The sequence below is a fragment of the Serinus canaria genome, chromosome 1 (assembly GCF_022539315.1).
Source record: "Serinus canaria isolate serCan28SL12 chromosome 1, serCan2020, whole genome shotgun sequence".
NCBI classification, from domain to species: Eukaryota; Metazoa; Chordata; class Aves; order Passeriformes; family Fringillidae; genus Serinus; species Serinus canaria.
In genome coordinates this window covers 66,796,794-66,868,504 of record NC_066313.1, presented here as the reverse complement: position 1 = coordinate 66,868,504, position 71,711 = coordinate 66,796,794, and the positions used below count along the sequence as shown (strand labels likewise).

Sequence of the window (71,711 nt, the reverse complement as noted above, 5' to 3'; positions counted from 1 at the left end):
TATTTTTTAAAGAAATTTTTTAAGCTATTTTTCATGTCTCAGGTGAGCTTATTAATAAACTAGAAACACCTTATAAAATATTTTACATACCATCTGAATTTACATACCACCTTAGTACTATAGAGGATGTACAGATGGTCATCATAAAAAGGGAATTTAATTTCCTGTTCTAACTGCACTGGTGTCTTCAACACTGAAGTAAGTGTACCTTGGTCAGCTGAGAAACATTCACCCAGGCTCTCTCCACAGCCCTCCTCTCCAAAATGGGTGAGAAAATAGCATGAGAACCTCATGGATTGAGATAAAGACAGGGAAATCACCATAATTACAGACATTACAGACTCAATTAGGGAAAATTAAAATAAAAATTGAGTTGGAAGATGAAAAAATAATCCATCCTGCTCCTTCCTCTTCTTCCCAGGCTTAAGTTTTCACCTTCATTCCCAACTGCTCTGCTCCACCCACTCCAAGTAGTACAGGGCAATGGGAAAGGGGGAAGTTCAGCCCATAACAGCTTCTCCTTTCTGCCCCTTCCTCTCTCTGTTCCTCTGCTCCAGCTTGGGTCCTTCCTTTAGGCCACAGTACTTTAAGGACTGCTCCAGTCTGAGTCCTTTCCATGAAGTGCAGTACTTCAAGAACACACTGCTCCACTGTGTGTCCCCCAAATGGGGCACAGGTCCTGCCAGAAAACCTGCTCCTGCCTGGGCTCAATGAGGGAGCAGAAAGACATGCTCCTTGCCCCTCCATGAGGGGCAGTTCCTGCCAAGAGATTGCTCTGGCCCAGGTCATCATATGCTGCAGTTTGGGATCTGGTCCACCATGGCTGTCTCTATGGGTTGCAGCGGATATCTGCCCCTCCACGGAGCACCTCCTTCCCCTCATCCTTCAGTCACCTTGGTGTCTGCAGAGTTGTTTCATGTTTTCTCCCTCCTCTCTCACTGTTGCTGTTCTGCAGCATTTTTTTACCCTTTCTTAAATACGTTATCACAGAGGCACCATCAAGCTCAGCTTTGGCCAGCAACAGGTCTCCCTTGGAGCCAGCTGGAACTGGCTCTGAGTGACACTGAAGGCAACTTCTGGTGCATTCTCCGAAAAAACACCACTGCCAGCACCTTGCTGTGGACACCCAACACAACAACCTGGCTTAGAGTACTACAGATCACTCTCTGGAGAGGCAGAAGCAATGTACACTTGCAGCCCAGAAAGGCAACCGTATCCTGGGATGCTTCAGAAGCAGTGTAGCCAGTGGAGGTGATTCCAGGGAGGTGATTCCATCCTTCTTCTCCACCCTTGTGAGATCTCACCAGGAGAGCTGTGTTCAGCCTCGGGGTTTCCAGCACAAGAAAGACATGGATGTATTTGAGCAGGTCTAGAAGAGGGCCAGGGCCACAAAAATGACCAAAGGGCTGGAACACCCCTCCTATAAAGACACGCTGAGACAGTTGGGGTTGTTCATCCTGGAGAAAAGACAGCTCTGGAAAAATCTTAATTAAGGTCTTCCATAACTTAAAGGGGCTTATAAAAGATAGAGTAAGACTTTTTACTAAGGTCTGTTGTAACAGTACAAGCAACAACAGTTTTAAATTGAAAGATGGCAGAAGAAATTTTTTAGGATTATATTGGTGAGACTGGAACAAATTGGCCAGAAAAGTTGTATATGGCCCATCACTGGAAATGTTTAAGACCAGGTTGGATGGGGGTTTGAGCAAACTGATCCAGTGAAAGACATCCCTGCCAGGGGACAAACCTGAGAGTGATCAGGAGTTTGGACTAGATGGTCCTTAAATCCCAAGCCATTGGGATTGTGCTTTTCAACTCAAGCCAGTCTACGACTCTAAAAATAACTATTATATAATTCAACAGCCAGGTCCTCTGTCATTATGGAAAAGAATAGCACTTTTTCAGGTCAAAAGTTATTGAGAGATCATTGGACACAATGATGAGACTGGAAAAACTCAGATATGTTCAACTTGTTGGCAATGTAATTTTATGAATTCTTGACTAGACCAGCAATGAAGGAATTGCTGCTGTGTGACCCCAGAAAAGCTGCAGCCTGTCTTCCCACCAATTTCTAGCCTGTCTGCTTGAAAATGAAGTTTTCTGGGAAGAGATTTTCTTTTGTCTCTATTATTCACCATCTGGTATGATATGGTGTCTTCCAGTTGGAACCACTAGACACCATTCTGATACAAAGAGCAAATAAGAGTATTCTGAAGAATTTCTATTCTTCATGGTTATTCATAAAATTTTATGTTATTCCCAAACAACTTATAACATTATAATTATTCTCCTGAAATGCAATGTTTGCATTACCACTGACAGCCTACATTTTCATTGTCTCTATCTATATGACATTTTTCTATCTATTTATCTACCAAGAACGTATTCAAATATCCAAAAAATATATTTTCACTGTCTTATTTTCCAGTCATGCAAAGCAGAGGCTCTCTTCCAAACAAAGAAACAAAAGCTGTAATAACAGATGGAATGTATTATCCATATGTATTTTCACCATTATTTCACAGGACAGTTTGAAGAATTCATCTTCATGACATTGTTCCATCTTGCTTGAAAGATTATGGCAGTCAGTGTTCAAAGGACAAAAGCAATCTGTGGAAGTTCAGCCACCTCCAGTGGCATCCTGTGTTTTCTATCTATTAAACACTAAGCTGTTCCCCAGAGGCCCTTATTAGGCCTTTTTATTATTTTATATTGTCTTAAAAGTTGTCCTCAAACACAACCATTTCAGATTTAGGATCACAGAACTTTCTTATGCATGGGACAACAAACTGCAGTAACCAATTTGCAACTCCCTTCCTTAATTTCAAATACATGCAGTGGTTAACTGCTTGCTATATTATTTCTTCTGCTTTTCAACATAAGAATATAAGTAGATGTGTTTTTTGACCTCCCCCCTTTCCCCACACCACCACCTGCCAATGAAGATGCTTTACAGTGTAAATAATTAATGCTGTCATCTTAATTCCTAGGCTGCTACTAAGAAGCGTGGCTTCTTCACAGTTTCCTTTCTGTTTCCTCAGTTATTGCTGCATCCATAATGAAATGCAACATGAATGCAACATTAAAGCTTCAAATTTAAACACAGAGATATTTAAATACACCCTCACAGTAATGATAGGTGAGCAAATCTGAACATGCCCACTATTTCTGACACTTACCAAACATAAGATCTTGCAAAACAATCTGCTAGTTAGCAATAGAAAGAACTTGACTCTATACAACATGAAGATTCCCTCATTATCCATTATTAAGATCCTATGTCTCTGTTTGTGATTTCCAGAATATTTCTGGCAGATGCACTGTGAAAGTTGCTTTCCAGCTTGCCTCCAAGATCGCCAAGCCTCAGAAGCAGGAAACAAGAATTTACTTTCTTCTGCAATTACAAAATAGACTGATACAGAAGAGATTTTTTCAGAACAAGTTAATGGTCAGCACTTCTTATAAAGCATCATTAACTCAGATCCAGCATCATTAAAATTATGTTAAAGACCATGTAAGAAACTTTAACAAGGTTGTTCTCAGATACATTTTGGGTTCTAAACAAATACTTACCCAAACATTCTTCACAGCCTTACAAAGGTGTTGTAGTGTTGCTATACCATACTTTTGTGTTGGTTAGGTTGCCGGTTTTCAGGTAAGAGATATTGGCCCTAAGATTGTATGCTGACCCTGGAGTCATTGCTGCTGGCACAAGATCAGGATGATAGAAAATATGGTATGGCACTTACACATTTAGAATTACATATAGGGACCCTAAATATATAATCTGGTTTATGCCAGGAAAAGAGTAACTTGAAGAACCAGTGAGCAACAGTACTGGTGCTTTCAGAGTTTCAGAAAGTACCTCTATTTGCTAAGGACTTCAGGGAATGGCCAGTCATCAGTTTACATTATTGAAATTGAGATTAGCCCTTTGGTTTGATTCAGTTATTCTCCACAGGTACCTGAAGACATTTGGGATGACCCAGGGTGCTCTACCTGCACTTCTGCTGCTACTACAGAGGGTCCCCAGTCTCCCATGACTCCCATGTGGTATCTGCCAGCCCCATGTACAGGTCTGAGATATTTAGGGCACTTGCAATGGTCAAAGGCACCTGTATATGCATGACCAACTTGAGCCCATAGCAACAAACTGGAATCTCACCTAAAACATTGTTTAGTCTAAGATGCTTTTCCAGGCTTTGGTCTATTATCAGTGGAGAAATACGAGCATCTTCAGAGGATATTCATTCCTTACTAAAGTAGATGTTGAAGGCTACTGAGATGAACTGTCCTTAGAAAATTATATTTCCTTTGTCCAGGAATGCAAGATTTCTAATAAGTGACAATTCACTTGTTATACACAAAATGCCTCGCTATTGAAAGTGAATATTTATCTATAAATGTAATTTTAAATATTTTCATACAGACAAATGTATTAGAATTAACATGTGTTTCATCCTAAATATTATTTAAAATACTATAGATGGAATGTTAAAATTATTAAGCTCTTCAAACTCAGTATTTTGTCTTCTATTTCATTTAGTACCTGAGAAGTTTTAAACTTTCAATAGAACAAAGCACTTTTTTCCTTTAATGTTCAAAATGTTGTTTTCACAATGAGGAAACAAGTGAAATTTACACTTTGGAGGAGTATCATGAGGCCTACCCTTGAATTATATCTCCCAATACCAATCTAGTGGTGCACACAGATGGGCCTGTCTTTAGTTTAAGATTAATATCTAGAGAATGTGGTTTTCTACAGCAGCAGTTTCCAGACTTTTTACCATACTGAAAATCCCTCATATATATTCCAGCGGAGGCTCCAATCTATACCAAAAAAAAGTTTAGGCAAATTACCTATAGCAGCATTTTCATGTTAAATTTAGTAGGTCTTCATATTTGTTGATGAAATTATAGACTATTGGTGGAAGAAAATAGGCTACTAGTACCCACTTTCAAAACATAAAAGGGTAACAACAGCTTTCAGATCTACATTTTAAATATAATTAATGAAGTAACCAGCTCAAAGAAACAGAAATATGACCAACCCTTTTACTGGGAACTAAAACTTCAATAAAATTGAAGACACATTCTATCAGAAGCAACACCCATTAAAAGGGTTCAGGTTGGTTTTTTGTCTTTTTTTTTTTTTCTAAATTAAGTCTTCTTAAAACTCTGAATAAGATTTTTATGTTGTTTTTTTCCCCTTGAAATCAGATGAGATGAATCCTACCACCCTTTCTGTCTGGAAAAAAAAAGCATGTAAAAGTAGCTGGAAATTTAATCACAAAATCCTAAAAAATGTAAGAAATTCTGCTAATAAGTTTAACCACGTAATGCACTTCAGATTATCCCAATAACTTGCCTTCAAATACAAGAAAGAGCAACTCCAATCAAATATCATTATTCTAAATTAGTAAGGCTGTGAATCTTATCAAACAGAAGTGACCAAAGTTTTCTTAGAATGACCTTCACAAAGCTTGAGGAGTAAAGAAGCAGAACTCAGAGGAAAGTGCATGTGACAATGGAGGGAGTCCCTTCAGATTGTGATGATGATGATGACATTTCAACATCTGCTGTTAAAGCTTCTGTGTACCTCCAGCTTCTCACATGCTAATAAGTTAGGTAACTCTAACTAATGCTAATAATGCTAATCATTAGATAACTCTAATTTCATAAGAGATTAAAAGTCTGGAGATATAGTGTTGATTTGGGGTTATTCAGCTGTATAAGAATAAAAATATCACAGTAAAAAACATGCATGTATTTTCCCCACCAAAACCTGTGTATTATGATGAGTCTTTCCTATCACATCTCAGGGCCTGGTTGCCAATAAAGACAAGGGGATTCAAGGGAGAAGGTAGTTGCCACAAATACTGAACATGCACTGGACACCACGAGCAGAAAGGCATGTGTATCCATCACTGCCTAGGGAACTTCCCCCAGGCATTCACCAAGTCTTGTCTTTGAGGCAAATACATGAAGGAAAAATCCTGTTCCTGTTCCTGTTTATTTCACTCACTAAGAGAGTTAGTGTTTTGCTACTTAAATCTGGATGAAAATACAAATCAGGACTTTGGTATTATGTAGAGCAATTTCTCATTTCATATTGGTTAAGTCTTGACACTTCGACAAAAGAAAGAGTTACACACCAATTAATTTTGCAATATGTTTAAATCATGGGATCTTCTGAAATATGCAGGATTTCCTTCATTCTGCAACACAGTTTAATATTATCCTTAAAGTAATTATTTCCATTTTATCTTTTTAGAGCAACCCTTGACAATATCAAAGTCCCTGTATTCCATCCAACAAGTGTGCACAAGCAGTGGAGATTTAGCCTTAGACCCTAGCTCCAATAGAGAAAAGCAGGATTTGTTCAATTCTTAATTTCACTGGGATTTTTCATCATAGACAAGATAGGGAAAAGCAAGATAATTTGGATGGTCTTTTTAAATGTCACACTCTGGTCACACATGACAAATGCAGAAAAATTCCCTGTTGGGAAGGTGTTAGGCAAACTGTGTACACTGGGTTGAAAAATGCAGTCTATCATTAACATTGCTGAAAGCAAGAACAGCAGTTGAAAACAGCTCAGAAACCTCAAGTATATTGGGGAAAGCTACCCAACACAAAGATAATGAGGAAAAAGAAGAAGGCTGCAATTTTCAGGAGCAATATACCTTGAACACTGAGTTACCATAATCCAGAAAAGTGGGAGTCAATACGTGCTACCTGGAAGGAGGAACGCAGGGTAGGAAGAAGAAGGAAATGTGGAAGGTAGCTCAGGTTTGGGAGTCTTCTGACTTTCAAAAGGACTAAAGAGAAAATGCATCACTGCACTGAATTCTCTATCCTGCAAAAGAACATCCATTTACCCTCAGAATTTCCTTTTCACCTCATCCTGCTGCACACAGGCTTGCATCAAATGTTGTGAAATACAAGTCTTTGTAAAGGCTCAGGAGTAGCAAGTGTCTGGTTCCCAGAGACCCAGAGAACTCACTCGGTATTTGGAGGCTCTTCCCTCTTTGCAAAGGTTGGCTTTGCTAATGCTGTTTTAAACTACAGAGGAGAGAAAGAGAAATGCTCTCATGGTATCATCAGGGGCTTTTTAAGACTCTACAAGGCAAGCAACCAATACAGTGCAGCACAGTCCTTGTGCTGCTTTCTTTAGTAACCTCTTCTGTTATTATAATAATTGAAAATTATAATTAAAAATCCACCCCTGGTATAGATTAATCCAACTTTAATTTATAACAATTGCCACCAGACTGCAAACTGTTTCCACATACAAAGTCTTTAATATAAAATCACTATCTAAGAATAAGAAAAGAAATTGTACAATGATTAAGAAAAAATACAAGAACTGGTCATAATCCTCGAACACATTAGCAAAGTCTAAGGTAAATTAGAGAGCTGATAAATATATTATCACCAACAGTGCATAAAGAAATATTTTAAGTAACACAGGGAAAAGGAATAAAGTTATTAAAATATAAATGACTTTTTCTACAATGGTATTTGCAAGGGGTCTCCACTGTATTAAAGAATATAAAAATAATGGAGAAGAATGAGCTGTGAGTACTGAGGTTTTCTACATTTGATTATTTTTAATGTAGAATTCAGGCAGGTATATAAGGCAATATACTACAGCTTCATATATAAATGAAGCATTAAGTTTCAGTAACTTGAAAATAATTTAGATTAAAATTGAAGTTAGCTCCAAATGGAATTGAGTTGTGAAATAGTCCTGTCAAAAATGAACAAAGATCTAAATCTAAAGTGACTATTGGTTAACAGAATATTGGTTAAAGTCTGTGATTTGAAGCCCATACTTACTTACTTAAAAAAGAGACAAAACCAAGTCTTTAAGGAAAAGCATCTGGCTTGTGTAAGACGTAATTTCAACTTGTTACCAAATTATCAATATTTATTTTTCTTATTAGTTTTATAAATACAAAATCATCTTTAAAATGTAACCATAAATTTTTTTTAATCTGATTTTTACAGTAATGTCTCAGAAAAAGGTCTAAAACCCAAATATTTCTTTAACTACCAGTAATATTTTAAACTCTTTTTATTTAGAAACAAGCAAGTCAAGAACCCCTCAGTTGCCTTATGACAGTAGACACCAAATCATTTGCCTATTTTATTAAAATACACATCAATAAGAAATGTTAAAATCAGAAGTGACATTATTTTGGAGGGTGAATTTCTAATGAAGCAACACAGATTTCATCCTGTGTGAAACAGCTGGACCATGACGAGATCACATTAGCACTAATTAAAATGATATTTTTTGGTGCAGTTTTTGTTAATCCAGCTTCATTGGACTCAAAAGGATTTCTGAAATCTGTAATAAAAGCTATTATGTAATCTTACTCCAGTTCTCTTGCATCAGGTTACTGTGTGAAATTTCCCTATAATAAACAATATTTTCTCAAAATTCTCACTCAATAAAATCAATATTAACTTTTTACTATTATAGCTGTTTTTTCCCAATATATGATCCTCATTTAATTAAAAAAAATTAAAGCTCTAATTTATTTTTTGCTTGATGAACAAGAAAAATATCATATTAAAAGCAACATTTTGCCATGTTTCTCTTTCTCCCTCACTTTCCCAGGTCCCTGTTGTTCCCAATGTATAATTTGCAAAACATATTGCTTCAATACTTACAATGAGAGAGGCGGCCCAGCTGTGGGAGGGAAAGGACAGCAGTCTCCAATATTACCATAATAATCTGCCTAAGGTCCCATGAGCCCTCTGGAGTATACAATTCTCTATACTGCAGGCCCCAGCTGGAGAATGTTCTCTTGACATGTATGCCAACCTTTGCCTGCAGGCAAAATAAAAAAAAGGCAGAGAAGTAATCATGAAAATAAAAAATCTTGTCAACTGTGGTAGGATGCAGTTTCCATGTATTTTTGCTCACGTAGGCAGTCGTGCTAACAAAATGATAGGAGGCTTTAAAAGACTGCAACTGGTACGTGTTTTGCTGGAGAGGGGAGAACATCATAAGCCACACTAATTCTGCAATTTTAACTTTGGGGGAAAAAAAGAGCAGTGATATTGTATTACTGTCAATATGCATGACAGCTTTATTTACCTCCTCTTCTGATGGCTGCTCATTATGGGATTTAAGCAGGAAAGTGAAACCCTGACAGTGTTGAGCTAATTGCAAAGGGCCAGATTGTGATCTCATTGTTTTGTGTTGGGTGGCTGGGGTTTTTTCATGGTGATGAGGGCTCTGGGCAAATAGACCTGCTGGCTCAGTGGGACTAATTGGGAAGTAAATGCCCATCCCTGTGAAAGGCATGCAATTGGCTCAGCAAACTTTCCAAGAAAAAAAAAAAAAAAAGCACGACTTTAAAACAAATAAAGGGAAAAGGTGGTTGGAAGACACATGTAAAAGACCAAAGACCTAATATATGCTTTTGCCCTTCAGTTTCAAACTCAATTTGTATGCAAGAACCCAAGGCCTTTCTTATTTCATTCAAACAGAAGAGGAACACCAGCACCACAGAGCTCAAAACAAGTCCCATGTTGTGATAGGTTTCTAAACCATTAAAAATAGCCTTCTCTAAAGAAAGAAATAATCTATGTGCACCAGTCAGAGGTTGCATTTTCAAAACAGAGTTGTCAAAGTAGGACAAAGAGCAATTTACAGTCTTAATTTTAATTAACAACAAAACCAGATTTTCTTTTACTTTCTTTTGCTACTAGAGGACATATTCCCACTCAAATACATAGTATTTCATCTCACAATAAGAGCATGGATTTTACAGGTTGTGCTCAAGATGGAAGATCTTTGGTATTAAACCAGTACTCAAATTGAAAATGTCATACCCCCTGCCTGAAAGAATTCAGAAAATACCATCCACCAAAGAGATGTGGTATATTTCTTAATCTAATGTATTTTGGACAGAGCAGATTTGTGCAACCATAAACCATTATGTAAGCAGAGTGAAAATGACTGTGGTAAGGTAACAGACAAGAGATGCTCTAGGCTCAGAGGACACAGGCGTGGGAGACATTCAGAGACAGGAGCTGCTCCAAGCAGGGGAATTTTTAATACAGTCACTATTTCACTCCTTCCTTCCTGCTCCCCACTAACCCACACAGTTTTTGTTTATGCAATGAACAATAACAAGACTGTTCATTCAAAAGTACTTTTCACCTCCCTACCTATATGCAAATATAGGGAGGATTGTTTAATTCTACAAAATCTGTTTAAATCTCCTTTGCCTCCTATCTTAAAGGCATTTAGAAGTAACAAGAACATGTTTAGATCAATAACTGCTCTTGAAAGGTATGCACAGTAGCAAGTTAAAGAGTTCAATTTGTTGTCTGAAAGTGGAAGTCATTACTTAGACTGGGTGGGCTTGTGAGAGACCCTGTCTGTCTGGCACATGAAGGAGGTCATTCATTAAGTCTGCCAGCCACGTGGAACTTTAATGAAGATGTTGGAAAATTTCAAATGAGGAGAAAATTAAAACAAAATCAAATAGACATTGAAACTACTGGGCCAAAATTAAACATTCCACATGAATGCAAGAGAAAGAAGGAATCACAGCCAAAGTGCATTTAGACAGACTTGAAAAATGTCCCCTCAAAAAACCACTGAAACCGAAGAACATAAAACTCCAAAAACAAGGGGCTTTTGGAGTCCAACACACTCACCAGTAGGAGAAGTTTTCACTGCAGCTTGGCACCAAGATTTCTAAAATGTCTTTTTGTCATCTGTAATAGGACATGGCAGTAAAAATGAACAAATAAACCCCACTTATTAGCATTGAATGAGCTGGAAGTCTGGTTACAGTCACTGTGGCTAACTATATAACATTGCCACCAGATTTATCTATGTATTAATCCATGTTTCTACAAAATGAATGAAATTTTTAGGGATGATTTCCTTCTCTGTTTTCTGGCTTGTGTTAACTAGGTATTGCTGCAAAGCCACAGGTTCATCAGTAAATCAGACACTCCCTGGGGCACTCACTTGCACTGTGGCCAACCTACATCACACAGCCCAGGTGACCATGTTTAACCCAAACCCCACTATTCACTGTAACAAGGTGACCTTCTTATCCAAGCTGCCTGTTGGGAATCAGAGATGCCCTTCATAAACTCCCATATCATCTCCAGGAGCAGTTTGAGAAAGCATAATTCACCATGGGCCAGAACCATGGGCAGAAAGATTTCCAGTGACATTTACCAGTATAGATGTAGTACTAACACAATTTGCTCATATTTGAAATAAATGTAACAATTTTTTTCAGGTTAGTGAGACCTCCATAAACACATTAAAAATAGTTATCATCCTACAAAGCCACTGTAAGTAGTTCAAAAAAGAAGTCTATAACTGGGTCACAGATCTCTGCAAAGCATTCATGCTTTATTTGCTGGTTCAATCACCTAAAAATAAATAAAGTTTGATATGATATGTCATTGTGAAATGAAATAAAAAAATGAGTTTTCACAAAATGTAACTTGAATATATGCTAGCTTTAAAAAATAGTGTTTGGTTTACGTCTGTACAGTTTTATGAATCCAACCCAAAAAACCCATAAAATTTGGACTTACATATGTTTGCATTTTCCTTCAACTAGAAGTACTCATTGATATTAGGCATGGCAGTCAGTATTTTGGTTGATAAGTATTAGGAGTAGGACAGGAGTCCAGGGTCAATAATCACAAAAAACCACTGTCTTGCAGAAAACATATTTCAACAAGTTTAGCCCTCCCATAATCTTCAAATGACCCAATTCTATGGTTTTGTCTTGATAGTAGTAATACAAGTAATACATAATTTTTGCAAATTAACTTTGTCTTACTTTCATTACCCAGTGGGATATGAGAGACTGGTCTAATCCAGTTGTTTTAGCCAGCTATTTTTGCTTGGAATAAAATCTGGAAGTTCTTGTCTCTCATTAAGATACAATTATTGAGAGATGCCTCTGCCTGAATTAAGCTGCAAACAAGACCATAGGCCAAAGTCAATAGCACAGATTTAATTTAACCACGAAGGGAGGTAGAAAGAAATAGAAAAGAGAGGAGATGGAGAGGGAGAAACAGACAGATTAAGCAGAAGATAGTCTCCACACGTGGATCCAGCAGCATCCCTTGGGTTCTTCTTCACTCTGGGTTTCTAGGTGGTGGGGGGGTTCCCAAGGTTGTTCAAAACTTCTCACTATTTATACATTTTAGCAAACAAGTTAATGCTCGTTGCCTGCACAGTTCTCCCACACTATTGGTTAGATTATTTCCTTGACTCTAATGCTAATCACCTTGCATGTTCAGCCTTCTTTTTTTTGAGTTGGTGGGTTTCTTGGGTAGAGGGATTGAGAGTTGGTGATCATGGTCACCCCCTGCTGGAATTACCCTTTACCCAATCTGATCTGATTTCAGCACAGTTGCTGAATTGACTTTCCTTGCGGCTCATAAATTCTGCATTCTTTGTGTACATTATCAGTGATGCATTCTTCTCCCAGAGTTTTGTTATCCTCACCCTAGGTCTGAGATAGCACTCAGACAATTGTATCACCTTTATGTTACCTGTGGTATCTTATCTAACAGTTGAAGTTCCAGGTATTTACAGAGGCATATTTGAAGGGGTGGGGAGATGGGGACAGAGTTCAATGCCTGGTGGTAGCAAGCATCTAAAGATGCCATCTGTCCCATAACTTGGGCTGATCTTTGTTTGACCAGTGATGTGTGTGTGATCAGTTGCTTCTTTACAAATTTTGCCACAGTGGGAATGTTTGTCTGGCTGCAGTAGCCAGGTTGTGCTAGCCAGATCTCACCTCTGCTGGGCCTGGAATCAGCACCATCCAGTCACTCCCTTCTGTGCTTCTTTCATGGCAGCCTCCTTCTGTGGTCTTAACAGTGTTTGAGACAAGAAATTGTGTTTTTTAAGTTCTCACATGTCTCTGCACAGAAAATCTAGTCAGCCAGCTGGTTAGACAGCCAAAGTTAGTTAAAACAAATGGCCTGTTTCTGTTACTTCGAGTTGATTTGGAAAATCTCGCTAGGCATGAGGTGTGCCAAGTGCCTTTAAAAATCCAGCTCCAAATCTCTGCAAAATCCCAACCACCTGTGTTATGAGCTCAGTCTGCAAGTACTTTTTTGCAAGTACTTTTCCATGCTTAAAAAAGTTCCTTGGCTCATGTCAGCAGAAAATATTTGCCACCAACCCAAAATGGTTCAAAACTGCAGATGCTGCTGAAAAGCTGATTCACCCCTGCAGGAGGAGTTCAGATGGCACAGTGGTGCAGGACACTGACAAAAAAACAAAAGCAAAACAAAAATATGTACAGCCAAAACTACTCAACAGACCTGAGATGAAGGGAACATACCTCTCAAGCCTTCCCAGCACATTTTGGGATTGGGTACTCCACGGTGGCTACAGACCTGATGCTGAAAAATTTTCTGTTGAGTGTCATAGAATCATAGAATGTTCTGAGTTGCAAGAGACCTGAACATCCACACAAACAGAAAAACAAAATACCCCAAGCATTTCTGAAAGGGGGAATAAATATTTCCACCCTGGACTGAGAAAGAATCTGGGATCTGTTATTTTTCCCAATGGGCCTTGAGCATCTAAGCTCAGCCATGCAACATAATTGTCCAACAAATCCAGTTGCTTCTTTCAGGATAGCCAGCTTACCACTTTTACTCAGAAAGAAAGTAGTAGACAACAATACATTCATCCTAGAATAATGAAATCCCTACATTATTCTGGGTATAGCTCAAGACCAATCACTGAGTCTTAGTAAGTTAAAAAGGAAAAAAAAAAAAACCAAATCCAAAATACAATTAATGTCTTCAGTATTCGCACTGTCAAATACTCAAAAACTTTTGGATGATTCTGAAAGTGCTCTACATCTGTTATGATCTTATCCCCACATCAAGGGATTATATTTGCTGAACACAACACACCATTCACGCACATAACTAGGAAGACAGGATTTGTGAGTTGCTACTCACAACTTAGAAAGTTAGTGATAGGATTTTAAAAGGACCCCTTACATAAATAGGAAAATAAGCATTAATTGCCAGGAAAAACAGACATAACAGATACACTCCAAAGATGCAGAGATTTTTGTTCAGAAAAAAGATAACTCAGACAATTGAAGAAAGCAGGATTATGATGTTAATTCCTTGGTGAAAAGAAAACTGTGTCAGTTCTCACCATCTTTTCTGTTTCTGAATTGTCTAGTATCAGTAAATTTTACTCTCTCCTCTAGGTTTCCTAATGCTGCCAGCATGCTGTGCTCAGTACACCTCCAGTTCAGGAATGAGATTGTGATGCTGTGATTGAACTGGTTACAAAAGGAAATCTGACTGTGATAATTCAGATTAATGTACAGGCATTGGTTTCCTTGGCAAGCTGTTAACACAGATGCAGGTCTTTACAGATGCTCAGCTCTTTTTGCTTCCAGAGTTTTCCCTTCTCTGATTCCCTGTCTCACAGTGAAAATGAAAGGGACAGTGCCATCACAGGTGATTTTGCTTCTTAGTTGTTTTCCTTGACATCCACTTACAAGCCTAAAAGCATATTTATTCACTATTTGTTTTGCTGTCACAACTAAAGCCTTCCATCAGATACAAGAACCTCACTTTGAAACATACCAGAAGATTACCTCTGTCTCAGAAAGCTCTAGGGGGCAAGTCTAATTTACTTTTGTAGACTCAAAGGCAGGGGAGAAGCTAGTGATGGAAATGTCATTCACTGGAGGGCCAAAACTAATAACAGTCCACAGGAATGGAAATATAATTCCTTCCAAACAGGTAACATAGGAATGCAAGTCATACAACCATAACTCAAAAATAAAAAATGTCAGATTTGGGAGTGGAAAAACATGGAGCCAATTTACTATTTTGTCTGAGAGATACAACAAAAACAGTGGCAGGTCCTAAGTAAGTTATTAACAAAATAATTTATAGTGGCACAGAAGGCTGATCCAAACAGCTGAATTTACGGCATCCCAAACACAACTTTTCAGAATCCAGGAATTCAAATCAGGGCTGTTCTTTTGGTGAATGGAACAGTGCTCCTATGGTGGAACAAAAGTTGGGAAACCATGGCTCCAGAGTTACATCCAGAAAGAGACTTGAGGAACCCTGTGACAAACAATACTGAATTAAAATCCTTCATAAAAAGATCACTAATCCTGAATCCCAAATTCAAAGGCTGAAGCATCAAGTTGAAAATATGTGTGAAGTTTTACTATTGTGAAGAATGCCAGAACTGCGAGTCACTGGAATTCATGTTGTACACAAGAAAGTGGAAGGGTTTTCAATTTCAATTTCCATGCTTTAGAACCCCTTACAAGCAGAGTGCAAAGACAGCAAGTAGCATAAGGGAGTTGGAGCCACAGAAAAAAAGCATGCTCAGGTTGTTTGCCCTTATACTGCTTAAGCCAGAAGTTACAGCAAGAAATCACTACCCATAATAGCACTGTCCATTATTAAAGTCTAGGGACATGTTCTGGCTGTATCTCAACTACACACTGGGAGCACTAGGCCACTGCATGCAGCAGCCTCACATGTTTTTATGCTGCTATTATTACTTTCAGTTCAATATAAGGAATCCCAGACTGCTGCCCAGGCAGGATGTAGATGGATCCAAACTATAATCACAGAATCATTGGATCATTTAGGTTCACAGAGACCATGAAAATCTTCAAGTCCAACCATTAACCCAGCACTGCTGAGAACACTACTAAACCATGTCCCTAAGTGCCTACACATCTACACATATTTTAAATACCTTCAGGTGACTCAACCACTTCCCTGGGCAGCCTGTTCCAATCCTTGACAACCCTTTCATTGAAGAACTATGCAATCCTCAAGACATAACTTGAGGCTGTTTCCTGATGAGCTGTCCTTTGTTACCTGGGAGCAGAGACCAACGCCCACCTCACTGCAACCTCCTTTCAGGAGTTGTAGAGAGTCATGTCACCCCTGAGCCTCCTTTCCTCCATGCAAAACAGCTCCAGCTCCCTCAGCTGCTCCTCAATAGACCTGTGCTCCAGACTCTTTATCAGTGTCACTGCCCTTCTTCGGACACTCTACAGTGCCTCAAAATCTTATTTGCAGTGAGGGGCCCAGACCTGAACACATTTGAGGTGTGGTCTCACCAGTGCCAAATACTGGGGGACAATCACTGCCCTGGTCCTGCTGGCCACACCATTGTTGATACAGGCCTGGATGCCACTGGCCTTCTCGGCCACCTGAGCACATGCTGGCTCATGTTCAGACAGCTGTCAACCAGGGCCCCCAGGTCTTTTTCTGTCAGAGAGATGTCCAGTCACATTCCCCTAAGCCTGTAGTGCTGCATGGGGTTGTTCTGACCCAAGTGCAGACCCCTGAAACTTCATAGTTAGACATCTTTCTGGAACACTTGAATAGTTCAAAAGATCTCACAGTCAGTGTTACCTAACATTGCATCTCAACAGTTTTTCTCTCTCCACTGCACCCTAGTACCTACAATGCCTTTTTTTCAGAAAACCTTGATCAAGAGTACCTTGAGGTACCCAGAAAAAAATTAACTTGATTATTCTTCACATTTCATTTCATATTCATGAACAAAAGGTATTTGTATCCTATAAATGGCAGTATTAACTTGCACAACCATGTGATAGGCAATAGTCAATCATGTCATATTTGTCTTTAAAAAAAATTCACCAAAAGTGGACTTGTACCACAATTGCAAAGGTCCATAAGTTAAATGAGAAAAATTCATCTTGTGCATAAAAATGTTAGGGGTTTTAGCACCGTTTCCCAACCTACTCATGCTAGAAATGGGAGGTCTAAGAGAAGGAGAACCTTGAGTTTTCAAGGAAATACTTCAAACGATTTTCTCTGTAGTGTGATGAGGTGACATAGTTCAAGATCATGCACTGATACTCATTCACAGAAAAGCTACCAAAGATGACCTCACAAGGGGAGATGTTTCTGTAAATAATGTAAATATTGTAAATAATGTTGCTTAAAACACTATAAAATAGTGAATTCCCTTAAAATAAATTGACTTAAACTCTTTTCCAACGTGTGACTGCTTGACATCATCCAAATCTTTCACTTTTATTCATCTGCAGATGATCTGCAGAGCTTATTTATGAGCTTTTGCTACCTGCTGACTCTGTACCTACACTAAACACAGGTTGATAAAATTCCTCACTAGACTGTCCCGCAGTCTGAATACATAAAGTTTGACAGAACTTCCTTCCGGACAGATGTAGATGTTGGCTTCCTCTACTGGTGCACATTTGGTCACAATCAACAGCCTTTTACTCTCCAATGACACCACATTATTTCAGTTGTTCACTCCAGTCAAGGAAAGTGGGACATCAGCAATGAAGGGATGCTTTAATCCTTGAGCACTGATCTTTAAAATAGATATCCTGAGGCACAAAACTGTTCCAAACATGATGGCTGGCATCAGTCCCTACTTATATACTGACTGGTTTATTTTTCCAGAGAAGGTTATTGGTTTTTTTTTCAATGAATATCACCTTCCTAATGAACACTTGAATGCAGCATGCTACTGCCCCTAAGAAAGAAAACCCAGTCTTGGTGATATTCCATGGATGCCAGGGCTTTATCCACAGTTTCTAAAGTCTCAACAGAAACATCCAAATAATACACACCAGACACCTGGACCCTAACTGAGAAAAACATTATTTTTCTTGCTTAAGGTAACCCTAAAAACAAATTAATGGGTCTTTCTTGACTGAAGTGCTTTAGAAATAGTATAACTATTTCTTCATTCTTCAGACTAGGTACCCTATTACGCAATGTAAACTTAGCCTATTTATAGGGGAAAATTTTGGCATTTGATTTTTTTGCTAATTATTTCCCTGCTAAAATGATAATGAAAAATATCCTCTTATTAAAAAGGTAGGAACATATGTTGGAAAAAAATTACTATGTGAAATATGAGCAGTGACAAACTTGAAAAGTGGTCTCACAACATGGCTATTGACATATGATACCCTTGGCAGCATAAGTGGTCATTTAATGAGGCCCATTGTAGGCTGTGCATGTAACTTATGCTTTAAATTTTGTAAACACCACCTAGTTGCTATGGCTTGAGGTTCTGTATAAATCATTAAACAAATATATTCAACCATTTATACAAAATCAAGAAGCAGGAAATCTCCATTTCCATATTTAAATCTCCCTGTATGTACAACGTTATTTTATTAACTTCCCTCCATCTCATACTGTATTGACAACAGTTGGCTTTTATTTAGCCTATACTTATAGAATTTTGTATGGAAGTGTGGAAGCATAAGTTACACTGGGGTTTGTAACCTTTCTTTAAGTAATCAAGTCAAGAGGGATCCACGACCAGATTAATAAAATGGCTACTTATAAGGAAATGAGCTATGGCCAGAAGTCACCATCAAATCAAGAATTACAGAGCAACCATATACAATCTTTTTCCAAGCTCACATCAGGCCTTTTCCAGAAATTGGAAAAGACAGTCCTACAAAGGCTGGAGCACAGTCTTTAAATTTAATGTGAGTAATCACATTAGCATCAGTTGAACTTCTCTTGTGCTTAAACACATGTAAGTCTTTGTGGTATTGGTATCTAAATTCATACAGATAGACTTTATGGAATACAGAAACTGCAGAGTGCATAAGTCTAAAAAAATACTTCTATCGTTGATTTTACACCCAAACAGTTCAGAGTTCTAATAAAAGGCACACAGAATAATGGTATAAAATTATTCTTATCCCTTATTCTCAGAAGCATCAGTCAATGAGAAGAAAAGACTATAGCCTATCCATATTTAATTATAAAGAAGGTTTCTCTCTGATTAATTGAATCATTAAACATGCACAGATACATTTCATGGTATTAAATATTAGTTACCTTCCAGTATATTAAGAAGTAAAATTCAGAGTGGATTAAATGGGAAGAATTATTCTTAGAGTACATCTTGCAGTGCATACCACCCCTCACTTGTTTCCCAGGAAACCAAATGAAAGCATAGACATTTCACACAGAACAAGAAAATGTGCATAGGCTGCAGAACAACTGGCAAAAAATCTTGACTTCTTTTTAATTTATTTATGGTTTAGCAATTGTACTGTTTATTCTAGCCTTTACAAATGAACTATTTCAGCACTACTCATAATCTGGTGCTGGCAGTTGGTGTCTCCATTAAAAATACAATAAAAACACTAGTTTAGGCATTAGGAGACATGGAAAAGCATACTGAACCAAAACATTCACAGCATATGTTCATAATAAAAGAGGATTTATCAAAACATTTTTATCTGAGAACCCATGTTTTAAGTGATAAGCAACAAATGCCATGGCTCAGTTCACAGGTTAGCAAATGCCATAGCTCAGTTCACAGGTTTGTTTATACATATATATATATATATATATGTATATGTATATATTTATATACAATTTACACACAGAGAATTTCTTTCTGTCCTATAACTTAAATAAAAGAGAGTATAAAGGAGAAAATTAAAAAAAAAAAAAAAGGAAATTAGGTGTCACTCAAAGAAATGACGAGGCTGAGAGAATAGTTTGGAGCAGAGGCTTTAAGCTGCCATGCTGTGCCTTTCACAGCTGCCTACACTTCATGTCATTAATAACCAGTAAATAAGATCTGCAGGTGGGCATATAGGGCACCCTGAGCCAAGAAGCTGTAGCTAGGGCTTCTGTCTCTAAGATGGGTGGCCGGGCTCATTTGCACAAGGCTGCTTATGTTTCCATACAGAAATGTAACCCTACTTAGCATAGCTTCAGGGAAGCTGCTACAATAGAGAGAATGCTAATTACTGTAACCAACTGGCAATGATGCATCCAAAATTAAATGGCCTGTGACTGAGCAGATGAACAATTTTTATAGCCCTAAGTTCAGGGAACATGGATATTCTGTCAAATTAACCGACAGTCTATTTGGTCTTAATAGGTAAATTGAAGTATTTTAAAACACATTTAGATGTGCTATTAAGTTATCAGTTATTAAGTGCAGTTCTCCTTTCAGCTGAATCTAAAATGCCTGTCATTATTGTATTAAAAAAATGAAAACACACAACCAATCAAATAAAAATAAACCTACAACATTTTATAGCCCCTAAAAGCTTAATCTTCAGATGAAACTGAAACATTGCCTCTGCTCCTGCTCTTAGTTCCTGCACCTCTCCTTGTACTTAGGCAAAATTCCTACTGAAGTCAGTAGCAGCTTTGAGCATAGAGGTCTTCAGGTACAGACACTGGAGTCTGCCTCCTCAGTCTTCAGTTCCAGTGAAGATTTTTTCTTTTCAGAACACTGTAAGATCAAAGTTTTCTTCAGTGAACATTTATAAGAAAATCCAAACCAAGGCCAGATATAAATAGTCCTTGATTTTTCCTCATTGCACTTAGCAAATTAATTAGCCATATATTTCAGCACAGATGATACCGCAGTCCAGGTTTCCTATAAGCACTTCAAATAAATCCACGTATTCCTCAACTAACTTTATTATACCCTTTAAAGTTACCAAAGACCTTTCTCTGAATACTAGAAAATACTTGACAAAATAAAAAAAAAAAAAGGTGAATAAACAACATACAAAAAATTTCCAAAAAGGCAGAGTTTATTGCCAGAGTACAATCCTTTTCAAAAGATGTTTTGTAGCAAGTAAGACTCACAAAGAAAATTATTGGTGCAGAATATCTGGCAAAATGGTTCATTTAGAGATTTCTCAGTAAACAAGACTGGTTCATTTCAGGAAAATATAATTGTAAGAATGTCTGCCTTAGTGTCCCCTCAGAAAATAAACAGCTGGCTCTAAAACCTACTGCACTTAGGATATTATTACAGAAATGTCAGTGAAATCAAGATCTTTAGTTACTGGTCAGACTTCACCTTTTTTGTCAAATTGAAACAGACATTTCTTTACCCAGCTTTCTAATACCAAACTGTGGGATTCACCTTGTCAGCCCTAAGAGAAATCTACAATGTCTGGCCAACTCACTCTAGCAACCTTTAATAGGCCCTGGGTTAAAACTAGACACTTGTAGAATACAATTCAGCAAATTTATTTGGTATGTTTATCTGAAGATATGATGTCTCATAAAATTTCTTACTCATTTTTCAGACAGCCAAGATGGAAGTTGTGCACCCTGCACTGCCTTCAAAGGGCTCTTTATGAGTTCCTTGAAAAGAGCACACCCACTGATGGAGCCCCCTCTCAAAGCCACCAGGACACCACCTCCTCCACTCCCAAGAGCATGGAGGGGTGGGGGGAGCTGCAGGGATGAGCTGCAAGGAGCAAGAACAGCTGCAGCCACCACTCAAACCAGAATTGATGGATATTGATAACATCACCACAGCATTGCTGCAGTTTTCTCATTGGCCCCTCTCTCCTCCTGTTCATTGTTCATTCCAATTCTCTCTTTACTCTTCTGTTTCTCCATTTGCTTCCTAATACAACCCCCCCAGACAGATTTGAAAAACAATAGCACCAAGCTTATAAAACTGCAGCAGTTCCTGGATATATGTTACACCCTTCCCTCCCTTATTCTCTTGTCAATTTAAGATCTGTACAGCTGCCTATTTCTTGACTATGTTTTTTTGTGAAACTTGCCTCAGAGGCTAAGACCACATTTACCTGAACTCTGGTGTCCCAGGAGCACTCTGAAGTGTGACTGTAAGCATCTGACAAGCTTATTATAAAATACTAAAAAGAGAGTGGGAGATTTCTGTTTTAATCCAGTGACATTACAATGACAGACAAGAAGAAAAATTACTTGAATATTTAACATCTTTGCTAAACATTCTTGCAATGAAGAGATGGAGAAACTGGGATTACAGATTTCAGAGGTAAGTCAAGAAGGAAAGGTCTGGGACTGATTTGGATCTATAGCATCTTTTACATCTTTCTGGCAAATGCCTGGTCCTGCAAGGAGCCATGTACAATGCCCTGGTTGTCACTTCACTCCAGAGGTCTCTGATTTTGAGCCAAAGATAACCATATACACATTTACAAAATGTAAAATTCCACTTTTTTATATTTTTAACAAGAAAGCCTTTCAAATATCAGCTGATTTTAATTAATTCAATCCAATTAATGCAAAATTGAAAAAACAGGTGTATCTACTGCATATACTCACAGGAAATGCATTGTTTTTCTCTTACATTATTCAGAAGTTTAAAGAATTTCATTGAAATACACAGCTTTGCATATTCTAGACTAAACGAACTCTGCACATTTAGGGAAAGACTGATTTTTTTTTAAAAAAGGCATTTTCATAAGCTAGTACCTTATATTCAACCACCATATTCATTCTCAGAAGTGCTGAAGTTGTTGAGCAGTGAATTAGTGACACAATACTTCACTGGGAAAACACCAACTGGGCCATTTTGCAGGTGTCTGCAGCAAAAAGCCAGGAAGAGTTGTGGCACTGTTACAATTATCTCTCTGTATTGCTTTGCAGCTTTTCTTTTTCTTCTTTTCTGCCAGAAAAGATTGTCTGGGATTACCAAACTCAACATAAAGCACTGCTGAAATTCACAGTAGCATCTGTCAAACCACTGGATAAACTGGATAACCTGGTTCCAGCCATCACACTATTGCAAAGAACTCATCAGAGGGTGATATATTTACTGGATCTCCTTGGCATCCCTCCTGTTTGAAGATGTTAGCTGCAACTGGCCTCAGAATCCACTTCTGATTACACAATACAGAGAACAGACAAGCATTTTTTAAGGTTACAGCTGGAGCAATTAAACACGTCCCCAGTTGCATACCCTTGCTAGGTCTCTCTGCTGGAAATGACTGTGCTGCAGCAGACAATGCCCTTCTAGATTTGCCATAATGCAAAACAAAGAAATTATGTCCAGCATGCTCATAGTCCATGGATAATGAAAGTAAAAAATGGTCTAACTTTGCAGCAAACAGATAAGTAGCAAACAGCTCAGAGATGAAAATATCTTAAATCTTCACAGCTATTCATAAAATAAATGGGTTATCTGAATGCCCTCTGCACATGTTTCTGACATGATCCTTACAGCCTGACTTTTCTGAAAGTGCAAAGAAGCAGTGTGTGTGACAGATTTAAAGGAAGGGGACTGATAACTTGCTGCAGTGTGATTTAATTTTTTATGGTAAATGAGTGGTATATTTGATTGGGGAATAGGACTCTGGCAATTACATCAACTTTCTGCAACTTTATATAAATGGATAGTCACAATAGTGATCAGCCAAAAAAAGGAATGCTAACAGGGGTCTGCATGACTCCATACTGGAGTCATGCAGACTCTGGAGAGCACACCAGAACACTCTGCTGCTCATGATTTGAAGCTGTATTTCAGAGCCTCTCAGAAGTGCAGTGCCAGAATAAATAAGAGTTTTGGAGAGACAACAACGGGCAACCAGTTTTGATGTCAGACATTAAAGATGAATCATAGAATTTTTCAGAGCTGTAAAAGATAATAGTTGTTACATTATCCCATTACTCTAAAGTCCTCAGTCAAGAGAGATTTTAGGGAACATTGACTTTGACACTCTTTTTCTACCAGAGCACAGGACAAAGAACCAAATGTACTGCAGAAGCTAACCAAGAAATTTGTCAATTTCAGTGTGAAGTACAGCATTCAAAGTAAAATACAAAGTAGAGCGTAGAAAAGGATGCATCCTTCATGGGGAATGCTTCAGGTCACTCTTCAAATGTGTGCTCTTACTCCTGATATGTCCATACATCTGTTTCTTAAACTACAAGATCAGGCATAACTACAAACACACACACACAAAAAAAAATTAATTGTCAAGATGGAGATTATTAGGTGAAACTGGACCAGAAATTTTAATAAAGATTGCTTGTATTGCTTCAGTACTGCTTCAGGTGTGATGAACGTGCTATGAGGAGGACTGTGTTCCTTCCAAATGCTTGGATTTTTTCCTTGGCAGAAGAGAGGCAGTAGCAGGCCCTGCAAGAGCACTCCCAGGTACCCTCACCATCCTAGAATGAGTCACAAGGTCATGTGTGGGACAAGGGACTGCAGCAGGGCTGGGGACATTCAACCTATGTACCCACAAACACATCCCTCACACGGCTTTTGGGATGTCTGGCAGAGGCCAAGGGGCAGCCAAGTGCTGCATGATAACCACGAACACAACACCATCTGAGAGGGACTACCTGGAATCAGGACATGGCCACTGAGGGTGGGAAGAGAAATATCAGAGCCCTCTTTGCTCCTCTCAGAAAAATCCACACTTAGTCACAAATTACTCCTTCCTGGGATGAGTGGTATGTAGCTTCGACATAAAGATGTTACAAACGCCAGTCAGCAAGTCCTACAGGGTGACCTGTGGGCACTCAGGACCTTCCAGGAGGAGGTGACAAACCTGCCAAAAGGTGGCACAATGTGCAGTGCCTGCACTGTTGGCTGGCTGCTCAAATTAAATTTTAATAGAATTTTTAAAAATAATTTCAGTGTAAACCACAATGTATGTGAGTGAGCCTAAATTAATAAAAAACTATCTTTCAAGAATGAAGAATAAATGTAATCTGAGATCAATATTTATGAAGCTGTGATTAATTGACTGATGACCAAATGATTACAAACTTCTGTCTGAGGCAGCTACTCAAATGTATTAGCTTTGACAAAAAAAAATTTTAAAAAATACAAACTGGGTCAATGAAAAAATGCATTCCTAATCAATTTTTAATAGCACTTAAGATTTTATGATTTTTTAAACTTTCCTTTTAATAATTAATCAGAAAAATGAATCTAATTTAAACAAGGTGGTATAAGGTGTTCTGTATCTGTTTGATGGCGTTCTTAATGAAGAAATTCAATTAGGGCTGACTTTTCACTATAAATCTCTGGTTTTAAGGAATGCTCTCATTGGCTGGTAAACATGTGAGACTGGGAGAATAATGGAGGTGAACTGCACTGCTCAGCACAATCTACTCATTAGGATTTTACACTATAATTCCAGCCTCCCCTTGCTTAACAAAGGGAAGGGAAGGGAAGGGAAGGGAAGGGAAGGGAAGGGAAGGGAAGGGAAGGGAAGGGAAGGGAAGGGAAGGGAAGGGAAGGGAAGGGAAGGGAAGGGAAGGGAAGGGAAGGGAAGGGAAGGGAAGGGAAGGGAAGGGAAGGGAAGGGAAGGGAAGGGAAGGGAAGGGAAGGGAAGGAAGGGAAGGGAAGGGAAGGGAAGGGAAGGGAAGGGAAGGGAAGGGAAGGGAAGGGAAGGGAAGGGAAGGGAAGGGAAGGGAAGGGAAGGGAAGGGAAGGGAAGGGAAGGGAAGGGAAGGGAAGGGAAGGGAAGGGAGACCATGATTTCTGTAATCTCTGTGACTTTATCAAACTTTTCTGATGTTTTGCCTCATTCTTCACTACATCCTGGGGGACAGATCCTCTGCTAGCAGCAGGCACCACAAGGTTTTCTGAAAGGCTTTTGTAATTACAATTTAAATCAAGGCCTGTTGCATCAAACCACCAAACACTGGGAGCAATGCCAGAGATAAGGTAGCCACCAAAACTTGGAGAATAATGGCCTAAATTTGAAGATATTCCCTGCAGAAGCATTCTCCTAAGTCAGTTAAATCTATGCAGATGGGTTAGCAAAAAACTTTCTATGCATAAAAGATGGCTAAAATTCAGTCCTTTTCACTGTTATATGGCCTATTTCACAAAGGCTCTCTCTGTACTAGCAAATAAAATAAGCAAATAAGATTAGAAAGTCTGTTTATACACACCTCTTGATAGCAGCTCACCTGGTACATCTGTGACTCATTGCAACCAGCCTTCATCCAGACAGTCTTCCATCTGGTGAAAAGTCCATGGAGACATCCTTAAGGCTGAGATATACGAGCAGGGTAAAAGAGTGCCTGCAAAACACTTGTGGAGCTTCTCCCTGCCCTCAGATTTCATTCTAGTATAATACAGATTTTTTAGATAAAATATCTGAACAAGGATCTAAAGGGAAATCAGCCTCTTGCATGACCCTTAAAAAGAAAGAAGGGCACAGTTTAATGCCCTGAGTATGAAAGCTGCACTGACTTCAGGTACAACCCAGCATTATCTATTTACTTGTTTGGCTCTTTGCTGACACATCAAGAAAAATGGAAAACATCAGAACTGCAAGATCAAAAAATCTAAAAGAGATCATGAAGAATGGGGTTTTTCTTACTGAACTTCAGATGCCTAGAAGCAAGATGTCTACATCTGAGCTAGTCCTTGAATTCCTATGTGGGTTTGGAACCTGAGAGCAGAAATATTCTTCTTTAAGAGGGTAAAGTTACAGCAGTTAAATTCAAAATGAAAACTTTAAAAGTGATTTGTCATCTTTTACTATTTCTTGTGAAGAAGACTAACTGCACCAATCTCCCACAAGACTGTCAATCTCAAATATTATGAAATCAACAAGTTATTCTCTTTCTCTGTTCCAGTTCTCTTACCCAGTGGCCAGAGATTAATCTTCTGGCCTCTAGTACTCATTTTATTTCCTTTCTGGAAATACCAAATTTTTTTTGCAGCCAAACTCCCAAACACCCTTTTAAAGAGCGATAAATTTGTTTATTTTAAAATGAAGGCCACATGGGAACTCCCAAAGAGCAGGTGGCAAGAGCAGCCTACAGTCCTCAGGCAGGATAGACAGGGATATCTGAGAGCTACGTGTTTCCACTGAACAGCCTCTGAATGGAAGTGGTGAATCACCAAGACAGTGTCTCACAACAGGAGCCAGTGAGGCCACCATTCTGCAGGGCTCGTCAGCAGTAAAATCCTGAGCAGAGGGAACCTGTTTTTGCCCTTTAATAACCACAGGTCTGATTTAGGCACCTAGAATCCAGTGCTTCTTTACTCAGCTTGAGGCAAGTTCTATATTGTCTTAAATCATGCAAAACCACCTGGGAAACCCTTTTATAAAGGCTGAAGATCCATCCAGTCTTGTTACTGAAGAAGAAACTTTTCAAATCCAGCTTGAACAGACTTCACTGTTGCAGAAGTAGCCAGTGAGAGTGGATAGTTTGGATATCATATCTATTTGTGTTGGTACAAAAAATTACCTTTAGGTTAGGTTTTTAGGGCATAAAGCCCCACATCCAAATATGTATATATTCAAATTATTGGAAGCAATGTGACTGCATTATTTGTCACTGAGCTAATCAGCCAAGAAGACAGACATTTCATACTTACATCTGCTCCTTCCTCTCTCTGCACACGGCTGGGAAACATGCACAGGTCCAAAATACAGGAACTTGTGTAATTTAGGCCAAAAATACAGTAATTTTATTAATCTTTATCAATCAAACAATATATGTCTCAAGCAGAAAAGAATTGTCTCAGTTTAGTACTCTGATCAGTTTTTCTTGTCCTATATTGTTTTTTTTCAAGGTCTCATCAAAGGACTTTTCACATTTTGTGACAGATGCTATTTTCATATTCCCACTATTAATCCTCTCAGATATCTGAGATTTCAGGAGCAGGTAGTGAAGTTGCTGAAGCACTTCACAAATGACACCCTAATCCTAGGAGATCAGTAATGGTTAGAGTCTCAGCTTTTAACCCATTTTCTCTCTATAGATTTACCAGCAGTGGCCAGATTGTTGGAAAACTGCCTGACTGTTTGATCCTTATGCCCCAGTGCCTCAGCAGAGGCATGCCAGGCATTCCAGGAATTTTTTTATCTGTTTCATCCTGGCTCCAGCTCTCTTGCAAAAGTATCCTTCATGCTATGTGGACTATGGTGTTCAATAGCCTGGACCTGTTAAACATTTGTTACCTCCTGCATTTACATGGTATTTCTCAGCTTCCCTCAGCTGCAGCTGAGATTGTTACCCCTCCAGCTCCTTTCTCCTTGCTCTCCGAGGTCTCACTTTCAGTACTACAGAATTAAGTATTTTCCATACCCCTGAAGAGTTGGTAACATCAACCCATAAATTTCAATAAAACCTGAGGCACTTCTAGATCACAAATAATTTTTTAAGTATTCCTTCACAGACTATGCATACAACTTCAGCAAAAATCCACTAAGCAAATAGGTTTAACCTCCTTAAGAGAAAACATGTTCCTTTATACAGCTTATTCAGAAAAATAAACTCCTTTACAAGTTATTTTTGGTTGAGAGAAAATATATTCATCGCAACAGAGCTTGTTCTCTAACAGGTCACTTTCCAGTTACATACACTTTTTTGAAGCAGTGGAAGTCATGTCTTTGAAAGGGTTCCTGCTTTATCCCAGATTCATTTAAAAGAGTTTCACATGTCAAATGTGAGACACATTTCCTTGCTTTTGATTTCTCTTTCATGCATTTACCCTTTCTACTCTCTATATTGTCTAAGCACATTTTTTCAATAAAAGTCAATATAAAAATAAAGCCAAGAAAGATAAATAAGAGGGATTCATTGCATTCCTGTGTAGTTTGCTGGCTGCACAATACACTTACTCAATGAATTTCAGGCTTCAGTGGTTCTCTTTTAAGCTCAAAAATCTCAAAAATTTTACATTTCTCTTGAAAAAATTTCTCTGAGCAACATTCTACCTAAGCAGCATGTCAGTAGTGCCAAGGCTAAAAGAATCTCCTTGAAGTGGATGCCCACTCACTCCAGCCTATCTTAATGGTACATGTATTATGTTGGTAAATGATTCTTTTCTTATTTCACAATAATTTTTCCCAAGTTTACTAGAAAGTGTTGTAATATGTAAGCACTCAATTTTTATCAAGCACACTTTATTTAAACCCTCTCCTACCCAAGCATTTCGTTACCACCAAATCCGCTAGGTCTTGTCTATGCTGGAATGTCACCATGGATTAGTTCCCTCGCTTTATTTGCTGTGACTTACCTATATCCAATTGAAATGCATCCGTGCAACTCTGCTATGTCAGTCTAAGATACTTTCCTTGTTCATCATTGCATCCACAACTTTATGCTTGTTTGAATTAGCTGCTCAGCACTATAAGCATTTATCTTGTGGTGCAATGTTAAATCACTCAGGTCTGTAATTTTCAGCATGCTGTGGCACATTTACAAGAAACTACAGGAATCCTGGGACTGAGGTCAAGCAAGCAGACTCCTAGGAGCCTCATATACCCCCAGCACTGCTTCCCAGCTGCTCTCCAGCAGCCCAGAAAGTGCAACACAAAAGCTCCGTGATTTGGAGTCATTGGCACAAGCTGGGCAGCCGATGCAAAATTTTCATCCTTGGATTTGGCCCCTTGGTTTCCATGGATCACAATCTTCCTCATGGCATCATCACACGCAGCACCTTGCAGGGTGTGAGGGCTTATCCCAGTACTCGTTTTCTTGTAGTCCCCAAAGCTGCATGGGCTGTGCAAATCCCACTGAGCTGCCTGGCAATGTGGTGGGCCAAGAAGCAAAGCAGTGGAAGGGCAGTGTGGGAACCCAGCAGTGATGCCAGGTGAGAGACTGCAGATGGACTGGAGGTAATAGGGAACACGGGCTCCTGCCCTGGGAGCTTCCCTTAGAACATGAGAACACGTTCCCATATCCCAGGAAAGGACGGACTTGTGGGACTGAGACCAGAAGAGGCCACCAGGTTGGTTAGAGAGATGGAGCACCTCTCCTAAGGCTAAGAGAATTGGGATTGTTCGGGCTAGAAAAGGCTTCAGGGTGACCTAATTGTGGCCTCCCAGTAACTGGAGAGAACTTACAGAAAAGATGGGCCAAGACTATTTACAAGGGCACATAGTGACAGGAAAAGGAGGAACAGATTCAAATTGAATGAGAGTAGGTTTAGATTAGAGATTGAGTGGTGAGGCACTGGAACAGGCTATCCAGAGTTGAGGATGCCACATTCCCGGGAGTGTTCAAGGCCAGGCTGGATGGAGCTCTGAGCAACGTGGTCTAGTGAAAGGTGTCCCTGCCCATGGCATGCAGATTGGAGCAAGACGTTCTTCAAGGTCCCTTCTATCTCGAGCCATTCCATGATCCTGTAATTGTGTAATTCTACGATTCTGTGATTCAGGGCAATTAACAGAATAAAAACAGCCGTTTATTTAATTCAGCATGATGAAACCTGGGCACAGCAAACGTTTACCAGGGGAGGGAGATCACCCTTGCTACGGCGTCGGCCTCCTCCTGCTCAGGAACTGTGCCGGGGCTCCCCATGGCGCCGTGCTTCCCTCAGAAATGCCGTGCGTAGGCTGAGCCCTCCACGGACTCCCGGGACACCCCCTCGGGGGGCAGCAGAAGCAGCAGCAGAGCCGTGAGGGGCCGCGGCTCCCGCCCGCCCTCCAGGGGAGCGCTGCCAGCGCGGGCGGCGCTCCCCTCCGCCGGGCGGCCGCTTGGCCTCGCCGGCTGCCGTAGCAGGACTGGCGGCGCCGGGGCCGGGACCGGGGCCGGGGCCGGGGCCGGGGCCGCCCACCCGCGGGACTTCCGTGCTGCTGGCGCCGGCCCGCGCCGCTCGGGGCCCGCCATGGCGCAGCACGGCCCCAGCGTCACGCTGTCCCTCACGCTGCCCATCACCTGCCACATCTGCCTGGGCAAGGTAACGCCGCCGCCGCTGCCCGGCCCCCGCGGGCCCGCGGGGGGTGCGGGGGACACGGTGGTCTGGCCGGTGGCGGCAGCTCAGGGGCCCCGCCGCGGCTCGACGCTCTGACCCTCGCCGGGGTTGTGTCTTTTAAGGCTCTGCGGCTCCGTGTGGGGAAGGAAATTTGTGCGTGGGCCGTTCCCGGCGGTGGCCGAGGCTTGCTGGCAGCCTCGGGATGTTGGGAAGCGCGCGTTGTGCCGGCGGGAGCGTCCCGGGAGGTGTTGAATGGGCCTGGGGGCGCCCAGGTACGCGGGTGTGCAGCTCCCGAGGTGCAGGTGTTGAGGTTTGGGGGTTTCTCCCGGTACCAGTAGGATACTCAATTATAAAATGCTCGGGGAGCTCGTGTTTGAGTGCTGTGTCGCGGAGAACGAGTGAAACAAAGAGGGGGTGTATCAGCAAGGAGATTTAAAAAGTGTTGAGCAAAACTGCACCAATCTGGAGAAAAAGTTTCCGTTTCCTCTCTCTGACCCTTTCTCAGTTCCTTTCTCTTCTCCCTCGGGAAGCAGAGGGCTCTTGCTAGCCTGTTCTTCTCTAAAAGCCCCAGAGCTAATTTCATGGCTGTCACTAATTGCTTCTCAAATTCTTTGAGCATTCCTTACCACTCTTTTTTTCTCCTCTCGTTTTTTTTTTCTTCAAGGTCAACAATAATCACAATGGGAGACGTAGCTTTTATATTTGTACTCTGGCATTTATCGTCTGGTTTGTTTCTACTTCACCTGGCCTTCACTCCCAGGCCTTCTCTGTTGGAGTGATAACAAAAGAGCAGGCACATTTGATGTGTGAAGTAGGTGTGGAGCACTGGCAGTGAAAGTAGTCAGACGTCTCCCTCTTCTTTAGCCTCCTAGTTCTAACAGCGTGTTACTTTTAGAAACCGTGTTTACTCATTTCTTGGGTTTTTTTGGTTGTTTTTTTTTTTTTTTTTTTTTTTTTTTTTTGTTTGTTTGTTTTTTTTGTGGAAGCTGAGCAAGACTTTCTGGCTGTTGTCCTGTTAGTTTTCTTTTTCTGTTATCTGTCTAATGGAAATGGAGGAGAACCCAAGTGTACTCTGTATGTTGATACCTTCCACTCTGCAAAAAGTGGAAAGAATGACAAGAGGAGAGTGAAATCAAACTGACAAAGATATTTGCTTTTTGAATCCACTCCTAGTTACTTTCTGATCTAAGCACTTGATAGTTTGGTTAGGTATTCTTTCATATCTTGCTATGAAGCCACTGTGTTATTCCAAGCCACTATTTCATACTTTCACTTCCTTTTAAGATGTTCCTGCATTTGTGCTGGAAGAGGTTTCCACCCTCTTCCTTGCTGTCTTGCACTGAGCTAATACATTCACATGTATGAGTGAATTGTGAATCCATTGGTGATGCATGTAATAAAGATATTTGAATGCTTTCATTTTTAGACATGTAAATCTATTTAAATTTTGGCAAAGCTGACAGCTCTGACTGCCATTTCTTTTTAATAGACATCTTTGTCTCTAGCTTGGAACTTCAATGAAAAACTTCACCAGAAAAACCCATTTTCTTGGGATTAAGGTTTGAGAAAGGAATTTTTTTAGTTTGAATCAGGGAAAAAAAATCTTGTCAGTTTTTACTATGTTTTGGGAAAGCAGGGAGTATCATGGAGGGTTGACATAATCTGATACTTCCCTGGTTTGTAGCATAGACTTCAAATCAAGTAGAAGGCCCACCCTAAACTCAGAATGTATCTCTTTCTACCCCTGCAAAATTTGCAAAGATCTGACTGCAAGATATGAACTATTCACTAAGTAATATGGTAAGAGGATAAAAAAGGAGATATTACAGAAAAATTCTTTCAATGAGTTGGCCACTCATTGTTTTTAGTGGAGCTGAAATCTTGGGCAGCAGGGACATATTAGCCTATTTTGTTAATGTGAGCAATGTCAGAAAGCGTGTTGGCAAGATGTGCAATGACCATTTAAAATAAGAGTGAATGACTTGGATCAATTTCAGGTTTGTTACCTGAATATTCTTTTGGTACAGTCTGGGCTGTGTTCTAACATACCTGTATTTTTTAATAGCAGATCGGGGAGTCTGCTTCAGACTGTTTTACTTGTCCCAGGATGTCTGAAGATCTCTCTTGTTGGTTTTGGTGTCAGCAGGTTGTTTGGGCTCAAGACACAGTTCTGTGTTGTTTGAAACAGTCTAGGTTGTCTGGGGATTGGTTCTCTGGTGTGTGTCTGATTTTCCATGTGCCTGCTCCTCTGTTAGTGTTGCCTGAAGGCCCAGAGGTGCCTTCAAAGTGATGTGTACAGGATTGAATGTGGATCTGCATAGGAATGGCATTATGTTGGAGAGAAAAATTAGGAAATTGATCAAAATCACCTAAGCTGATCAAGACTTCTGAAATAAACCAAAGTCTTTTTAGACGTTATGGTCAATTAATGAACTGGAACTGTGCTGTAATTCAAGTAAAATGCTTTTTTAGTAATAGGTATATCCTGATCCCCCACCCTCTGGGCTTGTCACAGTTAGTGGGAAGGGCAGTGCCACTGCCAGCCATGGTGTGACATTTCAATAGTGGCTTTTGCTGTTCTGGTGTGCCTTGCTTTGTGTGGATCCTGAACCAACTGAAGTATAAAGCCCCAGCCCTGAAATGAAACTTGTAAAGGTGTGTAAATCAGAAGCACTCTACCCTGGAGAGTAATAAATGTGACTTACTATTTTGCTAGAGATATGGAGTAATCATTCACGTGCAAGACGTGTGCTTCTGTGTCAGGTTTGGGGTAACTGGGGGTCTCTTGCTCCCTGGGGGGAAAAACCTGCACTCATGAAACGTCTTTTCCTGTTTGGATTATTTTATGTTATTCTGCTCTGTATTTTTTCATCACCATCCATATAACTATTCTCAAGCTGCTTCAGAGTAAGAAAGAAGTATGGCTAGAGAAAGTTTTTTTTTTTTTTTTTTTTTTTATCCTGCTAGCTGCAGGTGAGAAGGCTCTTTTTTTCTTGAAAAAGAAAGCAATAAGTAACAGGATTTTTTAAATTAGAAATAATGGAAATTGTAATATTTAAATGTTCCCAAAGTATTGGTGTGCTAATGCTTGCAATAATCACAAAAAAATTCTCTTAATTAGAGGTGAAAGTTCAGTCTCTCTTTGTTCATACTTTCAGTAACTTGAGTTTCTGTTTATGTATAGATACTTCCTTTGACTCTCTGGATTGTCATATTGGAGGTCTTAAAAAAATTGTGAATCCTGTATGGTAACAGAGGCATAGAGAGTGAATTGGAGGAGAAGGTGACAGATCTGGGCCTTAATTCGTATCCATGAATATTTCAGTGGTTAAACAGTTGGGGTTTAGCTCATGCAATGCTGATCATTGGGTACAATTGCTACAGGACACGTCTGGTCTTTTGGCCAAAGTGGTTACTGACTATCCTTTCCAGGTGCTTGCTTCTCCCTGCCAACATTTCATTTTTCCTTTTTAGTCTGACTACTTTACTAACAGAGTGAAAGAGGAATATCTTGAAAATTGTGCGGAACTTCATTTAAAGATGAAGATTCTCTTGAACTTGGGTTTTAAGTGCAGTACAGTAGAATTTGCAACAATATATATTCTAACACTTCTGTGTCTAAAAATACATTTCTTGAAAAAAGACAGGAGTGAAGGAAAAACAATTATTTGAAGACCCCTAACACAAATACTAATGTTAACAAGTAAGAGATTCGAGAGTGTGTATTACAGTAAGCTGTAGCAAACTGCAGTAAAGCATAAAGTCTTTTTCTTCTTCATCATATTTAGTCCCTCTATGCACATTTACTTTCAAACAGGGTTTATAGTTAAGTGACAAGAGAGAATAGTGCATTGTCATTAATATTTTCTAAAAGTTTGTTTACTCTGCTGTTTTGGAAGGGGAGGAAAAGCTTGAAAGAATCTGTGTCTGATTGGAATATTTAATCCATCAGTTAGCTGCCCCATTCTTGGCTAATGACTTATTTAGTAGCAATGCATATCTAGCAGGAGACTTGAATTAGTGATTGCTGGTTCACATTTCAGCTCTGTGGTTTTGGCCCTGATCCTTTTTAAAGCTGATTTCCATGAAGCTGGTTATCCGCAGGCTAAAGTTAATCTGTAACACTTTATGTTCCAATGATACCTGTTCCACAGCAAAGTGATGGATAGTGCCAGTAGAGATCCCTCCGTGCCTCACTTTTGAAAAGGCACCTACTTTGGTTGTGTTCTGCCTTGGGATGAGAATGCATTTTGCTGGAGTGGCTGGCTGTAGTTTGTGGAGGTTGTGGGGTAAAGGAAAGGGGCTGCTGCTGCTCTGGTTATTAACAAGCTCTTGCAAACAAGGACCTTAGTTCTGCAGAAATTGTTATAGCTTTGGTGCCTTTAATAAGAGGGAAATCTGGTGCTGTGAGTCAGGAGATTGCTCCTAGCTAGCCCTGCAAAACAACACTGTCACTTTGCTTCAAGGCCAGACTTGCACTGGGAGATGGGGTTGTGTATTTTTGTATTTTGTTACTTGAAGGAGTTTTAAGGTATTCATAGAGTCTGTTTGGTTTTTTCTTTCTTTTTATTTCCTCTTTAATGCTAAAAGGTCCGTCATCCAGTTATCTGTGTGAACAACCATGTTTTCTGTTCCGTTTGTATTGAAGTGTGGCTGAAGAACAATAATCAGTGCCCAGCTTGCAGGATTCCCATCACGCCTGAAAATCCCTGCAAGGAGATTATAGGTAAGGACGAGTTTAGGCTTTGAAATAACTTTCTGCTATTTACTGCTGGAGGACATTGCTTTGAGTCCAGAGATGTCTGTTCTTCTGTGTGTTTTTTACCAACATCTAAGGAAGAATTAACTGAATCTTTAACCTTGTAGCTATTAGGGATGTTACTGGGAAGTTCCAAAGACACTATGTATATTAATGACTAGATTATCCAAACTCAATAAGTACTCAATGGCTCTAATCATTGTTTTTAAATCTTGGTTGGATGGTGCCTTTAACTGAAAAAAAATGCATTAAAAATGCATTCTCACCTATGCATTGCAGCCTGTTCACCTAAGAGACCAGGAATTAGCTGAGAAGTAGTGTACTTCAGTCCAGAATCTTGAATGAGTATGTGGGTTTTTTTAAAACTTGTTGTTTGTTTTGTTCATCACTTCCTCCTTTTCTTTTTCTATTTTTAAGAAAATTACTCTTAGCACAGAAATACGATGAAGCTACAGCAAGTGCATGAGATTCTTAACTTTCCCAGAGCTAGGAAATACTGCAGTCTTTATTTGACATAAAATATCCCTGCTATTTCATTCTAAGAGAAAAAATTACCTGAATAATCTCACTTTAAAAACTTACAGTAACTTGTACTAATTAAATGTATGCTTGATACCCTGCCCCTTTCCTTCAGCTCTGTTTTATTAGTATGGTCTTAAATAACAGGATTCTGTTAAGGAAAAAAAAAAGATGAAAAATGTAAAATTTCTTCCTGCTGTGATTCAAGATTTTGAATTCTAAACATCACTAGTAGGTACTTAAGTTGAACCTGTTTTGAAAGTGAAAGGACTTTAAATCTTCCATGGCAGCCAATTGGTCCAATATTAGCTGCATTTGTAGTTGATAATATGAAAAGTTCTACAAGGTTGATGACTAATATTGAATTGACTGAAAAGGAAACAGTATCAGTGCTTCTTTCATCCTATTGTTGCTTTAGGAGGAACAAGTGAAAGTGATACTATTTTTAGTCCAACAGTCAGAAAACACCTGCGTAAAACAAGACTTGAATTGCTCCACAAAGAATATGAGGTAAGGACAAGGGGGGGGGTGTTGTGACTTTCCAAATGAACTGCAGCTTTTAAACTACACCACACAAATGGTCCTTTTGCTTTGAGTCCTATTGTTTTTAATTTGAGTAAAGGTGTATACTGTATCTACATGAAACTCAGTTGCATTAAAATGCTACCTTTTGACTAAGGTTACTAGAGAGCATTCCATGGTGCTTGATGTGGTCCCACTGAAGTCATGGTCATAGTTTTTCTAGAAAACATGTAGCTAAGTAGAGCCAATTCTTTAGTTTTCTGGGAATTTCACCCCGAGGTGGTATGGCAGCATTTTCTTTATGCATATTAGGTGTAGAGAACTTTTTGTTTTGTCTTCAGTACAAACACAGACATTTTCTGAAATAATTCCCCGTTGCTCAGAGAGACTAAATTCCATCTTAAAGAATACTGCTCACAGTAACCTTCTGGCATAGGTTAATTTTTAGCATTATTGGTTTATTGTTTTCTGAAAGTGAGTAAATGCTTGCAAGTAGAGCTGAATGCTCCAATCTCCTGCTGGAAAAATACTCTCCTGGGAAGAAGATGGAAAGCTGTTAATAAGGAATGTGCTTAGTTTTTTTCTCAGCTGTTGTTTCCTCAGTAGCAGCAGTTTGAAGACATCACATATTTTTGAAGGAAACCTGTCATGGGGAGGAGAATGTGGGAAAGGAAATAGACTCTCTCTCTATATCCTTAGCACTAGGGAAGTAAGAGCTATCTTTTATGACAAGCTTGCCCATAGCTCAGGTTCTTTTAGTTTCTCTGAGAGAGGGAGTTAGGAAAAGATGCTTCCTGCCTTTCTATTGAAATAAACTCAAAATTCATACAGCTAGTCCTAGGATAACATAAATTTCTTATGACAAAACTCTTATTTTAAAATTGTTGTTTCCATGCTGGGGGCAGGGGCGAGCATGATTATTTGTGAAAATATGCCTTGGATTTATGTAGATGCTCTATATGGCCTCCTTAAGTAATGTTACCATGAACAACTCATACACTTGAATTGGTAAACAGTGTAGAAGACATGTTTTCAGGATAAATTATTTCTTTTATCCCTTTAACAAGAGGCTTTGGAAGGTTTTTTTCTTCCCTATGGCTTCAGACTAATACAGCTAGGAGCTTTGTTCTTTGCATTTTGAGAGTCTTCTCTAAGATGTTGCTGCTTTGGCGTAGCTGGAGCGGCCTTTTCCAGGCAGTGTTCTGTCTGTTTTGAATTTGGAGAGTTTCAGCATCCCAACATGTGACATTTCAGAATAATATGAGAGAAACACTCTTAAATAACAGCAAATGAGTCAACAGAGGACAACCTTAAGAAAACTCTTGATACAGGAAATCCTCCCACAGAGTGCCCTAATAATAGATTCATGTTGCTCAATGCTTTGAAACTTTTGGTCTGCACGACAGTTTGTTCAGGGTCCTTTATGTAGTCAAGAGATTCCCTGCACTAAAACCTTCAGTGTGCTTGAGTGTGCAGGTTGATTAAAATCCTGCCTAAAGCACAGTACATAAGCCTACTTAGATATATGTGTAACTGAAGGCATGCATTTGAGCTTGCCAGAGCCCATCTTTCTAAAGTGCTGTGGGAACTTGCCAGTATTATTTAATTAATCTCACCAATTATTTTAATTCCTCTGAATTTCTGACAACTTTAGGATGAAATAGAATCCCTGCAAAAAGAAGTAGAAGATCTGAGAGGTAAAAACCTCAGTTTACAGATACAGCTGAAATCTCTTCTGGATCCTGCGGCATCAGCTTCATCTTGCCAAAATGAGGAAACTAGCCAGTCAGCAAATGAAGCAAGTACCAGTGGCCCAGAAGCCCCAGAGAAATGGAGCAAAAAGCTGAAAACTGCCAATGATATGTGCGAAAAACTGATGGATAATATGGAAAAGCTAAGGGAGGTAATAAATGTAACAAACACATTTCAGCTAATTTGTAGTGTAACTGTTTTGTGTTAGTTAAATGGGAGTAAGAGCCACCATGACCTTCAGGTACTTCATAGATCTAGAAGAAGGAGGAAAAAAATTGAATTCCTGTGACTGTTGGTGTATCATAGTATTTCCATATAGCCCTTGCAAGTGTCAGATGTTATTGCTTGTTCTAGTGAGTCCTGTATGTGACTCTTATTCAGCTCCTCTGTCACTCTATGAGTGGGTAATTGGATTATAGTAGCACTTGTCGACAGTATTGATGACCAGATTTTTCGGGTTTGCAATAATCTATATAAAATATCTATTTTGCAACATTCAGTGGGCAAACACAGTACAGTTGGCTAAGGCAGATTTTGCACTATTGCCCTCCCTGCTAGCCGATATTTTTGGTGCAATTTGCTGAGGCAGAGTAACTTGACCCTTTGACTGAAAATAGACAAGCTTCAGCATTTTATGACCAGAATATCCTTTACTGGAAACCTGCAGACTTTTTATACATCTTGATGTAATACAGAAGTAAATATGATACTGCAGAAGCAAGGATGAAGGAGATAGGCATGTGAAAAAAACCTCTAAATAAAAGTATCTTGCAAAATATACCTGCAGGCACAAGTAAGATCACGTTAAACATTGAAGAAGAGTGAAATTTCAGATTAATTTGAAATCAAGGTAGAAAAAACTGGACTTGTATTTATTCAAAATGCTGCCTTGATTTCTTCTATTAGCAATACTGGGTTACTTCCTACAAAACCAAAGTGTGGTGCATTTAGGACTTTTTTAAAAAGTTTTTAGCATTAATAGTGTTCATACTTTTTCTGTGCTATGGACTCAGAGGCACACATTGTGCTGTTCTGCCATTTTGTTAATGTGACACTTCTAGGACCCCAGGAGCTTCAGATTCACTTGTAGATGGCAAAATAGGATTCACAAGAATTTCTTGTCTGCCTATATTTTTGTTAGAGGCAGTACAATTTGACTTGATGAAAAGAAACCTTTCCTTTTTCTCTTTTTCTTTTGGGATGACTAAGTTTTTAACTTTTCCGTCAGTAAGTAAAAGAACACTGTAACAGAAACTGAAGAAGGGGTTTGCTTGGATATTTTTTCAGTGTAACTTTAGCCTTAGCAAGAAAAGAGATTTAAGCATATGAAATCCCTGAATTTGGTGAAGAGTTAGAAAAAAATAGAGGCTTAGATAGGATTTAGGGAAGAATTCTTAAACTGTTGTTATAGAGTCATTTAGATTGGAAAAGACCTTTAAGATCATTGAGTCCAACACTTTTTTCTCATCTGTTCCCTGTCCAACAGCTGCTCAATTCCATAAGTACCTAAAGTCAGTTGGCTCTGAAGGATTGACCTCAATTCAAGGAGTAAGAATGGTTGTGAATCAAGAATCTTAATCAGAATGTCTTGGAAGAAAGTGAAGAAAGACTGCAAATAGCTTGTCGTACTAGATTTACATCCACAGGATAACTATGCTTTAAAAACAAGCCAAAAACCCACAAAGTAATCTTGCTCTAATTTGGAATGGAGGAAGCTGTTCAACATTAGTTTTGCTGATACCTGCACATTGTAATGTTAATGTACTTAACGTATTTAGTCATGTGGAAAAAAAAACATGGAATTGCCATTAGGACATCTCCTTAATGACTTTCTGTGCTAACTAACATGGCTGTGTTTATTTCCCTAGATAGGACACTTGCAATGTATTTTGGGAATATAAATAAAAAATGTCTATTCGCTATTCAGTTTTGCAAACCATTTCCCATGGTGATTTTTAAGTGGTGTCCCTGTCTGAAGGCTGTTTCCTGCCTGCACATTTCTAGTTCTGTCTCTTTAAAAAGAAGAAACAGCTTGTCCTATAAATATTAGAAGTCATTTCTGTTTCACTGTATACTTTTTTTTTCCTTTTCTTTTCCTTAGGCAAACAAGAAACTGAGCGTGGAAAACAATAGCCTTTTAAGAGAGAATTTGCGACTAAAAGCTGAAGTTGATAGTAGATCACCCCAAAAGTATGTGAATATTTTAAAAGCTACTATCTTTTATTTATAGACTGTTTAACTGTTGTAGGCCTGTTTAACCTAAAACTGCGGTGGCGTACATGGTGTTGCATATGTGTCTTCAGGTAGACTTTGGAATTTTTATCCTCATGGACTTAGGTGAAAAATGAAACTTAAAAAATAGCAGCAAGTGGGTGAGAAGTGCAACTAAGAGAATCACAGCAAGTCCACAGTGAAGGAATATGACTTGACTACAAGTGCTGTTCCTTTGTTACATGGCCATTATTTAAGTACTGGATTTGTATTGAAATGCTGGATTTGTGTCTGGGCAACATATGCAGAATTGAGCTTCTGCAGCATGAGAACATTCTCAGAACTGATATTTGTGTTTAATACTCTGTTTTAAACAGTTATAACACCATCAACAACACCCTCAAAAAGCAAAAACTTCACCCTACTCATTAGAGCTGTGTTCTAAGGTACCTCTTCTTGGGAGTACTTTGTGAAGAAATATATTGATATTTTTAAAGTTCTTTTCCTTTCTTTCATTGGTTTTCTACCTTTCTTCTCTTGTTTGTTTGGATATTAAAAAGCTAATAGCTATATTGGCCAAAGGTTTATACAGAGCTTTTGAGGAAGGGAATTGGGAGGCACCTGTGTAATGTGAAAAGAAAGATCTCTTGATTTTGTTCTAGTTCTGGCAACACACCTGCTGGAAGAGGAAATTCATCCCTGTAGAAGAGCTTACTTGCCACACTACTTGTTATTAGAGACAACAGGAAAGAAGATGCATGATCCTTGTGCTATGGATACATGAAAGCACATTGTGCCCTGAAGACCCCTAGAAAGATAGAGCCCTGTTTAAGGCCATGGCAATGGCTTTTATGGCATGGTGTATCTTTTCCCATAAGACTCAAGAGTGAGTTGGCAAGGATGGCAAACTTAAAAAGTAAATAGATGTAACCAAATAAATCCTAGAAAAGAAGAGCTTGAAGAGACCAGATAATCTAAATTGATTTTTACTTTTCTGATATCAGGAAAACTCCCCGGTGGCTTTCTTCTAGCCTTGTGCATGCTTGACCATGATTGCCTAAAACAATAGCCTGTCACTTTCTGCTTTAGAAGCCCAGATATAGCCAAATGCTATTACAAATTGGACAGTGTCAAGGTCTGTCTTGCAATCCAGATGCCCACTAGATTGGCCTGTCTGCTATTTATTCTTCTTATTTTCTTTTTTTTTTTTTTTTTTTTTTTTTTTTTTTTTTTTTTTGTCTCCTGAGCAAATATCACATCCTGCCTGCCTTTTGGGAATTTTCTTTGGCCTGTGATAACTCTAGAGGTGCGTGTGGGATTTAGGACATTAATTGCATCAGGCTTAAAGTGGGCTAGGAACAGTTCAAACAGTTCAAATGTTTCTGGAGTTTGTATTTCTGTACCTGATTCTGCTGTATTGAGTCTTGCCTTTGCTTTGAGCCCAGTGATGTGCTACAAGAATTTAAGTAAATGCAAGGAAAAACTTGTCCTGAAAGAAGCCCTTCAGCACGTTAAATTTAGCAATTTTGATTCATCCAGCCCATACCCATTCATTTCTCATCAAATCTTAAAGATTGATTTTGTCCAGGTCTTCTAGACATGGATGACTTGAGAGGAAAAGTAAACTTGTGTTTATTTGGTTTTGCTCTGCACTCAAGAATCTCCAGTGTTTATGGCTTTCCGAAGTCATAATGCTTAGAACTGGTACTAGACTACAAGTGAAGTCTTGGTAGCACTAACTAAAGCAGAAAAACTGTCTTCTGTGCTCTGAAACATCTTATATCAATATCTTGCAATACCTTTTTTGTTGTTTCCTTTTACCTGACACTGCTAGCACGATGGCCAGTACCAGTTTTGCCAAATTGCTATTTAAAATGTTACCTTCCTTCCTCATTTTGCATTTGTGCTTTTAGTGTCCCCTTCCAAAGTGTGGGAATTAACCCATTTATTGGCTTTCTTTGGGTTGATGTTTTGATGCATATCAAACTCACTTCTTTCCAATCCCAGGTACATCCTTCAGATGGTGAGAAATCTCTCCTATCTTAATGTTGTTAGCAGAATTTTTTAACTAACTTTCATGCTTGTGGTCATTAGTCTGGTCAATATCCAGACCTAACATCAAGACATTTTTAAAATATTCTTTTAGCTCTGATGGCAAACTTTGATAATGTTTAAAGGGTCTTTTAGCTAGGCTTCACACTTTGAACAGGGCTTGAAATAAATGAGTTTTTTAACTTGCCTATCAAATCAGAATTGAAGGCGTAAACATCAGAGCCCAGCAATGTCACTAGAATTAAATTTCTGTGCAAGTACATGGATTTACAAGTATAGTTGTTCCTGTGTGCTTTATTCAGAAGTTTTCAGAAGATAATTTTTGGAAAAGTGTCTGAGTAGGTCTCTAATGTAATTTAAAATAGATACTGGATTGGATTTCTGTAATTTAGTGTCACCATTGTTGTTTCATTTTTCGTATATTCTTTAGATTCAGATTCTCAGATATGGATTCATGCTTAAACAAATAAGTACCTAAATAAAACTGGTATCAAAATATTTTGTAAAGGTTTTGTTGGTATTCAGTCCCTGTATATCCCAATTGTAGTTCATTTTGTGCATGATGACTTAGGAGGTAAATAGCTCAACGTAAATTGTTTTAGTGGACTTTGCTTTACAGAAGAGGGAACACTAATGGCAGGTGAATGATCCCTTTGTAACACAGATTCTACCTCTTACATCACAGGAAAAAGTATAATTAGTGTCCTTCAGTGGTCAATAAAAAACTTTCCTTTTATCATAGACTTGTTTTTTCTTTGTTCTTATCCATTAAAACCTGCTGGAAAATGTCACGTATGTCAATAAAATCGATATTTCAGCCATGTCAGGAATTTTTATACATTTTTTTAAACTGATGATGCTGATTTATTGAATAGCTTTTTATTTTTTCCCTGAAAACATTTTTGAGACTAGACCTTCACCAGAATACCATACCATCATATAGTGGGGACACAGGTCTGAAAGGCAAATGAGGGTAAGTTTCTAGCTCTGATTCTTACCAAAGACCTGCATTAGTCCTCCATTTCTCAGGCAAATCAGACTGATTTGTGGTTTTTATTTGTTCTTTCTTTACCTTTTCTTCTGATGAATTTTCAGCAACTTCCACTTTCACAATACAGAACAAAAAAACTTCTGAAACTCAAGTTTTACAGGATAATTAAGCCCTATTACTTCCAGCTCTACTTGAAATAGAAAACCGTTAGGTCTATTGGCAGGGCACAGTGGATCTAAAAGTATTTTTGGCAAAGGGATGTTTGCTTTTTACCTGCAGGAAAATAACTAGCAAGTCCATCTGCTCCAGGGTATAGTGTATTTTATGAATGGTTAGATTCAAATCGGTTTGAACCAGACTTCTAGGCTTCCTAGGAGTCTTTTTCCTAAGTATTTAATTCCTTCTGCCAGTTAAAATTCCAGTCTGAGAAACTATCTGTAACATGCATAAAATTGTTGCATTATCTTTTTTCTCTGGTTTTGCAAGTTGTTAATTGTTGCCGTTTAAGGAGGGAGGAGCAGTTTTTCAGTTTTACTGTTTATCTTGTCTAGATTTGTGATTTATCTTGTTTAGATTTCAGGTACACCTGTTGACCTGTTGATTTTCTTCGTCATTCTTTACAACATTAAATTTGTACCTAACTCAAATATTTCTGCGCATACCAGAATACAAAATTCAATCTGCATTTCACCGGGCCTATAAATAAGGCTTCTAAAAACCCATATCCAGGGTGCAGAGGGTAAAAAAATTTGCTGTTTTCCCTGATAGAAAACTGGGCTATGGTATCACCTCCTGCAAGTTTGCTCGTCCTGAGGAATGACCATTTTTGAAGATTAGCTGCAGTGTGGCCTTAAAAGTAAAGTAGAAGGAAGTAGCATATAAATAGCCATTAAATGAGCTTTGAGTTCTTGAATCGTAGCATTAAATCCTGAGAAAGTGCCCACTTCAGGCATGAAGATCTAAACCTTAGGTAGATGGGTAAGGACATTCAGATCACATTTTGGTTTTGTGGGGTTTCCAGGAGGATTGAGGCTTTTTAGTAGTTCTGAAATAATTCTTTCTAGCTTTTGCTATTTGCTGACCCTGGTGATAATCTGCCTTTCTTACATGGAAAATCAATGATTCACTGATAGATGTTAAAATGCTTGGAGAGGTTTTGGATATTTGTCTAAGTTCAGCCAATTTCCTTCATGAAAGTGGAAGCTCACTTCAGAGAATGAACCTAACTTGTCTGTTCCCAGTGGACAGTATGTCTTGATTTTTTGTGGGTTTTGGGTTTTTTTGCTTGCTAGGAATAGGGCCTCATCTGGCAGTAATGTTTTTTTGTAGTTCTGACATCTATGCAAATATGACACACTTTTAAGATGGCTGTTTAAAACCCGGGATGTTGCCAAGATGATTCTGCAGATCACCTTTCATAGGTGATATAGAGGGGAATTGCAGAACTGGTACAGCTGGTACATGATACCACCAAAGAACTGTAGAAAGTAGTAGGTCTTTCAGCTGGTTTGTTCTTGAATTTTCTCCCTTTCTTCCCATCTAACTGCAGAACCCAAGGAAAAATGTGTATCTAAATGATGGGGCTGGGCTTGGTTGTACACTCTGGCATTGCCCTAATCGCAAAGTCTAATAAGCCCTGAGTGTACCTTGTCATTTTCCACTTTGCATCCTTTGTTTCCTTTGGAGCACGGATCATGCTTATGCATCCTGAACTGAGGTGGTCCCCAGCCTGCTGGGGTGGTCCCCAGCCTGGGCCATCAGGTGATTAGAACTGGAGAGTCAATTTCCATTGCACCCTTGCAACCCCAGTCTTTGGGAAATGGTTATACAAGAAAACTGTCCATTGCAGCTGCCTGCTATCCAGAAAAAGTTTGTTTGAGGTTGTGTGGCTTTAAACTGACTCAATGGCTCAACCAGACAGATGTGCAGTTAGTGGTCACTGATGTGTAAAATAAAACCTTAAAGCTGAATTTGCAGAACTGATTGGTAAGAAGAGAAGGAAGAAACATTTGTTCTTCAACTTCACAACAGTTTCTGAATGGACTTCGTCAGAAGTTGTCATGGTTTAATCCCAGGCAGCAACTTCAGCTCCACACAGCCTCATACTCCCTCCCCTCTCAGAGTAGAGAAGTGGAGAAGTAAAAGTGAAAAAACACATGGGTCAAGGTAAAGACAGTTCAGTAGGGAAAGAAAAGCTGTGCACAAGCAAAGCAAACCAAGGCATTCATTCACCACTTCCCACAGACAGACAGGCGTTCAAACATCTCCAGGAAAGCAGGTGTCCATCTGTGCCTAGCAGTGACTTCAGGAAACAAACATTGTCGCTCAGAAAAGCCCACCTTTGCTTCTTATTTTCCCAGCTTTTTACTCATTAACATGAGTTAATGGTCTGGAATATCCCTTTGGTGTGTTGGGATCAGCTGCCCCCGCTGTGTCCGTCCCCAACTTCTTGTGCTTCTTCTCACTGGTGGGTTAAGAGGTGGAAGATGCCTTATAAGAACTGCACAGGAGTTGTTTTTTGAACTGCACAGAAGCTGTTAGAAATTGTTCTTACAACTGCACTGTTGTAAGAACAGCACAGGAACAACTAAAACAGTCCCTGTATTATCGGCATTGTTTCCATCACATATGCAAAACATAGTTCCATAGTAGCTACTGTGAAGAAAAGTAACTGTATCCCAGATAAAATCAGGATAGGAGTATTCAGACATAAATGAGGGAGCAGTTGTGGAATAATGCAAAGGAGAGTGACTCTGTGAATGTTAGTTCTTCTTGCTCACTATAGGTGAGAGATGTCTGCAGCTTTCTAATTGGTGTCAGGTTAGAATCATGCTGGACAAGAAAAGGGACTCTGACTGAGGAAAGATGAAATACGGTCCTGAAATATGAGCTTGAAATGTTCATCTAGACGTCCAGCGTCACTTCAGACACTGTAACTTATCCACTACCCTTCCTGGAGCTGGTAGCTGTGATACTGGTAGATTTATCCTTTCAGAGTAATATTTTGGGGCCAGCAGTCATGTGAAAGACTTTAGGTGATGTAAAATATTGTTAGGTGTCTGTGTTAAGGATCCAAATCCCTCTGGAAAAGTGTTCCTGTTCACTTTATGAGTGATGATTTTGTTTTTCTGGGCTTGCAGTTTTCTATACGAAGGATGTATTTGAAATGCAGTGAGATCCAAAGTCGTTGTTTCAGTGATACAACTAAAGAACAAGACCCTAACACTCAAAAGTCTGTCCATGTGTGAGAATATGGCGCTCCTTTTGGTATATGTGTGCTCTTTACCACATGTATAATAAATACCTTAACTTCTACCAAAGAAGTCATTACCTTGTTACCAAGTGTGAAGTAATTCAAATACTTCAGGAAATAGAATTTATCTGGATTGTCAGGTGAAACTTAAATTTATTTTCATGTAACTGTGTTGCATTCTGTTATTATTGCCATAAGACCATAATTTTTTGGCTATAGCAGGGCTCACTGTGTATCTGAAGGGAAAGAAGAAAAAATCACTTACGAGTGCTTTGGTTTGGGGAGATGGAGAGGGTTCTGGTTTCTTTAACCAAAATATGAATGTCTTCAGTCTTCTGGCTTGCTAGATCAGTCAGTAAAGCACCTATATCTGGAATAATTGGTTGTCTTAAAAATCTACGTCCTTGAAAATATGGGAAATAAATGTATGCAAGTCTTTATGCAGGAACAGAAAGCAAGTACTGTTCTAATGCCTAACTGCAGAAGTAACTTTGTAGGCAGCTTGTCATATGTTACATTTCTGAAAACCAAAATTCCCAAGCACATCCCTCTGCAACAATTAACATATTAGTGATGCTATTTGCCTTTGAACAACATACTGTATTTTTTTAACCTGAGGACACTTGTTATAAAAGTTACACTTGAGAATACAGTGCTTCCTCATAAGCAAATCTCAGGCTGTCACTAATGCTATTTGCATTAAATAAACATATTACACCATTCTTCCATTAAAAAGGAATTACCAGGTATGCCTATAAATGTAAATATGTTTTAATTTTTATGTCAGCATGTCTGTTAGAGGAGACTCGAGAAAATCTTCCTTGTTTTACAAAAGCATTTTTCCCTCTCTGTCACTTGACTATTCAGCTAAATTGTATTTTTGTATCATCTTTCTATCTTTTATTAGGGAGTGTAGGGTTTGCTCCTGTAAGACTGTGTGAATAAGTCTGTTAGAGAAAGGCAAAATAAATACCTCTGGATCACCTTAGGAAGTGGGAAAGCTCTTGCTTGGGCCCTGCTGTGCCACAGTGACTCCATCCGTATCAAACTAAAATGTGTTCCTTTAACTGTGGGAGGAAAAAAACCAAAATGTGTTGTATATAAGGATGCATATTTCATGTAACCCCCTTCCCCTGAAAATATAATGGAAACATTCTTGAGCTGTGATTCTGCTTTTACTTAGTTTCATAGGGGAGAGAGAAAGTCTTCTGTGCCTTTTTTCCTATTTCTGTCTTGTATGCAGCTAGAAATGGACCAACTGCTATAAGCAGTTGGAAAAACTTGTTTTCCAGAGAGCAAGCAAATGAAAAATTGTCTGTCTTCTTTTTTTATGAACATGAAGATAATTGGGTAGAGGTCCTGTGGAGGTGAAGGGGTCCTTACCTCCATTGAGTTGCAGTCCAGCTAGCTTCTTTTGGGAAAAAAAGAAATCTTACTAAATACAAAATTTCTATGTTGCCATTTCTTGTCTGCAAGGCAGCGAGTGGTGCACACGAAAACTGTGTGAAGCTTAGGCTGATCTAATTTAAAAAGTGGCCTGCTAGCTGTGACAGAAGTGACTTAGACTGTTCTGTAAATCTTATCCATCACTGAACCATCTATACCAAAGTCTTCAGAGTTCTTTAAATATGCAAAAACAGTCGATCAGTGAAATGTATCAGTAGATCTGGTCACTCCTGCCCAATTTTTTGGGGCTTATGATAGCCCTTATTGCTTTCCCCAGCTGTCCAGTTAATTGTTCTGCAGTCGTCAGCATACAGCAGCTTCCTGCTGCTTCAAGCTCACAACTTGAAAAAGTAGAATATGGTTTGATTGTTTGCTGGAAAGGCATGCATATATCCATGGCTGTTTTGTCAGCAGAGTTGGAGGCTACAGATACCCACCTTCAGATTTCACTGATCCAAGGGTTGCAGTGGGAGCATTTTTTGAGGAGGTGAGCTGATGAAATGGGGAAATGGAATGGAAATTCAGTGTGACTCTGAGGGAGGGACAGGCAGACAAACAAAGAAAAACATAGAAATTTCAGTCAGTGTTTAAGCTGAAAGAGTAAATAGAAGCCTGTGCTGTAACACAGAGCTGCAAGATGGAAAATGGAAATTCAGTGTAAGCCCACATGGAGAATTGTCCTTTCTTTGTGATATAAATAAAACCTTATTTGTCAGAGTTGCAGGGTGGCTGCAGGTCCTTCCCTCCTTTCTAATAATATCAGAACTTTAATTGTTTTTTCTTTCTGTAAATTGAAAGCCTTGGTTGGAGCAGGGAATTCCCTGGTGCTCACCTGTCAGTGACAGGTTAGAATTAGTCAGGGCATATAGCTAAAACTTTCACCTGCCCTCTGGGGAAGGTCACTCTTGAAAGCTGGTGGAGGATGAGGGGAAGGCGAGTCCGTATCTTGGCAGTTGAAAATGTGCTCAAGCTGGAAACCCCATGAGCAGACAACTTTCACAAACCACAAGCAGCAGATTTTTGTATTGGAGTTAAGACAGAAATCAGATTGTTCTGGTTGTAAAGCTCAGAAAAACAAGTAACTCAAAGTAAGGGGATATGCCATCCACAGGATGGGTGAGGAAAAGCTGTATATCTAACAGGAACATAATTGAAATTGTCTATCTAAGTATTTAAACCACCTCAAAGGACTAATGCAATTTCAGCATTTCATATCAGCATTTTGTTTTTGACAAGGTGACATTGTGAAAGAAATGTATTGTAAAACACTGCTGTACTGTAGGAAAATGATTGAATGTAAATATTTCAAGATGTGGACCACTGTTCAAATGTTATCATAAATCTTTGCCATTGTTTTAGGGGATAATTCTTCATGCATATTTGAGTTGAATTGATAGAACCAGCCCCTGGAAGGGTAATCTGCTTGTTATTGCCTTGCTACCACTAATACTTTAATTTTGTCTTTTCATGTATCACCTCCTCCTGTATGCTATTTGTGATGATTTCAGGGATTTTTTTTCATAACTAGCAGAGAGAAGTTCTGACTTTTGTTTTCAAATTAACAGAGTGTTTAATAGCTTCGTTCTGTCTTGAAATGAGCTTATAAACCTTCACAAGAATGTCTTTTTCCAGCTTAATATTTTCTTTCTTTTTTACTTATTGCAGGTTTGGTAGATTTACAGTAGCTGCACTTCATTCCAAAGTGGAGCAAAGTGAACGTGAAATGAACCGCCTGAAAAAGGCACTGGAAAGAAGTGATAAATACATAGAAGAAATAGAGTGTCAGCTTTTACAGCTGAAAAAGGCAGGCAAAGGAAGCCAGACAGTGAGTGCTGTTAGTGAGAGAGGGCTTTCCACAGATGCTGAAGGAGGTGAGAGCAGTGAAGATACAGCATGTTTGAAAAACCAAGCTGAGGAGAAAAAGGCTTTGAATACCAGTCAGAGTCCTGACAGTCTTGAGCAGCTGACAAGTGGTGGAACCTGTTTAGGCTCTTCTAGTCAAGATGGCTTGAACAGCTCAAATACCCAGTGTGCCCCAAAGGAAGAACTATTTCCAGGATGTCACAGGGTTCTCCTGGATGAAAATAGTACAAATATGGATGCCTGCTTAGAAGACCAGTGGAATAAAATTGAGGAATGCACCCCATACAAAGATGAAGAACTTTATGATCTTCCACCGCCATGCGCTTCTTTTCTGTCTCTCAGTCGCCTTCAATTGAACACTCCTGATGGAAAAGAAAATGCAAGAAAACCATCAACATTCCTGAGAAAACTGAAATTTGAAGGGTTTCATGACACTTCAGATGATTGCAGCAAAGATTCTTCTGAGCACAGCACAAGCAGCTGTAATAGCAAAAAGAAGCTGAACTGTTTTACTGCAGGAAAATCAGGGGTTTGGGGCACCTGCCCAACAAATTTTGCTGAGAACTTAGATTTTGATGGATCAGAGCAAAATTCAGTAGCTGGTCAGTCAGATGAGACAACAGCAAAGTCCAGTGATAAAACAAGTTCTTGCTTACCTAAGAGGTTGCATACTCTCTGCTCTTCCGAAATGAACCGCACAAGAACCTCCAGCGAGGCCTCTATGGATGCTGCCTACCTCGACAAAATTTCTGAGTTGGACTCAATGATGTCCGAGTCAGACAACAGCAAGAGTCCTTGCTATAATTTCAAGTCCTCTGACCTTGACAGTTCTTCAAAGTCAGCAGAGTGCGCTAAACTTCTGAATGGAACAGAGAAGAATCTGGAAGAGATGAATGAGGAGCAGAGTATGAAGGGTCCAGAGACAAGCGATCTGGTAGCTGACAGAACTGGCTGGAAACCTCCTATGTTTTCCAACCTCTCCCCTTCTGACGTAGATATGAATGATCACTTTCCACTGTTTACAGGCCAAAATGTAGCAGCTACTGATGCCAAACCTTCAAACTCTTTATTTCAAAGGGACTTTTCCCCAAATGTACTGTTCAGTAACTCACAAAGGTTATTTGAGGAACAGAAGTTTGGTTCATGTTTTTTAAAGATGTCATCTGATCTTCAAAGTCAGATTAATCCTCCTTGGGTGTCTTCCTTTACAGCTGAAAGGAAAAATAAAAACGTCAGTCAGTCAACCAAAAGGAAAATTCAAAACAGCCTTTCCAGTGCTAGTCCATCAAAAACCACCAAAAACTGATTCAGCTTAGGAAATCAAACGTGACTCAAAGTTGTAAACCTGCAAATGTTTAATATTTACAGGTGAACTTAATTTTTAATGACTTCCATGTAGTTCTGATCCTGTTGTTTTTGACTGTGTGAAAACTGAGCATTTGCCTGCCCATTGCAAGCTCTTTCCCAAGGAAGAACCATTCCAGATTCTTTTGACTGGGCATTTTATTTACCTGGGGGCTTGGGAGTTTTTGATGCTCTTTAAGTTATCAGATTACATGCTCTTCCAATTGTGAGCGCAGCTAATGGCTCCTTGACAGTTCTAAGTGGTCTTGTCAAATTAGTCATTTATGTAAGAATTAGTTTTAAAGGTTACATTTCCCATTCCTAAAGATTACATTTTGTGCATGTAAGGCAGCTGCTGGCCATATATCCTATGGATTCATGAAATTGCTATAAATTAATGTCAGTTTTGCCATAAAACCTGCCTCCCAGAGGAAATGTTTCTGCTTAGACTATTTCATAGCACTGTACTGTACTGAAACTCTTGTTTTAAGTGGGTGTAAGGTAGCAGGTAGCAGCCCCTTTCTTTTCAGGGTCACAGCACTTCAGTTAGAAAACATCACTTTTAAGACTGTAATTAAGGCTTGTCTCTTTTTGGAGTTAAGCACAATTTTTAATTTAGTGCCCAAAAATCATTGTTATTCTAAATGTGTTTAGTATGCCTGTATAGACCATAAAAATGGGTTTGTATGCTAATGATTTGTTTACCTAATGTGCACTGAACATCTTACATTAATACTGTACCATTTTACATTAATACTGCATGCTTTTCTATGTGAATTGAATAAAACATATTATAAGCACTGTAATCCTTCATGTTGCCTCAAATATTGAATTAGCAAAAAAAAAAAAAAGGGAAAACTTTTTTTCCCCTAATTTGAAAAATGCATATATAAGTTTCATAAAGCATAAACTTGAGCTTATTCACCAAAAAAAAAAAAAAAACCCATTTAAAAATCTCCCTTCCTCCTCCTTGTTAGACATAGTACCATTCCAGTGTCAGCATCGATACGGTTGATGGAAATGGCTTTCGGCCTCTCTGGAGGTGACTCTTCCAGAAAGTATTGCATAGGTCAACATAATGTGATGGCCTGCTACAGGCAGGAGACCTAATTAAGCAGCAGAGCAAAATTGGTTTCTTTGCATTATTGTGTTTTAAGGTTTTTTTAAGGCCACATTTAATTACAAGAGGCAGGGGTTTTTTTCTTTCTATATAGGACTCTGATGGCATTTCTTAGAAACAGACGTCCTTGCTTCATCAATACCTATGATATGAAATATCCATATCCTGCCTTTTGTCCCTTTGAAAAGAATGATAGCCACTTGGAAAATTTCAATGGACTGGCTCATCTTGTAGAGTTAGGTTCTGTAAGCTGTTTGAACAAGAACTACACCTCCCATTGTAATGTGAGCATGCATTTGTGCAATTGATGTGTTCATTCTGAACTGGGTCTTTTCTTTTTTGAGCTTTACCAAAAAATCAACGTTCAAGCCGTGCATGCAAGGACTGTTTTTTGGTGACAGGCAGGATGGCATTGTGCTTGCATCTACTGCTTTCAGTATACCACCTGAATTTTTAATCTTCACAGAAAAATCTAGTTGTTAAATTTTAATATATTTTTCAGAAATTAGGGAGCTCTCAAAACCTCTGTAAATTATCTGTTACCTGATTTGAGAAGTTTTACTAAGAGTCAAAAAATGCTGCCTTGCTACAAGTGTTTGTCTCTTCTCTTTGGGAGAAGAGACAAACACTTTATTTAAACATCCTTGTGTTGCAGAGCAATCACAAACACACAGTAGGTGCTGTGTGTTGTGGGTTTGTTTCATTGTGGTGTGGGGGGAGTGAATTTATGGGCTTCATTTTTACACTCTGATTTTTTACATTTCACTTCCAGTTACAGAGGCATGAATACAACTGGTGTCATGCCTGAAATCAAACTAGAATAAAGGAGTTTTTTTCATGTTACTCATCCTTTTAGCAGGAACACCACATACAGGATTGCTTTTCGATACAGATGTTTTGACCATACCTGTCTTGTAGCTTGAATGGATAGAAGAGCTAAGCCTAAGGTTAAAAAGGTTGCATTCCTCTTGTCTTAAAATTTGGTAGTGCAATATCAACTCCAAAATTTTAACTAAATGTAAATGTAAATTTAACTAAATGTAAGAAACTGGGGTTTCTTCAAGTATCAATTTCTTAGCTGAACATGGAGTTTCAGTCCTCCGGGCTGTGTTCTGTCAATGCCTTCGTTGCCTAATCTTCTGCACTTGATAAACTGGCCTAAACTAGAGCTCATTGCTGTTAATTTTTCATGGTAGTTACCTAGTTATGTAGTAATGTAGAACTGGAATACACAAGATCTACTACTTTACTATTAGAATTTTTATTGAGACAATAGACATTTCCAAGTGATGTGCAGAAGACATCTATGATGTCTAATGATATGTAATACCTCATAAAATTAATTATCTAGTAATACCTACTGTGCTAAATACAAGGCAATTTGCAGATTTTAACACATGAGAATGCTCTCCAGGACTTTAAGTAGCTCAGGGAAGTGAGTTTGCTACCAGCCTAAGTTTGTTGTTAGTGAAATCTTTTGGGTTATTTGTAAAAGCAGGAGTGCTGAGATCAAGTTTTTACTTAGTTATCCTCAGTTTTACCTACACAAAGTCTGGCAAGTGACCTGCTTATCCACCATTCCCTATAGGCCTTGTGAGAGTCCATTTCTGCTTGGTTTTGCTTCCTCAGGTGAGAGGCTACCAGAGTAGCTCTGCCTACGAGCACCAGACTGACTTGGGCTATGTTTGGCTTTAAATGTGCTCTACTGTCTCTTCTTTAAGAGCCTTTAAAAAGGGAGCAAGAGGGACAATGCACAGTTTCTATATGCAGTACAAGGTGTGCTAACTTGGTCTCTCATCCTTCAACCTTCCTTTCTCACATTTTTCCCTCATCCAATAATGCCCTTCCAAGGCAGTTTAAACTGAGTCTGATCCTAATTTTTGCACAGCATCCAAGACATGCCTCTGACTCCCAGCAACTGTAGGCTTGAAATAAAGTCCTTACACACCTCTATTGTGCTGTGGTTATGGTTCAAGTTTTGCAAACTGTGGACACTCCTTCCTTGCTACTTTTTGGCATAAAAGCATCCCCATGTAAATGGACTAAGGCTTCTATGCTTTTTCCTTCCCAGGTTTGAACCAGGGAAAAGCAGCTCTGAGGTAACTGAATATGGAGGGTTGTGGTTATTCCAAGGATTGCCCCTCTGGCTGCTAATTCAGCTCCGGCCCTTCCTGCATCTTGATCCCTTGCAGCAGTCCTCTACTGCTGTGACAAGCCACCTGCTTGTCAGGCCTGGCCTAAAGGGGTGGCCTGGCTGTCCTGCCTTTGTGGCCCAGCATTGAGGTACTGCCTCAGTGTCCCTCAGTCCTAGCAGGAAAAGCCATCTTCATTATTTGAAGGGTGGAGGGGAAAGCACAGCTGCCATAGGAGAAAGCCTGTGTGTGCTTTGACAGCTGTGAATGTGGTGAGAGAGAGTAGGAGAGTGAAACCGGGATGCAGAACAAATGAAGCTGAGTATTCCTGGTTTTCTCAGCTTTTCTTTAAGTAGAAAGCATTATCTCCTCCCTAAAGCTCTTACGGGCTGTGTGGGTGCTAGTTTTCAGGGAAGCTAAGACAAGTAGCCCAGCTGCTCCTGGGACCATCGGGTGCCTATTCCAAGCCAGCACAAAGTGCCTGGGGAGCCTAGAGACGGGATGAGAAGAGTCCCTGTCCCTTTCCCGAGTCACTCTCCCCTTGGCAGCATGCCTGGGAAAGCAGTACGGACTAGCCCCAGGGCTGGGCGGCTCCGAGGCCACCCGACTCTCACAGAAAACGGGGTCGGGGGTGCTTTTTATCCTGGCCGCCTTAGAGCTGTCCCCAAATTTTGGGGAGAGAAGTGTTGGCTCTGGCTGCCTGCCAGGAAAGCGGCACGGAGCCCGTATGCCCTGCCCAGAGGGGGTCGTGGGGATGCGCCTGCCCCATCCCTTCCCACCAGGGTCTCGACCTCCACCTGCTCAGCCAGGATTACGCTCTCCAGCTAGGAAAAAAGGCCGGGGGAGGCGGAGATGTTCCGTGTCCGTGGGCAGCGGGCTCGCTCCTTCCCGGTGCTGTCCTCTCCGGGCTCCCCCGCCCCACACAAACCCTCATTGCGGTTTTTTTTCCCACCTTCACTGTTAACAAAACGCGGTGATTAAGACTTGAAACCAACAAAGAGTTTTTCTTCCACCTTAACCTTGCACACAATCCTTTAACAAATTAATTAATCCTAATGAATTAACACTTCATTTATTTAAACGCGCTACAGTTCATGAATTAAATTTTCATGCAGTGATTAAAGGCTGTTAAAATATGCATGATTTCGTTAAAATTTTATAATAAATCAGGGCAATGTGTTACATGACAAGGCAACTACTTCCCAGCCCCTCGGAAGGTGCTTTGATTCGCGCTGGGGGGCAGGGGGAGCCCAGCCCTCCGCTCCCCGTTCGGGCAGCCGAGCGGCCCCCGGGGCGAGGTGAGACGCGGCTGGCCACCGAGCCCTGTCCCCTCGGAGCGCTCTTCGTGCCCTCGGGGGAAGGAAAGCTGCGTTTTCAGGCTACCCCGCCGAAACGTGGCGTCCGTGCAGCGCGAGGGATCGTGGACACGGGTGAAAGCCAGCAGCGGTTTGCCCACGAAGCGGGGCTGCAAGGGAGCAGGGATGTTTCTGGGATGTTTTGCTGATGTTTCTCTGATGTTTTGGCTTCTCGGTGCGCTTTTTAATTCCTCCGCACCACTTGAAAGAAAGAGCGAGAAACTTTACTACCAACAGGACCTGCAGTGTTTTCCACCGGACCTCTCTCTAGCCGCTCCGGTCTCCGCCCTTTCCCGAAAGGGGACGTTGTGAACTACCTTGGGACTTAAATCACCATCAAGCGTTTCAATTTTTAATATGACAACATTCTACACTTTGGCTACAAAAGCAATTATTGCGGCTTGTACATTAGTAATTAGCAGGTCTTTGCTGATGTAAGGAAAGTCCTCATTAGGACAAGGAAATACTTTTTGTGCATTCACCCAAGGGTTGGTTGTGTTTTGTTGTACGTTTTGGTTTTTTCTTCTGAAGGTTAATTTTGATCATTTAAAGGGAAAATAGCTTTTACTTTAAATGGGATATTGACTTTCTGTGAACTTCACCAAATAACACATGTACTGTAGGTTTTGTCTCAGTGCTCCCAGTGACACTCAGAGTAGGACAAATATCGCGACTGCAAAGTGTAAAGCTAACATTTGCTGAAATGAAAATATACAGAGGGTTTAGAGTGAGCAGTGAGATCCACATTAGCTATTTTTTTAAGTCGGGATATATAGCAAACTATGATCAGACGTTAATAGTTAATATCATAAGCTTTAGTATATTCATCTTTGGGGAATCCTAAAAAGAGAAATCAAATACAATGGGTTACAGTAATTAATTTATAAATCGTTTCACTGTGGGAATAAGGGGTTACTTTATTGCTTTCTCGAGATAGGCAGTTCAGTCAATTAAGGAATTCTGCCTATTTCTTGCATTTGAAGCCGGAGAAAACTACGGGACACAAGTAAATATATATATATGCGTGTTTCCCTTGCTTTATTGAGCATCTCGGGCCATAAACGTGGGGCTACAGCATGGTCGTGTCGCCAATGAACTCTCTCCTCAAAGCCTGCGAGTTTATTGCCATCAGTATTCATGAGGCTGGGCGTACCCACGAGGAATAGAAACAACAGCGAACATTAAAATAAAATCTATTACCAGGCCCGCGCCATTCTGAGCCTGGTTCAAGCCGTCTGCCCGGGAATCTGGCAGTGTGCAGAGGGGAGAGGGGGGCTACCGGGGGCTGGTGACAAGGGGTGCAGACTCTCGGCGGGCCCCGGGAACCCCCTGGGGCAGCAGTCCCTGCACTCGGTGCGGCCAAGCAAACAGCAGGGCAGCGGCGGCGCCGAGACCGGCTGCAGCACCTCAGTAGCGGGAGTTACAGTCAGGCAGCAATTTTTAGCGTTGCTTTAAAAGTTAGCCTCAAGTTAGAGCTTTAGCTCTTGAGGAAAAAAAAAAAAAAAAAAAAAAAGTCCCAAAGACTGAGAAGAAAAGTTTTTCCTCCGGGACTTGATAAGTGACAGACCAAACTGTGCTCCACAAAACCCCCTGTTGTCCTCCCCTCTCCTGAAAGACCAGACAGAGGGAAGACTCGGCTGCAACTCCCTAAGGAGGCATCTGCCTCCGGGGACGCAGCGGGGAGCGGGCGGGGGCCGGCAGCAGCCGCCCCAGGAGCCGGCAGCCGCAGCCCGCCTCCTCCCCGGGGTCGGGAGGCTTCGCTCCCCCTCACGCCGTCACCTCCGGCCGCGACCCGGGCAGTTTCAGTGATGGAGCGAGGAGTGCCTGACAGGGGGTGTGTCTCCAGCCGAGAGGGACTGCTTCCCCCAAAGAGAGTCCAGTAGGATATCGCATATCGCAAGCTGCAGAGACGGCGCGCCCACCCCCCAGGGTTCAGAAGACACCTCGGAGGTGGGACCCTTAGAACTCCTAAATGTCCTCAGCCCTCGGCTAACGCTGGGGGTGGAGGTGGGAGAAAGGCTGAATTCTCTGCCTTTCTGGCCTTAAAAATAAGCCAGTGAACAGAAGAGGTCGTTTTAAAAGTACTGATGGGGGTTGATGCTCCTCCAGCCAAGGAGAAGGTCTCGCCCAGCAGCACCTGCCATAGCCGTATGTTGCACTTCCTCTGGTGGCTGCCTGCCCTGGCTGTCTACACTCCCTGCGTGCCCTCGCGTCCCCGACCCAGCCCCTGGCAGCCCAGAAGTTAAAGACCCGGCAGCAGAGGCAAAGCAAGCGCCCGGTGGTATGCGGGCAGGAGGGCAGGTCACCGCTTAGCCTGGAAGCCCTCTCCTCTGCTGCCTTTGCCACCGCTTGCACAATTTTCCCTTCTCTCAGCGTTTTCCTTCGGGAAACCTGATGAACTTGGTCTGACAGCATCCTGGAGAGTGGGGTTTGCCAGAGGCACACTGATAAGCACCCATGCATCCCAAACGGAGCAGCATCCCTCGCATTCCTCCACGGGACAAGGAAGTGATCCTGGTAATCCGCCCCCCTGCCCCACCGAGCTCAGCCCAGGAGCACCGCGGCTCTGGGCTGGATCTCGCCATAGTCGGGAACGGCATCCTGCTCGACTCGGGCCTTGCTTCAGGAGCTGGGCGCTTTTCAGCAGCTTTGGACAAAAACCGTGATGTCTCCCACTTATTTACTCCCCATCCCTTTCCCAGGAGGGTTTTTCTTTACAATGGATGGTAGCTGAGAAGTATCTAGAATACCTCATGGCTAAAAAAAAAAGAAAAGAAAAAAAAGGTCAATAAATCCACATAAAGTATGATTTGTGGATTCTGATACAATGATTTCGATAAATAAGGAGAGCCCAATCCCAGTTTCAAGTTCACTCCCCTTCAGAGATGAAGTTGCATTTCGCGACCCCAGGGGACACGGTAATGGATGGAGACCTGGCTCCCTCTCGCACAAGTAATTGGCAGACGCTCCCTCCTTCCTCCTGGACTGGCTAGGGAGCGAGGGAAAGGCTTATGAAGACAAATGTGTCTTCACTTGGGGTTGTGGTATGTGCTGTTGTGTGCGCGTGTGTGTTTTCCTGCGTGACCTTTCGGCTATGTTTATGCGCATAAATAAGAGGCGCTCAGGAGAAACGGAACAATTCCGATGCACTCCCTGGCTGTCACATCCCTGATCCAAACACCCCGCATCCTCTCCTCGTTGCCTGCTTGCCTGCAGCCCTGCCGAAACAAGAGAGGCAGCATCTGATCGGTCCCCGAGGGACGGCTCCAGCGTGCCCCAAGGGACAGACGGGATTCACCTTGGGCCGTTCGCTAAGGATTCGAACTAATCTCACAGGCGCAGTAGCAATTTGGCTCCTTCCGTAGTTTTGCCTCCGACTTCATAAAGCAACTACAAGAAAAAAATAGAATTTACTCTAAAACGGGACAGAAATCCTAAATCACTCATAATACCAACAGGGTCACTCTTTAGCTGTTTGATTCAAAGGCAAGAGTTTCTAAGGATAACCACAGAAAAGGGAGGGAAATAAGAGAGAGAAAAGAGAGAGGGAAAGAGAGAGAATAGAGGAGAAAGAGAGAGACAAGAGAGAGAAAGAGAGAAAAGAGAGAGAAAGAGAGAGAAGAGAGAGAAAGAGAGAGAGAGAGAGAGAGAGAAAGAAAGAAAGAAGAAAGAAGAAAGAAAGAAAGAAAGAAAGAGAAGAAAGAGAGAAAGAAGAGAGAAAGAAAGAAAGAAGAAAGAAAGAAGATAGAGCAAGAAGGAAAGAAGGACAGAAGAAAGAAGGAAAGAAGAGAAGAGAAAGACAGAAAGCGAAAGAAAAAGAAGACAGAAAGAAGACGAAAAGAAAGAACGAACGCAAAGAAGAAAGAAAGAAAGAACAAAAAGAAAGAACGCCCGCCCGCCCACGAAGAAGAAAGAACGCACAGACCGAAAGACAATAACGAAAGAAAGACAACACGCCCGAACAGCCACGACACGCAACACCGGCCCGACCCCAACGCCAGCGTGCGTTGGTGCTTGTTTTTTTGCTTCAGGCCACGCCAACTTGGTTTTCCCGGGGAGCAGGAGTGGGGCTGGGCAGCAGGAGGAGATGCTGCCCAGCCCCAACTCTTCCGCGGCGCTGCCCGTGCAGCGCGCACACGCACACGCACGCCCCGCGTGGGCGCAGCGGCTGTCACCCGCGGCGCCTGGCACATCAATAGGTGCAATAAAACTACACGGGGTGGGGGAAAATTAAATTACAGGGAAAACAATAGCTTCCGAGTGGTTCAAAAAAATGTCTGCCGCCGCCCGTCTTGTCCAGGAGCCGGTGTAGAATTCGCGGCAGGAGTGGGGAGCGGCCGGAGGGCGCCCCTTTTTCTGGCAGAGCTCCGCTGCGCGGAGGGGCAGAGCACCTTTGTGCTCCAGTGCCGAGGGCCGGGCCAGTTCCCGGCGCAGCTCCGACGGCAGGGAAGGGGCGCCCAGCCCCGCACCCCGCCCATCCCCGCCCCATCGGGGCGCCCCGGGCCGCGCTGGCGGCCGCGCAGCGCGCACGTGTGGCAGCCACAGGTGCCGCAGCCGCCCGGTGCTCGGTGCCGCTCGGTATAAGAGTGGCCCCGCCGCCGCCGCCCCGGTGAGACGGGCGAGGGCTGCGGGAGATGCAACAAGGCGCGGGGAGGCAAGGACCGGGGGCGGCGGGAGGAAAAGGAGGAGGAGGAGGAAAAGAAGGAGGAGGAGGAAAAGAAGGAGGAGGAGGAGGAGGAGGAGGAGGAAGGGGGGGAGACAGCTGATGTCTGTCAAAGCCGGAGCCGCCGCGCTCTCGCGAGAGCCCGCCCGGCGGTAGCCACGGGATGCGGGGCTCAGGTGCGGGCAGAGCGCAGCGCAGCGCGCCCGGCGCCGGGCAGCGGCAGGCAGAGAACTGAGTGAGGGAGGGAGCGAGGGAGACGGCGGGGGCCGGAGGGAGCCTTGCCGCCCGCTCGCCTACCCAGCCCAGCCTCGGCCACCTCGGCAGCGGCGGGGGCAGGGTCCGCTGCGGCACCGCCGCCACCACCGACTCCGCCACCGCCACCCGCCGCTGTCAGCGGCTTCCCCCGGCGGGAGGAGAGAGCCCGGAGAGCACTTTTCCCCCGACTTTAGGAGTGTTTGTGGATTTACATGCCAAGCCTTCAAGATGATGTCCATGAACAGCAAACAGCCTCATTTTGCCATGCATCCCACCCTACCTGAGCACAAATACCCCTCTCTACACTCCAGCTCGGAAGCAATAAGAAGAGCATGTCTACCAACTCCACCGGTAAGGGACAGACAGCTGCAGTTCTCTTCTTTCTTTCTCTCCCTTACAAGCACACACTTTTCTTTCTTTCTTTCTCTCTCTCTCTCTGTATACTGCATGTATGTGTATGTGCATTAATAAAAAAACCGCTGCGAGGCACATTTTGACAAGCGGCGCTTAATGTTTTTTTCATGTCTTCCTCTGCAATCATCTGAGCGCCTGTGATCTTTTTTGAAAGCGGTGTTCACACGAGTCTCCGACTTCATCCACTTTCTGTATTAATTTTTATGACTCGGCCTCAGAAAAGGAATGCGTTTTATGTGCTCTTGTGTTTGACACAATTCCCCAGCTGAGAGTTACAGATCCATTTCTTCTCTTCCTTTCTCTTCTCCTTTCGTTTCATTTCTCCCCCCTTTTAATTTATTAATTTATTTGTTCCTTTCATTCCTTCCTTCTCTCCTTTCCCGATTCCCCTTGCTTCCTTACCCTTCTACTCTTTGCTTCTTTTCCTCTTTTGCTCCCTCTTCTTGCTTCCTTCCCCTCCCATCCCCCCCTTATTCCACCCCGTCCCTGTTTCCCCTCACTTCCCCGGGTTGTCGCCTGCTGTACCACTCTTCCCCCCGATCCCGTACTCCTTTACACGCTGATCCTACTGCCGCCTTCCCGGCCGTCACCCTAACTTTGCCCACCTCTCTCTCCCCTCCCTCGACTTCCCCCCTCCTTTTCCACGGCGCTCCTGCAACCCCACGCTGTCTCCCGCCCGTCCCCTTCCCCCTCCGCACTTTGCCCCCTCTCTGCCCCCTTGCCCTCCTCTCCTCTCCCCGCACCCCGCTGTTTTGTGTCTCCTGCAGCTGCAGAGCAATATCTTTGCCAGCCTCGATGAGACCCTGCTGGCGCGGGCCGAGGCTCTGGCCGCCGTCGACATCGCCGTCTCGCAGGGCAAGAGCCACCCGTTCAAGCCCGACGCCACGTACCACACCATGAACAGCGTGCCCTGCACCTCCACCTCCACCGTGCCCCTGGCGCACCACCACCACCACCACCACCACCATCACCAGGCGCTGGAGCCCGGCGACCTCCTGGACCACATCACCTCCCCCTCCCTTGCGCTCATGCCCGGCGGAGGCGGCGGCGGAGGCGGCGGCGGCGGCGGCCACGACGGGGCGGGCGGCGGCGGCGGCGGGGCCGGCGGCGGCGGGGGCGGCGGCGGCAGCGGCGGGGGCGGCGGCGGCCTCATCTCCACGTCGGCCCACCCGCACTCGCACATGCACGGCCTGGGCCACCTCTCGCACCCGGCCGCCATGAACATGCCGTCGGGGCTGCCGCACCCGGGGCTGGTGGCCGCGCACCACGGCGCCGCGGGGCAGGTGGCCTCGGCGGCGGCGGTGGTGGGGGCGGCCGGCCTGGCCTCCATCTGCGACTCAGACACGGACCCGCGGGAGCTGGAGGCCTTCGCCGAGCGCTTCAAGCAGCGCCGCATCAAGCTGGGGGTGACCCAGGCCGACGTGGGCTCGGCGCTGGCCAACCTGAAGATCCCGGGCGTGGGCTCCCTCAGCCAGAGCACCATCTGCCGCTTCGAGTCCCTCACCCTCTCCCACAACAACATGATCGCCCTCAAGCCCATCCTGCAGGCCTGGCTGGAGGAGGCTGAGGGCGCCCAGCGGGAAAAAATGAACAAGCCCGAGCTCTTCAATGGGGGCGAGAAGAAGCGCAAGCGGACTTCCATCGCCGCCCCGGAGAAGCGCTCGCTGGAGGCGTACTTCGCCGTCCAGCCCCGGCCCTCCTCCGAGAAGATCGCCGCCATCGCCGAGAAATTGGACCTCAAAAAGAACGTGGTGCGGGTTTGGTTTTGCAACCAGAGACAGAAGCAGAAACGGATGAAATTTTCCGCCACCTACTAGGGGCGGGCGGGAGGGGCGGCCCCGGCATCGGGGGCACCGGGGGGGTCGGGCCGGGGCCGCGGGGGACGCCCACGCACCGCCACCGTCGCCTGAGACTCCGTGGGAGGCTCCTGGGGACCAAGGGACGATGTAGAAATTAAATGCGAACTACTCGGGGAGAGGGGGGGGCGTGCGCGTCCGGGGGTGCGCTATCAATTATTAAAACAAAAAAGACACCGGGACACCAACGAGAAGAAGGAGGAGAGAGGAGGTAAAAACGCTCTAGAAGCCCAGGGGGGTCACTTCTGCGGCCCTCTTCTCTCTCTGCCCCCCAGCCCCCCGAGAGAAAGCGGGAGAAAGAGCAACTTAAAGCGTAAACACACACAGACACACACACCAATAAATACCGTGACAGCAACAGCCACAAACCGAGAAACCTAAGTCACAACTTTCCGAAGGAAAACAAAACCGACCAACAAACCCGGAAGGCGAAACTGTTGGTGATGATGATGCTACGTTTGGTTTGGGTCTCTTTTCATTACTTTCTGCTTTTTTTTCTGTACCCTGGCTTAGTAATGAATGAGGACAGCGGTGGTTTGGTGCGGGGGATCTTTTTCTTTAGTTGACTTGGGTTTGGGTTTTTTGTTTTCTTGTTTTGATCTTTATTTTTCTTTGAGGTTTTTTTGGTTGTTTTTTGGTTGTTTTTTTTCTGTTGTTTTTTATTTTCCTTCGAACGCGGTTTTGCGCGAGGCTTTGGCGAGGGGTCTTGTCTGTGCCGGGGGAACGGTGAGAGCGGGGCAAGGGCCGGCAGCGGGGGAGCGGACCCCCGAGGCTAGGGAGCAGTCCCTTTCCTCTCCGTGTTGCCTCAATAATCCTAGCTAACTCAAGAAAAACAAGGGAAAAAAAAGTTACTTCACATCCCCTTTGTCTCTCCTCCCTCGCCTGCGTGGTTTGCGTTTCCAGCTGTGTCCAAAGACGGGTTCCTCTCTTTGCGGAGATGCATCTGGAGGCAGTTGCCAAACCTGCCAGAGCGAGGATGCTCTCCAAAAGATTATGTTCAGACTCATTAAGGCTCATGGTTAGCTATGTTCTTTCTCCTCCCTCCCACCCCGCTGCTCCCAGCCGTATGCCCCCCGGCATCCCCACCAAATCTGCTGGATTTAGGTTAAGGTCCTCCCTTGGTTTCCTCCAAGGGCTGGAGGTTATTGCACCCGGTAGGCAAAAGAAATCACCGGTGATGGGTTTGGAATGACATTTGTTTCTGAGGGATGTGCATGTTGGGAACAAACACACGACAAAAAAACCACTTGGGCTTAAAAGTCTTTTATTGCATATCATAAACGTTACGTGGAGGAAGGCTTTTGGAAGGGGTGTGTGGGGTTCAGTTTGCACTATCACAGTCTCCTGGACTGGATTGGAAGCGGTGATGTTGTTCTGTAATAACCTTGCTGGTACTGCTAATAATCGTCAAGGTGCGTTACATGTCTCATGGATTGAAAACAAACAAAATTATCAGAGCTTGTTAGGTAAAAAAGAGGGTGACGTGCAGAAGCCATCTCTGACTCTATCTCTTGCCGAGAGACTGCTGAGGCTTTAGAATAAAAAAATAATTTCTGAAAAGAAAATACCATTCCGTTTAAATCAAAACAATCAGTAGACTGAAATTATGCATGACATGACCTGAAAAAAAATTCAAAAAGAAAAAAAAAAGAAAAATAGAAAAGGAAAATAAAAGAGGGGGGAAAGGCATAGAAAGACCCGTGATAAAGTCTCGATATTATTTATTTATTTATTTATCTATTTATTTATCTATTTATTTTATTAATATTATTATTATTATTTTGTGTATCATTGTTTGCAGCGCAAACATTCTATGCATTTTGAAACTGAGCACTAAATAGACTAGCTTCTGGTAGAATCTTTTGTGGATGGTGTAATTTCACAGTTTAACTGCCTGTTTTCACCGAAAACACAAACGTTCTTGTCACGTTCTTGTATTTAGATTTAAAAGAGGGGAAAAAAAAAAAAGAAAAAAAAAGATAAGAAAGACGATTGTAAATATTTTCTTTAATGCACAAAACAACAACAACAACAACAACAAAAGGTTACAAACTGCAACCACGTGTGGATCCTGAAATGTCTCACTGAATAATCTACCTGTCCATGTATGTTTGCTGAGCTTTCTCCTTGGTTGTGTCTTTACTCTATTTAATTTCTATCAGAAATATTTCTGTACGCCAAAATACAACAGGGAGATGTGTCCCAGCATACTTACAAATAAAACAAACGTAAAAACAGAATAGTTATTATTATCATTATTGGGTGCATTTAAAAAAAAGAAAAATATTTCCACGGCTGGTAAATTCAAGGTATGGCCGTTAGACGATAAGACTAATTCTACCAAAAAGAAAATAGTGAGAGATGTATTTTTCTGCTAAATCCAGAAATCATTACTTTGAGATAGCTCTTATGTGAAAATCGGTGCTCTGAATAAAATTAACTATATATTAGCTGCGTGTGTTTCTTGAAGTTTATTCTATAACTGCAGAATATAAATCAAAGTAAAATTTTAAGAAGGACTTCTGAAGTATTTCTTTTCAGTGTGCTGGAAAGGATTATGCACCTACAAAATATGTATAAAGAAGAAAAGCTTGGGTGGTTTCAGGTTTATATGTTGTTCTGACTGGCCTAATTGCACTTAATTATGTATCAAGATACTTTATTTTTATTTTGGGTTAATAAATATGAAAATCCTAAACTGATCTCTCCTTATGTTGTGAATGCAATTGTTCATTAGGAACGTATAGGATGCCACCTACTGCTTCAAGTGATCAAAGAACCTCTTTCTATTTTCTGATGACCTGTGACTAGATCAGATGCCAAATGTAAAAAGTTACTTAATAGCTGGGATTATTTCTTCTGTAGACATATTTTAGCCAAATCTTTTTAATTTTGCCGGTAAATCTGTGAACCAAGACACGTGATGTTCAGAAAAGAATAATACATTCAAAAAAGCTGTGATTTTAAACAACTGTTGATGTTAAAAAATAAGCACTAAAGGTATTTTTAAAAAACCCATAGATCTCGTCCACCGGAAATTGACTTGTTTATGTTGTTATTAACTTGAAATGTCATCAGAATTTTTAATAAATGCATTTGTAAAAATATTATTTTATAGAAAAGTATTACCGGATATCATTTTTTGGAGAGTCAGGAATGAACAAATAAAAATAATTACAAATGCTGGGTTTTCTTTTTCATCTGCCCCAAATGATGGAAATGTTGAAAGTGATACCACATTTGTATCATTCAGTAATGACCGATGTATGTATTGAAAAGTTGAGGAGCTTGTTTTGTAATAAGTACAATCCTTATCGACTACAAAGAACAAAAAGTATGTTAATAAAAGAGATGGTGAAAATAAAAGCTTTGCAGAGTTTCCTATTTTCATGGTAGGAAACTGTGCAAAACCAAAAATGTCCCGCTTTCTGTCGGATGAATCTGAATAGTTCATAAAGCCACAAAAATTCTCCTGAGGCTTTTTTAACAAATGTCAAGAAAGAGAGAAAGAGAGAAAGAAAGAAAAAAAGAAAAAAAGAAAGAAAGAAAGAAAGAAGGAAGGAGTTAGTTTATAAGATTTAACCTAAGTACTATTAAAACTTTTGCATCCGAGGAAAAAAGTGAGATAAAAGAGGAAGTGGTATTTATTTCCCAGCAGTGCGCAGCTTCTCGCATAGAGAAGAGCCATTTGTGGCCAAAAAGATACAGAAATGCCCCCCACTGCCCATGTGCCAGGGGCCGAGGCCGCTGCCGGGCGGCGGCTCTGACCGACTCCTGCGCTCCAGCCTGTGCCCCTTGCCGATGAGCATTTCGCTGCTGTCATTCCTTGAACGGCCTTTTTCTCCACAGCCGAGGTATCTCGCCGCTCTCCTAGCGTTTCCCAGTGTGATTTTCCAGTCCTAAATTTGCTAGACGCGGTTTGGCTCCCGGAATTTCTGCCTAACGCTTGCTCTTCGCTTGCTTTCAACTTAGATTAGGCCATCATAAGTGAGTAACAGACACCCACTGCCACGGTCGTATTGATTTTTACTCTCCTGTGATATTAAGACTAATTCGGTCCTGGTTCAACAAGTAAAAAGGCTTCCCAGAAGGAGAATGAAGTGTCCTACAGCACTGACTTTATGGTTTATGTGCCTCCCTCCCCGCCTCCCTGTGTTACCCCTTTCCTCCGAAGAGAAATAGATTTGTCGAAAGATAATTATTTTAACTCTGACGGACTCGAGCGCATAAAGCTTGATAGCGCTGGTGGTGCCCTGTGTTATTCTGGCATTTCCCAAACGATTTTAAATCCCTCCAGTTATTTATATCTCACTTTTCAGCCGGCGCTGGTTTTTTTTTTTTTTTTTTTGGTTTGTTTTTTTTTTTTTTTTTTAAGCTTTATTATATTTACCTGCTGATTCCAAAGCGGAGGCAAGCCTAATTGATTTTTAAAAGATCAGCAGCAGAATTCTAATCCGCTTGGGAACCTGTTTCCACCTGCCAGACGAGGGTCTGATTATGGGTAATTATGTTATTTAAGAGTTGATAAAATAGCGGGGCCCGGCGCTGCCCGGGCCCCTTCCCCAGCCGGGGCGCGGAGGGGACCCGCGCGGGGAGAGCCGGGCGCGGCGGGGCCGCCGCCATCACGTGCGCCGCTGCAAACACAATTACGGGGCCGCCGTTAATAATTCATGGGCTGAGATTTAGAAAATTAATAAAATGAATTATAACAAGAGGCTAATTAAAAACTTTAGTAATTGTTGTCAAGACAGCTTGATGGGAGGCGTGCTGCACGACGCTCACCCCCACGCCCCCCCCCGCGCCTTCCCTTCCTTCCCCTTTCGCTTTTTGAGAAGCTTTTTCTTTTTCCTCCTTTGCGACCCCTTCGCACCTGAAGGAGGCTCGGTTTGGGAGAAAAGCAGTGGATGAATATATAGGTCAGCTGAATATATAGGTCCCAGAGATGAGACCGAGGTGGTAAAACTGCAAGCAAGTCTCTAAGCATCGTAGCAAGACAGATAGGCAGGCAGCGGGTGGGTGGGTGCGTGGATGGATGAATGAAACCCAGGGCTAAAAAGTTAATTTAAAATAAGATGTCACATATAAATCTTTGAAGAAGCAGTCGTGGCAGAAAGAGCGCCTGCACCGGAGGGCCCCAGCCCCGCCGGCGGGCGGACGGGCAGCGCTGGGGGCAGGCAGTGCCGGCCAGGGCGGGCAGCGCCCGCGGGCACAGGCGAGCACTTTCCGCCTTCTCTTCCGCACCACCGAGGGCAGAGGCAGGCGGTGCGGGCCCCCACCGCGCCTCCTGCTCCGCGGGGGGCGGAGGCGCCGCGGGATGCTCGCCCTCCCCCGCCGAGAGCTTTTCCGCCTGCTGGTTTGAGATGCAACTTTGAGGCGGACCCAGCGCGGCGCTCCCGCGGGCAGAGGGGGCCCGGGAGCCCGGTCCCTGCAAGGGTGCGGGTTTATGGCCCTGTCGCCAGCCAAGCTCTGCTGGGGAGCTCGCCGTGGCTGGTCGTCCAGGGACAGCTGCACATGCAAAATCTGCCTCCCAAATTGGAGTCACAGCCCCTCTGGGAAACCAGACGTCCTCCTTTGGACTGCTTTTTAACTCCTTCAACCTGCTTACCTAAGTGTACCAAAGCATCTCTAACTCTGGGGGAAAAGTGGTTAAACACTTCTTTTTGTTTTAATATAAAATTAAAATTTATCAAGCAGTCGGGGGGTAGGAAAAATTACTTTCAAAAAATGATGTCTTAAGACGTTAATCACTCTAAATGCTGTACTTAAAGTATTTAAAAGGTTTTATATAAAAATTAATAATTTTTAAAAGACACTCGGCCCTGATACGTTGAAGATAAATTGTAACTTCTCACTGATTTCCACAAGCGAGCCATAAAAGACTCCAAAGTGCTTCGCTGGGTGAGAATGCGGAGTGAGCCTGCCGCTCTCCCGGCTGCAGCACGGGGCGGGTCCCGGTGCGGGGACAAACCTCCCCGAGCCCGGGTCCAGCAGCGGGAGCAGACAGGAGGCTCATGCTGCAAACACCGGCTTGGGAGAGGGCTTTTCATCCCTTGCCCGGTGGAAGAAAGAAATTTAAAATTGTGAGACAGAGCTAAAAGATGTAAAGATGTAAGATCTGTGTGTATGCCTTTGGTTTGATTTTTTTCTTTTTTTTTTGTTGTTGTTGCTTGCTTACTTTATTTTAAAAAGGATGTTCCTTGACAAGAAGATAGCATGTCAACATGAACACATCTTTTTAGGGGCTGCGCGGAAAGAAGACGAGGCGCCAATATACATAACTTAACCCTTGATTGTGGTCATTGTATAAACCGAATTACTAACAAAAGTTTGTTTGGTAACTAATTATAGCTCACTAAATCTCTGCCTCTCTTCACTTCCGCATAATGTATACAAACTTTTGTACACGCGGATCAGAATAAAACAAAGTGTTGACAGCATCCAGCAGTGGAAATTCACTTACACAAGACTTTTTTTTTCACTGAAGTGTTGACAATAAACATTTAATGAAGGCAGAGACTTGGATGTCTCCAGACAGTGTCAGAATACTTTAAACAGACCATTAGCATGGCTTCTTCTACTTCAAACAGAGCACACTATACCATAACATTATAAAAATACAAAGTATGAAACAAATAATCTGTTTATACAGATATTTTAAGCTGTTTTCACCAGCTCTGACATCCCCTGTATTTAGTAACAGAAACTTACTCATTTCAGATTACTCGCGCTTAAAAAATGTTAAATACAGTTAATGCAATATTAATCGCCCTTTGGTGATATAAAATGCAATATTTTCAGGCAGCTATTGAGCTTTTCTAGAGGAAGAGCTGATGAAAACAGTCACAGCTGAATAGTGGAGAGAAAAAAGCTCTGTATTTATTGCTTTTGTTTGGCTTTTGGCTACAGAGACAGGAACATTCTAATGGGGTAAGGACATTTATTTTATCTGCAATCTATTGCTGCTAGAGCAGGAGTGGCAGATGGGGTTTGGTGTTATATTCACAGAGTAATTTAGAGCAAATCCTAATAACTAATAATGATTTATGTTAATTTCAATCACTTATGTGACTTTATTAAAGCACTGCTGTAAGAGGAATAGAAGGGGAGGGGGGGAGAGTAGATACTGGAGGGAGACAAGCTGTGTCTGTCTGAAACTGAACCGCGTGCTTGAAAGGTTTGCTCCAGCGAAATTTCTGATGCGAACAAGCAGGTTTTGCTTTTGAGACTCTCTATCGCCGGCCTTAATTTCTTTTTAAAAAAGCCCCTGTAGAAACCCCGGCCATTGACAAGAGGCAAAGCAGAATAGAGAGGGAGCAAGAGAAGAAGAGAGCGTTTGAGGGAGACTCGTGTTATGCAAAATGTATTGATTGTGTTTGAGGAATCTGCGATGCTGATGTGCTGGGCTCCCGAAAGAATAGAGGAGGCTACTGGCGAAATAGCTAAGAAAGCCCCAAATGCACATACAGGATACGAAACTTTTATTCCGGGCTGCTTCAGCGTGGTGGAGATCTACAGTTCTCTATTCACGTTGCATCGGCTTTACTCCTCACCAAAAAACCTCTAGGAGGCTTTATCCCACGGGATTTTGTATTCTTATTAGGGAAAAAGAAAATAATCATAATAAAAAAGCAGCTACGGCAATGACCCTTTCGTATTTTCCCCCCTAATCTTCAGTTTCATTAGCAACTGCTAACACTGAAATGTGCACACACGTAAACACAGAGGCACACGTCGCCGTGTGTGCATTGAAAGAAGAGATATTGGTGAAAGCCAGGAAATCTCAGAACAGCTAGCGCTGCTCTGCATAGGGTCGGTTTGATGTAAGAGAGAGGAATACTTACAGGATTTTGAAAGGGGGGGGTGCTCTTCGCTTCTGGCAATTTACTTTCCCAGGTACCTTTATGCGCTTTTCTGCCTTAAGGCATACAGTCTGAAAGTAAAACAACATCAAAGCTCCTTATTAACACTATTTTACTGAAATCAGAAGATGAAGCTACCTGAAACGCTTAATCTGGTGTTAGCATTTATTTCCCAACTAAACAGCCAGAACAAAGTTAAAAAGAGTCGGGGCAGCTATCTACAAGGCAAAGTGCAGGGGGTGATGTATGCTTCTATCAGAACCCTTGAAATGCATCAAATAAACCTCAGGCTTTGCTGCATTCTAAGCCACTTTTTGTATAATATAATTCCTCCTTCCAAACACCACGGCTGGGAGCAACCTCTCTCCCACGCCGCCAGGTGCATTAGGTGCGAGTTCCCTAACTTTTGGATCATTGGCAGGAAAGTCTTTTCTGCACTGCAAGATGGCATTGCATTATATATGCCGCCGGATTCCACAGAAGGCAATTTTTGTGTACTCTGTGCTAAAGGACTTATATACATAGCAACACCTTTTTTTTAATCTAGAATAAAAAAAAAAAAAAAAAAAAAACCAAAAAAAAAGAGGGAGGGAGAGAAATCCTTAGATTATGTACAAGGAGTAATGCCGATGTTGCTTTCCTCCTCTTCGTTTGAAATCGGCGCAGGACTTTCAAATCCGCCTGGGCGTGCACGCCTGCTTTTTGAACTCCAGCACGGCGGAGACGCCGCGGGCGGGCTGCGCGCAGGCGGAGCGGGGGTTGCGCGCAGGCGGAGCGGGGGTTGCGCGCAGGCGGAGCGGCGGGCGGAGCGCAGCGCAGCGGAGCTTCAGCACCACGGAGAGCTCCG

The 71,711-nt window shown here is 41.6% G+C and overlaps 2 protein-coding genes across 4 annotated transcripts; both read left to right on the top strand.

Annotated features, from left to right (window-relative positions):
* Window positions 1–30,346: 30,346 nt before the first annotated feature.
* On the top strand, window positions 30,347–52,016 carry OBI1 (ORC ubiquitin ligase 1). The gene is made up of 6 exons (XM_050972442.1): window positions 30,347–30,483; window positions 35,089–35,224; window positions 36,195–36,286; window positions 37,953–38,201; window positions 40,152–40,240; window positions 49,669–52,016. The coding sequence occupies exons 1-6, from the start codon at window positions 30,412–30,414 to the stop codon at window positions 51,170–51,172; spliced, it is 2,142 nt and encodes a 713-aa protein (XP_050828399.1). The 5' UTR covers window positions 30,347–30,411; the 3' UTR covers window positions 51,173–52,016.
* An 8,947-nt stretch (window positions 52,017–60,963) lies between these two features.
* On the top strand, window positions 60,964–62,966 carry POU4F1 (POU class 4 homeobox 1). 3 transcript variants are annotated; one of them, XM_050972454.1, is made up of 3 exons: window positions 60,964–61,086; window positions 61,917–62,178; window positions 62,272–62,966. In XM_050972454.1, exons 1-3 carry the CDS (start codon window positions 60,964–60,966, stop codon window positions 62,964–62,966), a joined length of 1,080 nt encoding a protein of 359 aa, XP_050828411.1. The 3 variants fall into 3 exon arrangements, with proteins under 3 accessions (XP_050828411.1, XP_050828420.1, XP_030090722.2); XM_050972463.1 differs by having other exon boundaries at window positions 61,917–62,179; window positions 62,279–62,966; XM_030234862.2 differs by having other exon boundaries at window positions 61,917–62,966.
* Window positions 62,967–71,711: the final 8,745 nt, after the last annotated feature.

What these genes read in the sequence shown, in the direction of transcription:
- POU4F1 (XM_030234862.2), top strand. Translation starts at nt 60,964, where the DNA reads ATGATGTCCATGAACAGCAAACAGCCTCATTTTGCCATGCATCCCACC. An exon ending in CATGTCTACCAACTCCACCG is followed by an intron (nt 61,087 to 61,916) that starts GTAAGGGACAGA and finishes TGTCTCCTGCAG; the next exon opens with CTGCAGAGCAATATCTTTGC.
- OBI1 (XM_050972442.1), top strand. Translation starts at nt 30,412, where the DNA reads ATGGCGCAGCACGGCCCCAGCGTCACGCTGTCCCTCACGCTGCCCATC. An exon ending in TGCTCCACAAAGAATATGAG is followed by an intron (nt 36,287 to 37,952) that starts GTAAGGACAAGG and finishes TGACAACTTTAG; the next exon opens with GATGAAATAGAATCCCTGCA. An exon ending in ATATGGAAAAGCTAAGGGAG is followed by an intron (nt 38,202 to 40,151) that starts GTAATAAATGTA and finishes TCTTTTCCTTAG; the next exon opens with GCAAACAAGAAACTGAGCGT.